The sequence below is a fragment of the Topomyia yanbarensis genome, chromosome 3 (genome assembly GCF_030247195.1).
Source record: "Topomyia yanbarensis strain Yona2022 chromosome 3, ASM3024719v1, whole genome shotgun sequence".
Taxonomy (NCBI): domain Eukaryota; kingdom Metazoa; phylum Arthropoda; class Insecta; order Diptera; family Culicidae; genus Topomyia; species Topomyia yanbarensis.
In genome coordinates this window covers 327,781,099-327,853,187 of record NC_080672.1, presented here as the reverse complement: position 1 = coordinate 327,853,187, position 72,089 = coordinate 327,781,099, and the positions used below count along the sequence as shown (strand labels likewise).

Below are 72,089 nucleotides of genomic sequence, written 5' to 3'. Positions count from 1 at the left end.
TTTCAATGCATGATGATTGGAGTGATTTTTGAAACACTGATCAAATGTGATCTCGCTTTAATGACAGTGGTATGAACAGTGTCGCCAATACGATAATCATATGTTCTTCTTGGGACATCATCGTAGCATAAGGGTTTGTGTGTTGAGCCAGAGTCTCAAGGGTTGCAGGTTCAAATCCTGTCTCAGGGGCGATTTTTCCCACATAATTGCATTCAGTTAACTCACAATTTCGATCAGCTTTCCCCGTTGGATACCACTAAGTAGCCTTAAATAAATTATTGGCATTTACGCCAAAACCTAAAAATGAAGGAAATATTGAAAAGGATTACACAAGGACAACCCTAATTTAAAATGAAAATATTGTTAAAAAATAGCGCTAAGAAAGCACACTTTTCAAGTTAGAAAAGACTCAAGATAATACCTGCTGGAAATGCACATACTCTGCGACTTTAAAACTCTCACTAGAACTAGAATGAGCTCATCGATTATTGACCAAAGATACTGTAAAATTAGAGAGACTTTTCTGCTCTTAAATTCAACTTTCTATAGGACCAAACATTGTCCAATGCACGTGTACTCAACTGTAACGATTATTAACGCGCGTATACATGAAAACAGGCTCATACAAGTATTCTGTATTCATTTATTCTCTACGGAACTAGTGCAATTATATTGCTCGAAGGAGATGATTTAGTCAGGATTCTTCTTCTACACGCAGCAGTAACTGAAATAAACACGAATGATTTAACTCGTATTTTGATCTCTCCAAGGTTTTTAGCGAATGTCAATTATTTATGAGAATCTTACAAAAGATATCTGGTAAATTTTATATATGTACCTAAATTGTACCGGATTGAGCTCGAGTACATAAAAAACATTCCAGTTGAAACATGCGAACACATAGTTATGTCTTCGGAACCATGATCAACCCGAAAATCACTTTGATCAATTTCCAAAACGACCACCTTAAATTTCTACACCTAACTATTTACATACTTCCAAATGACCGATGCATTTATACGCGCTGCAGCAGGTTCACTTCCAAACAAATCGCCTTCAAACGTCGTCAATAAGCCTTGCGAATTTCTTCAAACGCCAAGACGGCCATCATCAGTAATGAGAGCATAAACAGTGCCATGATGGGTTCGGATTCGATCAAGATCAAACGCAAGTGGAATCCCACTTTGAAATTCATTGGATGGAACTACTCCCGGTTCGAACTGGAGCTGGTCCGTGTGCGTTTAGAATTTATGCATTTTTAATTTATGTGCCCTTCCCTTCCCCCCCTCTGTTCGTGAAGACGCCTCCGTCTACTGTATACACAATGCAGTTTTATTGCATAAACAAATAGCTGCACGGTGCGTCCATTGAAGCGCCTTCTTCACACTTTGAGAAGACTCTTTTGGTCTTCTCGCTAATAAATAAGTTAATACACCGTACGATTCGTTGAAAGCCGGATCCGGTAAGGGAGGATAGGTTGATGGCTTTATTCTGTCTGTTTCTAAAAAGATTCATTAGGTCAACCCGGGGGGGTATGCGCGAATGTTCTATTTGGTGTTGAAAGGTGATTTAACGGTTGGCTATTTATGGTTCCGCCAAAGGGAACGTCACTCGTTGTTGTAGAAGGGCAATATTCCGGCAAGTACTACAGTTTTCTTACCATGTAGTAGTGTTCCAGAACATGCAGCGATGTTTGCGCTATCAATTTCATCTATTTTTTTTTTCCAAAACATCAACATCTGTGTGGCGTTCTAGCTGAAAAGGTATTTTTCACGATATAACAAAAAGTAAATTCCAAGGAGAATGCACTTCTGCAGCAGTCTCCTGATGGGTGCATTTCATCAGTTCTTTTGATAGACTATTTTTGGAGAAAAGTGAATTTCCTGTTTACGAAACCACACGAAGTGCATGATGCACTGGAATAATAAACAACACCATCGAAACTATATGTCGGAGCTCGTCAGTTCCGTAGAACGTTTCAATGGTAGATCGGATTTTTTTTCACGCAGAACGAGTTCGGTTCGAATTGGATAGAGCGCCATCACGCCGTTTCTCGAATCACGTCAGCACGTGATGTTTGGTTGCGCTGTATTCAAGGCCACATGTGAACTAGTTACATTTACAGTTCATTAAAAGATAATTTGGGTTCGGTCGGGTCTATTTTTGCCATATCTGTCATGTAGATACCTAATCATTGGATTGATTATCAAATAAAATTTCATTGCACTGCATTCGATGAATACGAATTACGGGTGTACGAATTAAATTACATCACAAGAAAAAGTTCGTCATAATTCACCCATTCAACTGATCGTTTCCAAACTTTCACGTAATAAAAGAATCATTTTAAAATTTTTCTCATTTTCATTTATAGCAATATCTAATTTCACGGTATTTTCAGTGAAAAAAATATCGCTCCCAATTTTTTGCTATACAGAGAAAATAAGCCCACCTGGGTAATCATGTGAAGAAGAGCTGCGCGAAATTTCCAAATAATTGCTTCACCGTCATTCGCCCAATTCTCAATATTTTGCAGTGAATATTTAGGAAAATATTGTTCAAATGTTGCATTATGATATGGAAATTGACTAAATAGACTAAGAGTCTTTTTGGTCAATTTCCATATAATAATGCAACATTTGAACAATATTTTCCTAAATTTTCACTGCAAAATATTTAGAATTGGGCGAATGACAGAGATCCAATCGTTTTGCAATTTTGCACAGCTCTTCTTCACATGATTCCCCAGGTAGGGTTATGGGCCTATTTTCGCCATTTGAAGCCGTTGGTTAGAGCATAATCTGCCATCATTGTTGAACGTATTGAGTCAATGCTAGGGCAACAATAGGGGCTCTCGATTCGAGTTTTCGTTACGCCTAAACACGAGCATTTTACCGTTTTCAGGGCCTTTGTGATATTATCTTGATTCTTAACAACGAAGCAAATCTGTTGTTGTCAATTTTTACACATCCCATCGATAGTAGGCCGCGTGATTAATGAATTAGTGAGACACCCTCGTATCTTTGGCTTCAAAGCGCTACGAATTTTAAAATGATTCTTTTATTACGTGAAAGTTTGGAAACGATCAGTTGAATGGGTGAATTATGACGAACTTTTTCTTGTGATGTAATTTAATTCGTACACCCGTAATTCGTATTCATCGAATACAGTGCAATGAAATTTTATTTGATAATCAATCCAATGATTTGGTATCTACATGACAGATATGGCAAAGATAGACCCGACCGAACCCAAATTATCTTTTAATGAACTGTAAATGTAACTAGTTCACATGTGGCCTTGGATACAGCGCAACCAAACATCACGTGCTGACGTGATTCGAGAAACGGCGTGATGGCGCTCTATCCAATTCGAACCGAACTCGTTCTGCGTGAAAAAAAAATCCGATCAACCATTGAAACGTTCTACGGAACTGACGAGCTCCGACATATAGTTTCGATGGTGTTGTTTATTATTCCAGTGCATCATGCACTTCGTGTGGTTTCGTTCATTGGAACGAGAAAAATAGCGAGATTCAACACTTCTTTCGATCCCATCAGGTAATTTTAAAAGATTGGAGTGAAAAATCCCTGCCTCATAGAAAATATTCCGTATTTCATGAATTTGCGTGAAACTGTGTAATTTTTTATCATACTTTGTATGGAGCTATGGACATACAGTTGAATTCCGTTTTTGACAACAATTTTTTTTCAGTTGCCAAAACCCGTTGCCGTGTCAAAAATTGAACCTTATTTTTAAAGTTTAAATTTTCAATTTACGACTTCAAAATGTATCAAGGATTTTAATCTTATGTGAAATGGAATAAGATGGAAGAAAAAATTAGCAAATTCAATTTTATTCAGCAGAATTCTCATAATCTTCGCGCACTTCTCGAGTGCAATGCTCCTCATTACGGAGGTGTAACCTATCATTTAATTCGAATCGCTTTTCTTCGGCCCACTAGACTCAGTCAAAACTCAAACAGTTCACTGCATGGTAGTTTTGATTTCGCTTCTGGGGCTGTTATCTCTTCATTCTGAAAATTAACGAACGATTTTGTTTATAAAACACAGTATTTAAAAAAATGAATTTATTAATTCTCTATAACTAACCAATGGTTGATCTTTCAAATGGATTTGATAGATTGAAAATCGAATTGCAATGCTTGAAGATGTTTAGGTTTGAAGAAAACCATTTTTGTTGTAAAAATCACTTGCAACTGTCCAAACGAAAGGGATTGAAACATCGGTGCTACGGTAAAAATGCGCTCCAATGAAAGTTCCAACAATCTCTACAACTACTACTAAAAAACTCTACAAAAATCTCTACATTTACTAGAAATTAACACATCAAAAGATAAAATTCCGAGCAGATACCCATGAGTTCAAACACCACACAGCCCCTTGAAGTGACCATGCATATGGTCCGTGCCAATTTTCACAACTATTAAAACACCGTAAATGGTGGTCTCAATAACCCATAAATACACCAACATATGGATTTTGTATGGGATCTACCGGACCATGATGATGGTGTTTTCATGAGTTGAACCCATTTCAAACACCCATGGTACTATGGGCTTTACGTTTGCTGGGGTAAGCAACCCGATTTTTCAAGAGCCACCCTACCTCAAATCTTTAAAAAAAATCATAGCAAATTAACCATTATATTTAACTTTGTTTATTCAGCAAACTTGCTTCAATTTATTTGTGTTATTATATTGTAGGCCATTGCGCAGGCAAACTTCACACATCTAATCAGTCGATGCTTTGAACACTCTAACCACAAGGACAACCCTAATTCCATTCAGTTTTAACAAAATCGCCAAAATAACTAACTAATTTACCAAAGGCTGCTAAAACAAACTATTTGGGGGCCATCAGTTTTGTATTACTAAATACGACTTTGGGACACACTGTGGCCAGCTTGCGATATGTACTGAAAATTTGGTGCCAAGTTTTGTAGTGACGTCTTAATAATCGAAAGAGAGAGAGGCTCGCAATATTACTAAGGTTCTATTGAATATTTTCTACAGAACTAGTCTTATTATGCAGTGTAGCGCATTCCTCTGTACTTGACTCTTAAAGTGCACAGACTCTGGCTCTTACTATAAAAGTTGATTCCATCAGACACTAGTTACACTGTTACGAGTTATATAATACATAAATAATACATTTCTATACTTATTGTAATCATTAAATACAACACGTATAGTGTAAAATATAGTTAACCCTTAAATGCATAACGCTGTTTTAAAACAACATTGTGAAAACATCTCTGAATTATCACGGTAATGTATTGAAACTATGAGAAAATTTTGACAAAATTTGAAAAAAAAAAATTTCGCCATTGAGATTTAATGTCTTCCATGTTTGGAAATATCTACCGCTCATTTTCAAAAGACTTATTATGTACAATAGAGTGGCTCGAATATGACATTTTTCAGCACAGCTCTTTTTGAGTTCCTTTTGTAGTCCCAAATGCCTGTGCAAAGTGTGGGAGCGCTCGGTTGCTTCCTGGGTTTATGCATTGCGTTCAAAGTTTGTATGGGATTTTATATGGGTAAATCAATTATTTTGGAATTACGTTAATAACTATCACTATTTCATTTAATATGAAAAACCAGCGTTATAAAACTATAGTTCAAACCTTGGTTAACAACTTTGTCGAAGACCGTAACTAGCTACGAGTTTTCAAAAAATAGTTATGACGATTTTAAAGTTTATGGTAAAATCCAAATGCAGAAATTTATTATTTCTTCCAACACTGTGCACCACAACACCGATACTTTAAATTTAAATAAATGAGAATATATTCATCGCAGAGACTTGGTACCTTTGAATGAAATATTCTGAATGAATTGCTGAATAACATAGACGTAGTCAGAAAATGAACATAAGAGGGGGTGCGGCTTGTGTACTCCCCAGTTCCTTTTTTAGATAGTTTAGTATAACATAAGAAGCACATCTTCAACGCAGGTTTATACCGCCGAATTAAAAGTTAATCTTACGTGTTTGAGTGCTACTATGTAAGGGCTCTACTGTTATCTCATTTAAAATGGTACAACGGTTTATAAGTTTTACATATTTAAAAACCCTGTTTTTCAGCCGTTCAGATTCAGAATTAAAAAAAAATGCATATCCTTAGATTTCTTGAAGTCTCGGAATTGTTTCTGCTCCCCCCCCCCCTCTCTTCTTTTCATTTTCTGACTACGTCTATGTTATTCAGCATTTCATTCTACACATTTCATTCAAAGGTACCAAGTCTCTATGAACATATTCTCATTTATTTAAGTTTTTAATGTCGATGTCGGTGGTGCACTGGCAGTGTTGGAAAAAGTAATCAATTTCTGCATTTGGATTTTACCATAAGTTTTAAAATCGTTATAACTATTTTTTGAAAACTCGTAGCTAGTTACGGTCTTCAAATAAGTTGTTAAACAAGGTTTGAACTATAGTTTTATAAAGCTGGTTTTTCATATTCAGTGAAATAGCGATCTTTATTAACGTTAATGCAAAATAATTGATTTACCCATATAAAATCCTATGCAAACTTTGAACGCAGTGCGCAAACCCGGGAAACAACCAACCGCTACCAAATTTTGCACAGGCATTTGGGACCACAAAAGGAACTCAAAAAGTGCTGTGCCCGCTAGTTTAAATAATTTTGAAGTTTTCCCATACAATCTCTAGCCACTCTAATGTACAACAAGAATGTTGGCAAAAACGGAACCCAAAATCGAAGTGTGCCAAAAAGGGAGCATGCCAAAAACGGAAAGACCCAAAAAACGGAATCTTACAGTATCTCTTAGAGTAATTTTTTTTTTTTGTAGAGCTCATGTACCATGTTACTCCTTATGTATTAGTGAAATGGTTCTACATTAATCGGAATAATGGAATAGTTATTTATAAAATTGGCACGGCATTAAGCTTCAGCTTGTGCGACCACCCCTGGCTGCTACTCCGTTATCGATCTGGACTAGCTGAAGTTGCACAGGGAATCAGTAGAAAATTATGCTTGGGAGTAGCGAGACAGCTTTCAATGTGCAACTTCTGGTAATCCTAAAGTGTTTATTGATCAATACCGGCGCCGGTCGGGCCCGAACGTACATCGGTGAAAGAAAGGGAAGAAATGGTTAGTCCGAATTGACTTTGCTAGAGGCCCTATATACTATACTACTGCGCACTCCACAGGTATCACGGGAGGAGGAATTTGTTAGTAAGTATAGAAGTTGGATTCTACTTCTTCTTTACCGACGCCAGAGAAGTGATTCCCCTTATCTGGACTAGATATCGATCCATCAACTGATGGACCGGGGACCAACGGGTTTTACTTCCCTTCCGAAGGAAGACGTGATCACAGATTTTTTCACCTCAGAAAAATCTCAACGACCTCGGCTGGAGTTGAACCCAGGCCAACTGGAATGAGTGGCGGTCACACTTACCACTCAACCACCGGTGCCGTCTTTATAACATTGGCCCGACATTGAACGTAAGAACTAATGTTGGGGAGACTGGACCAAGATTTCATTGCAATAAGCTGAAGAAGGTTACAAAATTTCAGATATTTACTATTCTGTGGTACCTGAAATGTTAATTACGTCACAAAAAAATCTCAACTTAAACACCAGTCTATATCTTTGTAGTACTAGTCAATAAAATTAGCAGTTATGTGGCTGATTTCGTGACGTGTGAACATTATAGTGGGACAAGGTTATATGAAAAAAATAAAATTTTGCTCCGAGTAACTTTTTGGGTTACATTTGGGTTCTAAAACAATTGTGCGAATTCTTATCTCGATCGGCAAAGCTATATTTTGGCACCCATGGTTTAAAGTGGGAATTCGTATGGGAAAATTGATTTTCACAAAATAATTTCTCCAGGAGTCGCCCATTACTTCCTAAAAAAATCGACATATGATTTTAGTAGAAAATTTAATAGTGAAACAATATCTACGAATTTACGTTTGTAGGCACAAACTATTCGAAACGGCATATGAAGAGCAACACTAAATTTGAACGGGATTGAGCATGATAGAGGTGGTGGAATTTGCCTGTTTAGCATGTTGGCATTAAATTCGATAATTTTGTGTCGATCAATCGCGTACCAAATAGATCTATGATTCGAAATTGAAAGTCTGCTAGACGGTCCGATAGGATAGAAGAGGAATTAAATTTTTAGAGAAAGAAAGTCCAAAATTTGAAAACATCGATAATTTTTAGGATGTTCCTGCTTAAGGTTGGACAAAGAATGCGCAAAATTCGCAAACGAAAAAAGCAGTTTTTTCCACACCGTATGTCAGATCTTCATAAAAATCAATCAGCGTATGTAAAATGTTGTTACAGTACTGCTGATTGATTGTTATGAAGTTCTGACATACGGTGTGGAAAAAAACTGCTTTTTTCGTTTGCGAATTTTACCCTTTCTCTGTCCAACCTTAAATGCGTTCTGGACTCTGTCGTTTCGTATAATACTATGCCTTGTTCGTAGATTTTGACATATCCATGTTCCGAATGACAGAAACCGTTAAATCTCGCAGAATTCGAGACCACAGAATACTTTCAAATCTGCAATCTGATAAAATCTGGACCCTACTACACTACGTCTGACGCAGTGATGTAAGTAGGTGCACTATCCGAAATGGGCTGCCACAGTGAGAAAATATTACAACTAAAGTACGCATATTTTCGTATCCAAATAGTATCAATTAAACGTTTAAAATAACGATAATATATTGGAGCAGTGAAACATTTCAACTGAATCAATTCTTAACGGACTGTTTCGAACACGGACCGCACATATGTAAGTAGTTATTTTTTACAACCGTCGGTAAATCGCATTGAGAGGCCATCGACAATGAGATGACGGTGGAGAGAAAAAAATGTACCCGAACGCAAGCAGCTTCACCCTTCAGTTGAACATATTGTTACCATCAACCGACAACAGACGATCGTCGCCACTGGCTGCTGAAACGGTGAAACGGGCCAGACGAGGGGAATGACTTCTTATATTTTATTAATCGTCGAATGTTTTCATAGGATTTATCAATTGAATAAATTATAACAAAAATCTCTTGCATGAAGCAGTTATTAAGATGCGCGTCTTTAGCAACGTAAACAGAAAAGGAGCGTTCCGTGGCCAGCCAGTCAGCACCACACGGAACACGATGGTGATGGTTTCGACGACAGTGCTAGTGGTGATCTGGAGAAATGGTCCACATCAGAAGCAGCAGCATCAGTCTACTGACGCCGCTCGGCGGGTGCTCTTGCCTTCCACCGTGTAGGGAAGTTTGGGGCAAGATGGGCAGATTTCATTGAACATTTTTAGGTGAAGAAAGATGGTTTCCCATATCTCGTTTGGTACTGTAGATTTGTACTGTTGAGTTGACTGAATAAAACACTTCTAAGATATCATATTCGTGCCCGTTTTACCCTGCATTGTAACCGGCTAAATCCAAAGTCACTAGTGGAGCGGAGAGCGCTGAGCGAGGTTCTATTTTGGTGTTTTGTTTTTATAAGGGGATTTTCCTCGAGACGAAATTAATAAAGCGAGACTCGGCTCATATGGGGAAAAGAATCTTCACATTCGGGACTCGTCTGATGAAGCACGAGGAACGTTCTTGGCTGGTTGGCTCTTCAAGAGCACGAACGAGAGGATTTATGATTGATGATCTCTTTGTCACCGAATCAACACCTACCTACAGCTATGCGTAAAGCTCCTATCCGGTGCATGATGAGGATCCACTTTACACACGAAAGATGACAGAGAGGAGCCAGAAATTGAATGTTTTCCACTGCACTGGGTTAACATATGAGCGTTGGAGCAACATTCGTGATCGGGAAATGCAGTTTAATCGCCAATCTGCCTCAAGGGAGGGGCGCCAAGCGAGTATCGTATCTTTAATAGAGAAACCGAAAAGGGTAAATCATCAAATTTATGTACATAATTTCATGCCACACTTGACTTGACAGGAATTGAATGGGGACGCTTGATTGCTAATGCATATTTTATCGAGATTTCCTCTGCCAGGCTGTTCGTGCATTGGTGGATAATGTTCCAAATGCATTGGTGCCCCGAGCAAACGGGTCGTTGATTTCGTTGGCAAGGATAAGTAGATGAGTGACAGTGTACTTATTCGGACTGGGTGTTGATTGATTTCTGGACGTGTCACGGGCAGCTGGTGTGACGATGATGCCTCAAGGTAAGAAACATATTTCCCGAATGAACTTTTGCACAAAGCAAATGTCAAATACTACGTCACATTAATTTGTTCGTATGACATTTGGCGAATCGAAACCAAATATACCAAATAACTGGAGAGTTATTCGAATCGTTTGTGACGTTAGATGTACTGAAAGCAGAACAATCTACTCTACGTGTGTGACTGGTAGCAAGATCAACATGGTTAATATTCCAAAGCCCAGTAACCTGCAGTCTGTATGCACATTAGGGTGATAATAAATCGACCATTTTTGAAATCACTAATCTATACCCCCTAGCATTCAAATCATGAAAAAATGACACAGTCCAATTTTGAACGAAATCGATTAACCCTAACCCATCGCCCAAAGAGCTCAAAAGTTGGTATGGGATTCCAAAACGTATGGGAAAATATTTATTATGTTCCACAAAGTGGTGAGCCAAGCAATTTAAAGGGAATACTCCTATCTGTATAACGGTAAGAGATGGAGCATTTTGATGTTCTACGAAGTCGTATATATACAATGGTAAGAGACCACACAACAACAAAAAAAAATCATGTAACTTTACGTCTTGCCTGAAGCACATAAAAGGAGCGTCCTATTTCACATAAATTTACATTTCATTACATGTAAAAATGTGAGATGTTCGGCTTTTCCTAGGTCATTCAGTCTGAGTTTTACATCAAAAGAGTCACAATATTCAATTGTACAGATCATAGCATGTAAAATCCTATTATCGGACAGAAAAATGCGTCGCTGCGTTGTTTACGTCAAATGTAATTTTCATTTTTTCTAAGAGTGTAAAAAGCTCCGGGTCAAAACCACACCAGAGGTGGTAACCCTCTCTCATCAAACTTAAATTCTGAAAACTTCACTGGCTCTCCACTATCTTGCTGTAAACCGATAAAAAATCTACAGCCACTAACTAAACAATGCAATTAGAATACTTTCGTTGAGGGTAAAATGAACACGTTCGATCGGAATTAAAGCGGCTGTGTCAAACTAAATACTTCAAAGTTACAAATTTATTGGAATAATTAGTTAAAATTCTAGAAAGCTATGGCGTATTGCTGTTTTATTTGTTGCCTGAAGGACTATTACTAAATAATGACAAGTTTTCGATCAAATCGATAAAATAATCAGGGTTTTTCGTCATATCCGCCTTTGTCTTTCTCGCAATGTTGACTTATTGCAGGGAGATTGTCAAAATCCGTTCACGAGCGGCGAAAATATTAAACGTTTTATATTTTTATTCCTCGCTTACCAATTTTCACTATCTAAAAATGAGACCGTTACATACAGAGTATTGCTTTACTGGTGTTTTAGGGGCTGAACCCATCCGATTTTGAATATCGGGGTATGGGAACGCATCTACATGATTCAAGAAATTCGATTCTTAAAACATTTTGTGAATTATCTCAATAATATACAGGGTATTTGGTTCATGGTTAAGAACCTCTCGGGGGGTAATAGACTGTCATATTTGGAGAAAAAAATTGTTCTACACATACCGTCAAATCTCAACCGATACAGAGTTATTGAACTTTTTGTGTAAAAAACTTATTTGTCTTAAAATACCTCTAACTCAAAAAGTATACTTTGTATTTCAAATCTTTTAGTTCCATTCGAGAGGTGAGAAAATTTCCTATTGATTGGTGTTCTCATATCTTTTAGTTAATTAGTTTTAATTAATTTTTAGCTGTAAAGTAGTTAAAAGTTAGTGTTTTTGAGGAGGTTTTTGCTAATTTTCTCGAAATAATGAAGTAGGATTATAGCAATATCCATTATCCAAAAGTTGGGTTTTGGGACGATTCATAATTTGTTCTTGGAGGTCATATTCCTATCTCTTCTCATTTCTTTGTAATTTCATTACTATACTTTTCCTGTAACCGACTTGCAAGTGCTTAAAATACTCTAATCTGAAAAATATGCTTTATATCGTTATTTACAAGATTTCATTGGAAAGCTGAGAAAATGTCCTATCAGTGTATGTACAAATATCTTTTAGTTAAGTGTATTAAATGATTTTTTACTAACGAAATAACTCAAATTTTTTTAATTATTCTAATCATTAATCAACAAAATTTATCGTTACTATTGTTCATTTAATGTTCTCTATAACTTTTATTTGACACTTTGTCTATATCTCTTTTCATTTTGCTGCTATTTAATAGATAACACAGCATGATCTCGCCACAAATGTAGTGGGTTCGAAGTCGTTATTTTTGCATATGAAACGATGTGATAAAACGATTTTGCGTCGAAACCAAAAGAGATAATTGAATGGAGTCAAAGAAAGAACTGTAGAACTTGCTGAGATGCATTATTTCCATGATCATAATGGTGATGTTTATTATTTACTATTTTAAAAAAATTAGCGAAAATGCTAATAATAGCACTTATTTTAAACTAATTTACTTCTAAAAGCATACTAAATTCACTTAACTGAAAGGTATTAATACATTTTTCTCTGTAAAATTTTTTCCTGGCTTTCGAATAAAAAGAAAAAAAGTACAATAAGTGCCATACTTTTTCAATTATAGCTGGTATTAGTGAAAATGAGATAAAAATATCCAAGTTGAATAACCCAAACTCATGAAAATAAGAAGAGGCAAGTGTATCATGTCAAAGAACAAATTATACAGCTCTTCAAGACTAACAATCTGGATTATTAAAATGATGAGGTTAACTATTAGGATTTTCAAGAAATGAACGAAAAATCTATTAAAATTATTTAATTTTCAATAACTTACTTTGAAAAGGCTACTTAAACTCATTAACTGAAACATGTGAGAGCATCACTCAAAGCGAAATTTTCTCACCTTCTCACTGAACCTAAAACATTTGAAATACAAAGTATACTTTTCGAGTTAGAGGTATTTTATGACAAATATGTTTTTTACACAAAAAGTTCAATAACTCTGTAACGGTTGAGATTTGATGGTACGTGTAGAACAATTTTTTTCTCCAAATATGACAGTCTATCATCCCCCGAGAGGTTCTTAACCATGAACCAAACACCCTGTATAAAGTATTTCTCAAAAATTTTTATGTAAGTTGACCTCATAGTGAAATTTTTTCTAGAGTTGATGTATTTGTCCCTTGAATAAGGCGTTGCGTTCAACCGTAAGGTAGATGTTGGAGGGTATATAAATTCATAGATCACCAAGTAATCCACCTAGTAGTGAGATAAAAGATTTCTCATATAATAATACTCGTAGCATCACCGAGAGCAACTGTATTTTTGAATCCCAAAATTCTAGCGAAACATTGCTTGTTTCGCAAGATTTAAGTTATACAGGTCATGTCGCAAAAATTACTTGTCACGTTATTTACAATAAGGGTGTAAAGAAATAACTCCGCCTCTTTTTCACACTCACATACTCTCACTTACTCTCTCTCTCTGTCCTTCCTTCGTGTTCGTGATAACTGTCACGACTCACATCTTTCTTGCTGTTTCTCTATCAATTCCTAAGTCGTTAGATAAGATCTTCTGATAAGCTGAAATATTTATTAATGTCTAATCACGTGAAAACAAGTTTAATATTACATTCTACTTGGCAAATAAAATATTTGTAGTCCTGAGAAAATTTGCAAAATGTTTGTTTTATGAGAAAACTATAACTGTTTTCAAATGTTCACACCATCAAGATGAAAAGTGTATCTTTCCGAAACGTTGAACTATGGGTAGGTAGGCGACGAAAAATCGAAAACTACATCAACTCAAATTGAATTCAGTTCTATTCAGAGCTTTTATATACACTATAATTAAGGAAATTCATGGCTATCTAGAAAAATATTTAACTTATCTGGGTAATATGGATGTTTGAAGATGAAAATTGTGTTATTTTAACTTTTCGTATCTGAATTGAATTAAATGAATCATATGCTCAAATATGTCATATGAAAAGTACATTTTTTGTGATTTATTATTGAAAATATATTTTCATTGTATTGGTATGAACTATTATGAAGAATAACGGATCAAGGTCTAAAAATATCCACGGATTAGCGTCGGGAAAAGAAGTCTCCCAAAGACTCCACTCTCGATGGGGGATTCAAGTACAATGTTTCTTCTAACTTATTGCTGTCCATTCTTGCTCTATACTAAGTACAGTTCAATTGATGTTTCAATGGCAGTCACAATTAGTAGAGAAGCGTTGGATGTACTGTGTACGGAAACGTTTCATCTGACTACATTTTTGTCATACACATTCCTGTGTAACAACAAATGAACCCGAAGGTACCGTTTTCATGACCAATGTAACTAGAAACATATTTATTCGCAGAATATTAGATTTATAATGTCAAGTATGTCTATCCATCAAGAGCAGTATTATGTCAAGGGACACTTTCATTGGCCGTTGGCATGCCCAACAAATTAAATAATTATCCTGAAAATTAGAACACTTTCTTTTTCGTAGTATTGGTTTGTTTAGCACTCATTCATCCATATTTCCTGAACGAAAATTCCAAACGAAATAATATACAAGCTATAAGAACGACTGGAAAGAGACTGCATTTTGATCAACTGAATGAATTTTGTGCTATCGACATAGCATAGCTTCACACTATTTACGTCAATGCAAATGAAAACTTCGAAATGTTTACCTTTCCCATTCACAAATCGTATTCTCCGTCTGTCGCTCTCTGTTTAAAGGGTTTGAAAGCACATGTGACCTTGTCTTACTTTACTATCCAATATTGAATTCCAAAACAAATTGAACGTTCCATTTTCCTTATAACTAATTAAGGTGCATCAATAAAGTAGAAACACCAGATAACCTTAAACGAAGCCGCCAAGAAAAGAACAACAAAAACGAAAAGGTGAAAACAAAAAAGAATGAAAACTTTAGAAAGTTCATAACATACTATTTAGCCATTTTTCAGATGATGGCATTTTCGAAAACAATTCATAACTTTCTGATACAATAGTCTCAAATTCGTACAATTCGGTTTATTTATTTACTTTATTCAAAAACCATTTTTAATTTCATTCTAAATAGTCATTTTTTCAGTTTCTTCATTTCATGGATTTTATTCGTCTTGTTTATTATATTCATTTTGAACATTTGGCTAATTTTAAGTACGTGATCTTAGCATTTTAATTATTTATTTCATTCAGCATTGCTTTTATTCATTTTGTTCATTTGGGTTTATTCAATCTGTTTAATTCATTTTATTCTTTGGATTCACTCTGATCAGTTTAATTTTTTAGAACATTTTATTCCTATCATTTATTTAACTCATTTTATTCATTGTTTGCCTTCTATGCATTCTATTCGTTTTTTCCAATTTATAAATGTTTTCACTTTCTTCATTTGAATAATTTTTCAGATTTTTTAATTTCGTCCAAATTATTTATTTGACACAATTTTTTTTATATTAATTTATAACTTTTTAACATCGCTTAATTTTTCATTTCAATCAATTTCTTTTCTTATTCTTTTTATTCATTTTATCAAATCTATTCGTTTCGTTTATTTTATTTATTTTACTCAATTGATTTTTTTATGTGTTTTATCCTTTTCATTCATTCCAATCATTTTATTCATTTTATCCATTTCATTTATTTGATTCATTGTATTCACTGGATTTATTAAATTCATTCTATCCATTTGATTCGTTTGATTTTGTTTCAATTGGTCATTTGATTCATTCGAATCATTTGATTCATTTGATTCATTTGATGCATTTGATGCATTTGATTCATTTGATTCATTGGATTCATTTGATTCATTTGATTCATTTGATTCATTTGATTCATTTGATTCATTTGATTCATTTGATTCATTTGATTCACTTGATTCATTTGATTCATTTGATTCATTTGATTCATTCGATTCATTCGATTCATTCGATTCATTTGATTCATTTGATTCATTTGATTCATTTGATTCATTTGATTCATTTGATTCATTTGATTCATTTGATTCATTTGATTCATTTGATTCATTTGATTCATTTGATTCATTTGATTCATTTGATTCATTTGATTCATTTGATTCATTTGATTCATTTGATTCATTTGATTCATTTGATTCATTTGATTCATTTGATTCATTTGATTCATTTGATTCATTTGATTCATTTGATTCATTTGATTCATTTGATTCATTTGGTTCATTTGATTCATTTGATTCATTTGATTCATTTGATTCATTTGATTCATTTGATTCATTTGATTCATTTGATTCATTTGATTCATTTGATTCATTTGATTCATTTGATTCATTTGATTCAATTGATTCAATTGATTCATTTGATTCATTTGATTCATTTGATTCATTTGATTCATTTGATGCATTTGATGCATTTGATTCATTTGATTCATTGGATTCATTTGATTCATTTGATTCATTTGATTCATTTGATTCATTTGATTCATTTGATTCATTTGATTCACTTGATTCATTTGATTCATTTGATTCATTTGATTCATTCGATTCATTCGATTCATTCGATTCATTTGATTCATTTGATTCATTTGATTCATTTGATTCATTTGATTCATTTGATTCAATTGATTCATTTGATTCATTTGATTCATTTGATTCATTTGATTCATTTGATTCATTTGATTCATTTGATTCATTTGATTCATTTGATTCATTTGATTCATTTGATTCATTTGATTCATTTGATTCATTTGATTAATTTGATTCATTTGATTCATATGATTCATTTGATTTATTTGATTCATTTGATTCATTTGATTCATTTGATTCATTTGATTCATTTGATTCATTTGATTCATGTGGCACATTTGATTCATTTGATTCAATTGATTCATTGGATTAAATTGATTAATTTGATTAATTTTGTTCATTTCTTTAATTTTAATTCATTTCATAATCAGTCATTCCACTTATTTATTTCATTCAATTTGTTAGTTTGAGTCAATTTAATTTGTTCAATTAATTTTATAACTATTTTTAAATGTTGCCTAATTTTTCATTTAATGAGGTAATCTAATTTGATTTATGTATTTTATTAATATGATTTATACTATTCATTGTACTGATTTAAAGAATTTGTAAACATTTTGTTTTTTTATTTTTTGCTTTATTTTTTTATTTTGTTCGTTTTATTGATTTTCTATATTTTCGGTTTATTCGAAGTTTTATTCGTGCAGGGCTAGAAACTGCAAACTAATGAACGAATTCTGCAAACTAATAAATGATATAACAGTGACATGTGTAAGAAATGTCTCATTTCACTGCTAGGTGGATTCAGGATTAAGTTGGTTTTTTGTGATAAAGATACTAAAAAGGTTGAAACACTTGCGAAAAGTTTCCAAACATTAAGGTGCGCGCCTTAGGCGCGGTTCCCCTGCGACTGCAAGTCTGAAACGAACACCGGATCGCTTGGCTGGCCGGCTGAATTCGACCACATCTTGCGCATACTTGAGATGACGATTGTTCTTGTTTCGCTTCACAGCCTGATCGCTTCATCGCTTCATCCAGGCAATAAAGGAAGCAATTTATTAGAACAATATCCAAACAAATCGGCGAACAGCTGTAAATATGGTGAGTGATAAGTGGCCGCCTGCCGAAGGGAGAGTCTGTGCCGTGTTGGGTTGAATGGTCTGGTAAACTACGAACGATAGCCAGTGGACAGCACATCACCATAAAGATTTTCTGGGCTGACATCTCGGTATCCAATGAATCACTCTGGCGATACCTAATTTTCGATAATTGTGCAATTTGACTCAATCAATCCCGTTGTTGTATAAGATGCCATAGTTTATTCCTTTTGATGTCACGTGACATATGAGTAGTTGCCTTTGTTAACGTTGTATTATGTGAGACGAATATTTTCAGCGGTAAATACCGAATAATCCCTACGATCGAACGTTCAATGTCAATAGCATACCTAAAAATTTCCCACCCAAAATAACGAAATATTCATCATAAAACATACTTGAAAGTAAGCAAAATGTCTACCTGTCTACTTTTCGGTTTCCCACTCGTAGGTCCCATTTCCGTCCCACAATTTTCGTGACTCAAGTGTTTGTCTCCCGACTTGCTGCGATCCTAAACAAATGGAACAAGTGTGAAAGTTTACAAAGTCACCTTTTCTGATGGATCAATTTCATCTCCCTCCAATATTTGCCGAAGGTGCTTCCGAACTTGCCTTACGCTGGGAAAACTTCACAATATTCAAACATTGACCGAAAAAAGTGCTCGAAATTCCTCGGCGACAAACTGTCTGGCAGGATCTTACGATGAAAGGGACCTTCTTCCATCGCATTGGCAGTGGCAATCACTTAAACATATGGTGACATTGCGCAGCCCAGCAACAAGGGATCGATTCTTCCTTCCGGAGGGACGCGTACGAAGGAGGGTTTCGGATGACGGTAAACGTGTTCGGTTTCCAGTTTCTCGGCAGCTCGTAAAATTGGGAAACATTTCCAATCATGCGTAATGCATTTACCTACTTCACAAGGGCGTTGCAGGAGATAATTGAAACCACGAAAAAGGCACGCATTCAGAGGGTTGATTGCTGGATGACAACTTCCGATTCTGTCCGTAATGGAGGGGTGATTGCCCAAATAAACTGAGGCAGGAAAGAGGGGCGGATCCGTGGCATCCATTTTGCGACGGTTTATTAGGTTTCCCAATAGGCCACTAACAACTTTCCCATTTCGGGTTACACGGATTGAGACGATTTGACTTCAAACCATACAAAGGCCATTCAGACAAAAGTCCAATGATGAAAATGCAAACAAACCGTCAGCCGATCGGTCTTTATTTTGATGAAAAGTGTGAAAAATATCTCCGAGCATTCGCGTGGGTAAACAATGAAAATGCCTCGAGTGCAGCGTTCGCTAATAATTGTTTAAATTTACATCTTACTCCAGTTACCCGCAGGTGGCCAGCGCCGCACTCAGGTTCCAGTGATGCGCTTTTCATATGTGCATTTATTTTAAATTTATTTTTGTTTCACATGAAATTGCGAATTGCAGTTATTGAGAGTTTAGTTTTTTATTGTAGAAATCCCATGTTGATTCCACTCAGCCTAACCACCCCTGGATTCAGCTGGCGCTATCTGTTGGGGAATACTGTATCTGCGGATTGTAAGAGGATTGTGTGTACTCACAAACTGAATGAAGCTCTAGCGGTTAGACAATAAAAATGAAAATTTTACACCTGTTTGAGTTGCCTCGCAAAGATAAATATTTGGATTGGAAGGAGGAAAAGATCGATAGACCGATTTAGAGTACAATCGTTCGCTGATCTGCGATGCCCGATGCAGGTTCATCAGCTGCCTTAGACTGAGCACTATTTGAGGTACGTAGAGTGATTTACCTATTTTGACCATATAATGAAGGGAAAATAGTAAAAATGAACACATCACGCTATGCATGCAATATCTATTTGAGGCGATGAAATTGAACACCATGGCTCATATCACTAATATTTTCAGATATTAGATTTAATATTTGAAGCGCTTATCGTAACCGCCAAAGAGATTAATGATTGTGCCATGGCGATTGGTAGGTCCTTGGCTTAGAACCTGGAACCCTGACCCGATCCGAGCACGACGATCCTCGGGATATGTTTGGGGTTGGTTTCTTATAAACTTTTCGGGTTAATTTCATGTCAGGGTTTGAGAGTTCCCAGGCTCGATTATTGCTTGGAACAGAGAGATCCTTACTATTGCCTGTCGGCAGGGCCGCCGAGAGGGGAGGGGGGCGGTGTGTTTTCCCCCTGGGCCCGAAGTTGTGGGGGGCGGAATTTGAACAGAAGGAATGATTCTGTTGAATATTAGTTCAATAACATTTTATTGGAAAATTCAATTAGAGTTTCAATATTGGTATGATTTAATGTCCCCCAATTTCAATCATAAAGTTAATCATACATTACATTATAAAGTTTATACTTCATGAAAGACAAATCAAAAGAAAACTTTGAAGCTTAGAACTCAAAAAACATTTTAACGCGCAATGGGCAAAAAGACAAGATCTTTTTTGTGAATTATGTGTTAAAAACTGATATTTATTTTCTATTTCATATTTTACAACAAATATTTAATGGATTTTGACTAACTATTTAAAAAATTGAGCTAGTTAAAGTAGAAAGTCCTAAGCTCTCGAAAATGATTTTGATTCGTATTTTACCAATTAATGCTCAATTGTTCAAATAGGATTTGTGAAACGAATACTGATTACGGCACAAATCAAGAAAGAATATGAAAATCCAGGAAGAAAGCAATCCATAGTAATTTTTCTTATTCGCTTGACATTTTTTTTTATTTAACAGTTATGTGTCCAACAAAAAAAAACACCTTTAACAGGCCAACGTGGGTACCCGGGTACTCACAAATTGAAATGCTTATAACTATGGCTTTCTTCAACCGATTTGGACACTTTTAGATGTTTTGAATTCAGGAACTCGTCCACTTTTTGATTTTGCAAAATTGAACTGGATTAATGCATCTGGTTCTTGGTAATCCGAATTTTCCGGAGCAATGTTCCAGTACTAGGGAATGATTTGTAAATTTTAATAAAATCCTAGCAATATGAGTATCAAAACTCTTCAAATTGTCTCGGACGTATGTTATTTATTGTTACGGGACCCTATGGCAATTTGAAAATGGAATTGGAATGGAATGGCCACTCACGGCCCCACGGGAACCTGCTCCGGAATGTCCGTTCCGGGGTCAAATCACCAAATGGTTCCAAAACTACGAGATACAGCCTACTGATGAGATTCCAAGAATTTTGATACCCATATTGCTAGTATTCCATTGAAGTTCACAAATAGTATCCCATCAGTGGAACCTGCTTCCGGAAATCCGGATTCCCGGGAACCGTATGAAGTAACCCAATTCATTTTTACCAAGTCTTAAAGTGGATGAGTTCCTGAATCCAAAACACCCAAAAGTGTCGAAATCGGTTGGAAATTTCCTTAGTTATTGAAATTTCAGTTTTGTGGGTACCCGGGTACCCACGTCGGCCTGTTACGTAGTAAAAAAATTCAGGAGCCCCTCCTCACTCCCCCCCCCCCCCCTTACTATATCAATAATATTATTAACACAAAAGCTTGACTTAGTGAAGTTCTAAGATGTCACAAAGTTTCAATTTCCAGCTATAGGCAAAACATGGGAATTTCATTAATTGAAACTTAAAAAGATACCCGGGTACCGCGTTGGACACACAACGGTTAAATATGTTTTTGTCATCTTTAACTGACTTTCTCAGTTTAAAGAAACTTTCCCATTTTTCTCTAGTTTCATATTTGCCTTTTCTGTTTCTTTTTCCATTTCATCTAGGTTTCGCATTCTTTCTATTTTCTGCATTCTATCTTATTTAACTTTTTTTTTATATTTTGCCCCATATTTTCGTTAAAACCTGTCCCAGTTTTTGCACTTGTATTTTGTATTTTATTTGCCCTTTTTTAATTCTTTTCATCTTTTCACGTTTTTTTCTATTTTATCTATCGTTTTATTCGTTTCTTTTGTATTTGTTTGTTTAACTGATTTCATTATATTTATTTAATTTATTTAACTAAACTTTTATTTTCTATTATTTCTTTGTATTTTTTCATATCTTCCAATTAGCTTGTGTTCTCTATCCGCCTTTTTTCATTTTAGGTTTCTCTCATCGCGCTATATTTTTTTTCTATTTCTTTTGTTTTAATTTTTTTGTGTTGTGAAATTTTCTGTTCTCCATTTATCAGATTTGAAATAAATGCTTTTCTTTGGTATGTATTTTTTTCAATATTCTCCCATTTATGTTATTCGTTTGTTCAATTTCCTTTAGTATTTTCCTTTTTTACTCATAATATGACCACAACTGCTTCGATTTGTAGTATTAGGTCACTAACATCGATTCAAAGTCTTGTTGGCCACATTGGCCACCATCATCGGTTCTGGAAGCCCCGGCGGGAGTATCCAAATTCAGAATAACAATCACATCGGTTTCTCGGAGATGGCTAGACCGATTCAACCAAACTTAGTTCCAAATGAAAGGTGTTGCGTCCCCATCAATGGCTATTCAATTTCATCCCGATCCGACTTCAGGTTCCGGAGTTACAGGTAGTGGCGTGCGATCGCATAGCAAATTCCGATTCAAACCGATACTCCGATGAAAGCAAAAAAGGTAAAAATTGCGCTAAAGTGTCTCTCAAACAACTTTAATTTGCAGTTCTAGGTCACCGACGGCCAACCAAACTTTCATTGACTACATTGACCACCATAGACGGTTCCGGAAGTGCCCGGGAAAAGCGGCCTTCTTTCAAAATCAACGAACTCACATTAGTTTCCCGGAAATGGTTCGGCCGATTTTCACAAACTTAGTCCCATATGATAGCTATAATATCCGCACAGATATCTATAAAATTTCGCACGGATCGCTTATATGGTTCCGGAAATATAGACTAAACTGTTCGGTCACATATGAAATTCCCATATAAGCCGGAACTCAAATTTTTTTTCAAGGGGGTGGGGGCATGAAATTTCAGAAATCGAATTCATATTTTTGATGACAAACATCTTTAAAAAGCATTCGTCGAGATTTTAAGTTATCTATCTATCACGTTTCGTCGAGATTTTAAGTTATCTAAAAAAAACAAATTTCATAAAAATCGACTTTTTGGGACTTTGCCGATTTTCAACCTTTTGCCTTAGTCAATATTTCAATTTAATATTGCCGTGGCTGGTTTTTCTATAACAAAATTTTAGAACTCGAATAATGATTTCTTTTCTTGTATATAGTTGTCATTTGAAAGTTTTTAATGAATATGAACAATTCAATAATTCTCCTGTTCATGATTGAGAAAGGCATAATTGCACCGCTAGGTGGATTAAAACAGGTTTTTAGTTTTACATTTCATCAATTTTCAATTTCTTCCACTTTTACTTTATTTAAATTTATTTATATATATAATCCATTATTTTTTAAGTTTTCTCATGTTTTTCTTTGTGGCAATATTCCTGTTTTTATTGCTTCTAGGATTTTCATTTTTACCCATTTAAACCATTTTAGTTCTACATGTTTTCTATGATTTCACTACTGTCTGTTTTTGGGCTATTTCCACATGTTCCTGTTTTCTATTTTTTCTTCAATCTATACCATCCAATTATTCCCATTCATTTTTATTTCTTTAAAAAAATAGCGGCCATTTTTAGATTTTTAGCAGCTATTTTATTTTTATATTTTCATTCCATTCTTGAACATTATTCTTGCTTCTATTCTAAAACATTTTTAACATTTTTCCATTTTATTGTTCTTATTCTTTTAATTTTTTAAATTTGCTGCTATTTTTTTACATTTCAAACATTTTGTATAGTTTTTATTTTCACCTTTGACTCAGTGGATCCGTTTTGTTCATTTCAATATTTGTTTATTGTTGTCTTGTTTTTATATTTTTTGTTGTATATTGTATTGTATTGTTGTATATTTCTTTCTTTTGCCAATTATACTGCTCTCCATGTTCATGATGTTTTATTTTTCATTTTGCTACTTACTCGTTTTTTATTATTTTACCTATTTTGCAATATTTTTCTATTTCTTTAATATTTATCTAATTTTCATAATTTCTTTCGTTTAATTTGATTGTTTCAATTTTGCTCTTTCTTCAAATAGTTAAGTACTTTAATTTTATTAAATTTTCCATTGTTCTAATTTTTTCCATTTTCTGTTGTTTCTCCGTTCAAGATTTTTTTCTATTGGGTAGTTTTTTGACTTTTTGCATATTATTAATTTTTTCCGTTATTTTATGTTTCATTTTGTAGCTTTCTTGTTTTGTTCCATTTCATCTATTTATTAGTTTTTCCTCGTTTGTCACTTTTTTGTTTTCTCTCGCCATTTGTGAAAAGTTTTAATTATGAGTTGTTCAATAATATTGCACCAAATATATAAACGAAGAACTCGCAAAAATCGCCTGAACCAGTTTTCCCTGAAACATCCTGATGAATATGGACATATTGATAAATCGGCTTCTTTCAAAGCCAATAAAAATTTCGTAGACATTTAAAATTTGCGATCAAAATTTGGTCGACCTAAACTTGACGCATTTCATTCCACGATGTTCAACAAATCCGCAAATCCCTCATTTGCCTGCGTACAGAAAGATGCTTTTTCTATTTGACATTTGCTCTTCAGTTATAAAAATGTCAACCAAACAAAAGGACCAACACAGCGAAATTTTGCTCGCGCATAGCCTGAATCCAAATTACTTGCACGCCAAGTTAGCGAAACCGTCAAAAGTGACCAAATCAACTGTCACCAATGTAATGGCAACCGGAAGGAACAGTGGTCGATATTTTCAAGCATATGAAGCTTTCAAAGTTCACACAGAAATATCTGGTTTGGCAGGCTTCCTGTACCTGTGGTTTGAAAGGCGACATTTTTATTGCGACTGAGCCCGTCAATAAGGAAATTTATGTGAGAGTGCATGAAAAAACGTCTACTACCTTTCATGGAGCAATACGATTATTCCACGCTATTTTGATCGGATTTGAATACAGCCATTATGGAAAAGAGGACACGTAGTAGTATAACGCTTATAAGGTTCTATGGGGGCCCAAGGACAAGAACTCTCCCAACACGCTTGCGCTCGGCCCAATCGAGGACTATTGATCCATCGTCAAGTGGAGCCTGAATAAGACCCCAGGAACTACAGAACTTGATGGCAGTAATCAAAAGACGCTCAACTGAAAGCTTAGCTTACCACTTTCTGTGTTTTATGCTGGACCCCCCGGGCCCGTAATGTCACTCTACAGCCCTGCCTGTCGGCAATCACTTCGCTTTTTTTCCTAACTAGTTGATTTCCGTAGAATAATAGAAAAATATAACTAAATTTTCATTTAGTTATGTGAGATTCTCTAATAATAGTTTTATTAGTTTATTTTTAAGTTCTCCAAATTAATCAAGTTTCACAGTTGAGAAAATGTCATCGAAAACGATTCATAATTCCACAATTGCCTAGAAGAATCGGGAGAAATGAGGCATTTTTAAATTGGATTTGACAGTAAAATTCAATTGTGTTTCAATGATTGGATTGTGCGTTTTATGAATTTGAGAAGATTCGTTTGTAAATTTTTACTTTGAATATAAATAAATAGTGTTCAAAATATGTTGTCAAAATAATGATACCAAATTGTTTTGGACACAGCTTATAGATTGTATTTCAGTAACAGTAACAAATACAAATACATAAACAAAATGTAAATAATCAAGTAGCGATAGGTCGAATACAGATTATATTCGGGGTTTCTTTTCAAATCATTGTCAAGTCTATGGAAATTAGAGCAATCTATTGTTTATTATGTTTCTCTATTGCAGAGAAATAAGTAAAAGTCAAACGTTCTGACAGAGATTTTTCTAATAATGGCATTGCTGAGCATTCGTTAAGAAAATAAATCTAGTTGGGTCTCAAATGATAAAAGTCATAGTTTTGCTTCTCTTTTTAATGCAGACTTTATCAATTATTTTTTGAAGCGCAGTTGCGGTAATACCGCGCGGTAAAAGCTCTTTTCCCGCTCCGCATCCGCGGGAAAAAGTATCTCACCGCACCGCTGTTTTTGCGGTGCGGGTGCAGTAAATACTGCGCGGTTGTGGTTCTGTAATGAGGTTTGTTTACATCGTGTTTACGTTTTTTTTCTCTGGAGAAAGCTCCATTTTATCTGTGTTTTACTTACCGTTTTTCGGCGAAAAAATTTCCAGTCGCTTGACGGACATTCTGTTTTTTATCGTGTACTGCTCACCAGTGAAATCCTTGTGAAAACTTTGAAATCCTTGTGAAAATTTTGTGAGTCTACGGTGAAATTGTGAGACTGCAACCTGTGTGTATTTCCCCACAAAAAAATTTACTCGCTCACTTCGCCATCTGCACGCGAGTAATGGAAAGTGTTCCCCACACTTCAACTTTGAGCAAGACGAAATCTCGGGTGGGTTTTCAAAAGGTCGTAAGCGACAAAAGGCGGGTTGAAATCAGCCATGAGTTATAGTTGCAAGTCATGCGACTCTACCGTTAATGGGATTGAGAAAATTGCATGTCGCGGCCATTGCGGATCGATTTTCCATCGCACCTGTATTCCCGATCCGCACTAGACCTGTTGTCTAGTTTCAACAACAACCTGTACTGGCTCTGTGACGCTGTTTCAACGAGTGGGTGCAGCAATCCGTTTCCGCTGCTCCCATTGTGAACACACAAAAAATTATGTGAGGCTGTAGATAATTTGAACATGGTCGTCTCAAATCTATCGAGTCGTATTGAAAATCATTTTCCGGCCAATTATGGTTCTGTAACTCAAAGGGGGCTGTTTGTCAAGCGACTTCCGGAGGATTCGCCCACTCCGAAACGACGTCGCGAGAATAATGCTAAAATTCGCGCCACTGCAGCCGCTGTCTACGGTACTAGAGCCATTCAGCGGGAAATCAGAACAGTTGCGGATGAGCGGGAGCAGTTTTGGATCTATTTGAGTCGTCTTGACCCGAGGCATGCAGTGGAGGAAATCATCGCCATGACCCAAGAATGCCTTGGAATAAGCGATGCACCCAAAGCAGTTTTGTTGGTCAAGAAGAACACCGACCTCACGAAACTCAACTTCGTTTCTTTCCGAGTTGAGCTTCCGAGCACTCAAAGCGTCTACTTGGCCGATTGGAGTGCTCGTTCGGGAATTTAATTTCGACCAGTCAAAGCAGGATAGATTTCGCTAATGGGCTACTGGGATGCACCGTAGCTTGTATTATGGAAGCCCTCAATCCCCCCGCCACAGTCCAGCTACTGCAGCCAACGTTCACCAGTCGTCCCGGTCCTGTGTGCGGGAGTGGAGAAAGGGTCTTCCAAACTTCCTTCTGCGGCAAGTACCCATCCTTTCTGAATAATTCAAGCGCTGTTCAATGTTCCCCGATTCCTGTTCTCCGTTAATTGTACCATATCAGCAGCAGATGCCGTTCTTCCTGCCTGCGAACCACAGCTGTTTACGAGAGACACGTAGTCCAGCTGCATTGCATACATCCCACGTAATGTCGTCTCTTCGGTTACCGGCACGCACACTTGCCGCCAGCCGTGAGGAAGCCCTTAGTCCCCCCCCCCCCACCACAGTCGAGCCCTTCCTGCCAGCGACCAGCAGCCGTCCCGGTCCTGTGGTGGAGATGGGACGAGGGGTCTTCCGCAAACCTACCTCAGGCAAGTACAATGCATCTGTGAGCTCTTCCTTGCCTCAAAGCTCTTCGATTCCCAGCATTGGTCAACGACGGGCTAAACTGCTGCTATACTACTAAAATGTTGGTGGTATTAATTCAATCGTTGAGCAATACCGTCTTGCAGTCTCCGATTAGAGTTTTGACATCATTGTCTTCGTCGAAACATGGTTAAACGATGACACACTTTCCAGTCAGGTGTTGAACACGAGGTGTTTCGCTGTGACCGGAGCCCTAGCAACAGCCGAAAATTTACCGGAGGTGGCGTATTAGTAGCGGTTAAAACCAGCTTGAAGGCAAGAATCGTCGAGAACACTTCTTGGGATTGTCTAGAGCAGGTTTGGACGATTATCGTGCTTGGCGACCGTAAGTTGTTCTTGTGTGCGTTGTATGTTCCACCCGACTGCGCTCGTGATACCGAATACGTTGAAGCACACTGCAGCACAGTTTTTACTATCCTCGAAGATGCTAACGCTGTTGATGAGATCATGGTACTAGGAGATTTTATTTAATCTTCCTAGCATTTCATGGAAATCTTCCCGTAATGGATTTCTTTATCCGGATTCGGACCATTCCGTTCTCCACCCATGTGCAGTGAGGCTACTTGACAGCTATAGCTCAGCCACGTTACTACAAATCAATCCTATTGCAAATGAGAATAGCCGCCATATCGATCTTTGTTTTGTCAGCGATCAGGTTTCCGCCACATCAATAGTGACAGCTCCCTCTCCCCTAGTAAAACCAGTGACACATCATCCTCCCCTGATCGCCACGATTGATAGCTCTGTGGTGCATGACTTCGATATATTACCGCTTTCTGTCTCCTACAATTTCCGTAAAGCTGATCATTGCAGTATCGCAGACCTTCTTTCCACCATCGATTGGGAAAATATTCTGGACCCCGAAGATGTCGAAACCGCAGTTCAAACCTTTTCAAACGTTCTGGTGTACACTATTGACAGGCAAGTTCCAAAGAAAGTTCACCATCGACAAACCGGCCCTCCATGGCAAACGAGTACACTGCGACGGCTGAAGTCTATAAAGAGAGCTGCCCTGCGGAGGTTCACCAAGTATCACACAATATCACTCAGAGACTATTACGTCAGTGTCAACCATGCGTACAAACGAGGCAGTAAACACTATTTCTATGGATATCAGCAAAATATCTAGCTTAATCTCAAGTCGCATCCTAAACGTTTCTGGAAATATGTGAACGAGCAGCGCAAAGAATCAGGACTGCCGTCGTCTATGACAGCTACTACATCTCGAGACATATGTGCACTTTTCTCGGAAAAATTCGCGAATGTATTCACAGATGAGGCACCAACTATTGAGCAAATCGAACTCGCTGCAAGCATAGCTCCACTTGTGGGCCACACTCTGGGTGCATCTATTACTAGAGGTATTTTTCCATCTTGCTGGAAATCAGCGAACATGTTCCCAGTTCATAAAAAGGGCAATAAGCGAGACGTCAATAATTACCGTGGGATAACTTCATTGAGTGCTGTCTCGAAGTTGTTCGAGCTGGTGATTATGGAACCTCTTCAGACTCACTGTAAGCCGTACCTAAGTGACGATCAACATGGCTTCACGTCCGGGCGGTCAACTGCATCTAACCTGTTATGCTTAACATCCTACATAAGAGATAGTATGGAACGTCGCGCTCAAACTGACGTCGTTTACACCGACTTATCTGCCGCTTTTGATAAGCTATACCACGATATCACAATAGCAAAAATGGAGAGATTTGGATTAAATGGTAGTGTTTTGCAGTGGTTTCGATCTTGCCTCACAGACCGAGAGATAGCGGTTGTCATAGGAAATTGCCAGGGCCCTATATTCACTTCTACGTCAGGAATACCTCAAGGAAGCCACAGGAGCGTTGATGTTTCTGATATACTTCAATGATGTACATCTAATTCTAAAGACTCCCCGATTGTCCTTCGCGGATGATCTCAAGATTTTTCGCATAATTCGTACAATTGAAGATTGCAGATCTCTCCAACAGCAGCTTCAAGCCTTTGCTGACTGGTATACCATGAACCGCATGTATGTAAACCCGAAGAAGTGCTCGGTAATATCGTTTTCACGGAAAAAAGGATTCGATCTATTTTAAGTACCGTCTTGTAGAAACAGAAATCGAACGCGTCAGTCACGTGATGGACCTGGGAGTGATTCTGGATTTTCAACTTACGTTCAAACAACACATCTCCTATGCAGTCGGTAAAGCGTCTTGAGCGCTAGGATGCATCTTCAGGATTGCCAAAAATTTTACAGATGTTTATTGTCTCAAATCGCTGTACTGCGCTTTATCCCCATCAACTCTAGAATATTGCACTGAAGTGTGGAGCCCAAACTACAATAACGGTGCACAGTGGCTGGAGGCTGGCCAAAACCTCAAAAAAATTTTTTGTGATATTGATATTTTATATTTTCCCTAAATTTATCATGTATTGAATGATGTATATTCAAAATTTTATGATCATTGGATAAGAACACGATTTTTAGCATCAGTTTAAACGTAGCAAAGTCTGGACTTTTTAATGATTTTCATTTCCGAAACCACAATTGCTCTGTTCACTTCAAATTTATTTATTTATTTATTTATTTCAAGTCGTCAATCAGATGTAGACCGGTTTCTTACAATAATTATTAAACTAACTTAACACTAGTTAAAATTTTGGTTTACTTTAAACTGCTGCTTAAGTTTTGTTTTCGACATAGTGAAGTCAATGCTTTCGCAATGTTTGTTGTAAATATTCATCATTTGGTTTGAAGGGCCAAACACTTGGCATAATTGGTGCGATGGCGAATTGTACAAAAGATACTGCGGTTACGTAGTTGTCGAGAAGGAGCATAAAAATTTAGTTTCGATAAAAGTTCGATTGAATCAATACGATGTGATACAATGTCGTTTACAAATGATACCATAGAAAATTCACGACGATCTTTCAAGGTTTGAATGTCAATTAGCATGCACCGTGCTTCATAAGATGGCAAATGTAGTCCAGTCCAACCTAGTTTACGAAGAGCGAACATCAAAAACTGCTTTTGTACTGATTCTATCCGGTTTGCATGTGTTGCTGAAAAAGGCGACCAAACTATACTACAATATTCTAGTGTTGAACGCACATAGGCTACATATAATGTTTTTATTGTGTAGGGATCTTGGAAATTATAGCAGAAGCGTTTAATAAAACCTAGTGTGCTTTTTGCTTTGTTAATTATTGTGTTATAATGATCCATGAATGTTATTTTGGAATCTATAATAACTCCTAGATCTCTTATTCTGTCACACTTTTCTACTTGTTGATTTCCCAATAAGATTCTATTGTTCTGTATATTATTCTTTCTACTCAATGTTATGGAATTACATTTTTTTACATTCAGTTTCAGCAGGCTTTTATTACACCATGTATAAAATATATTTACTTCGTTTTGAAATGTCTGAAAGTCTTCACCATTTCTTATTTCTAGAAATAGTTTCATATCATCAGCATATATAAGAACTTTTACATTTTTTAGAATGAAGGAAATGTCGTTAACAAATAAAATAAAGAATAGCGGGCCCAAATGAGACCCTTGAGGGACTCCTGATGTAACTTGAATTGGGATTGATTTTATCCCTTTAAATTTAACAGCTTGTTCACGATTTGTAAGATATGATTGTACCCATGTAAGAAGTCCTGGCTCAAACCCCATTTTTTCTAATTTAAAAAGTAGCATGGGTATGTCGATGCGATCAAATGCTTTGCTAAAATCTGTATAAAGAGCTTCAACGTGGTTTCCGTTATCCATTGCTGTTAATGTGTAGTTAATAAATTCGAGTAGATTTGTACTTGTAGAACGCCCTTCGAAAAAACCATGTTGCACATGGGTAATTCTGTTCTTGATTTGGTGGAATAAATTTTCATTAACAATCGCCTCGAAAATCTTGGGAATGCACGAGATGATAGCTATTCCACGATAGTTACGCACATCGGATTTTTTACCATTTTTAAAAATTGGAACTAGGAAAGAGCTTTTCCATGTTTTAGGAAAACAACCTGATTCTAGAGACATGTTAAAAAGCCAAAATAAAGGAGCGGTTGTTCTATTGACAAAGTTTTTAAAAACACCGGTGGAACGCCATCAGGTCCAGGGCTTTTAGAGCTATCCAAGTTTTTTAAGGCATCCATGATTGTATGTACTTTTATCTGTTTAATGTTAATATCTCTTGAAAGTTCTGGGAAGAATGAAAAGTATTCACGCTCTCGATCCTTCTGTTGAAATGCATGTTGCTCTTTTGATTTTGGTCCGATTTTAGCACAATTAGTTTCATTGTGTAGAGAAACGAAAGAACTTGGTTAGCGATTAAAATACATTCGGTAAATTTGCTTGGAACTATGATTGTTTTGTTTAAATATGTTTGAGGTGGTCAGATCAAAAATACTTTTTTCACTAATGTATTCTGTACAAATTTCGGAATCATTTCGGAACGGGCACATAGTATACATTCTATGGGAAATAACCTGTACTTTTCGAATATCATGGTCTCGTTCTGCGCCTAGGTGCGCAAAAAGGTTTAAGGAGATTTTGAAGATTTGTTACTGATATGGAGGCGTATGGTGTTTTGCGTAATACAATGAATTTAAAGTAGTGTTCTTCATTTTTTATGATATTGCTGACATTGGCGAACAGTAATGGAAAATCTATCATGAAAACGGGATCATAGTTATAAGAAAGGTTCAATGACACTATATGGAAAAATGCATTTGATATTTTACGATCTTTAACTTCAAAAATGAGCTCAGCACCTCAAATTTAGCTTAAATTGTGATTTTCAGCCAAATTAAGTAATATTTGAGGTTTTGTCCGACTTTTGTTTGAAGATCCGCCATTGTGCGGCGTTAAGAGAATTGAAAGCGTACAGCGTCGCTTTTTACGTTTCGCGCTCCGTAGATTGCCGTGGAGAGATCCTATCCGATTACCTAGCTATGAAAACCGGTGTCAGCTGATTCAACTGGAACCCCTTTATGTTCGAAAGAATACAGCAAGAGCTTTGTTCATCGCCGACACTTTGCAAGGTCATATAGATGCACCAGCTATATTAGAACAAATTAATATAAACGTCGCGCCACGAACATTACGCAACAACTTTATGCTTGGATTACCGTTCAGACGCACTAATTATAGTATGCATGGAGCCATCACTGGTCTACAAAGAATTTTCAACCAGGTTACTTCAGCTTTCGATTTCAACGTGTCTAGACAAACTCTGCGTCAGCGATTTTCTAGCCTTTTTAATCAATCTTTTAAGCACATTTGACTTTTTTTACCGTTTTTGTGAATTATTGTATGACCACTATTTGTGTCCATGACATGAATGTTAGTAATAAGTTTATTATAAAGACCAACACCATTGGGGCTTTGGTATGCCTGTTGGTGTATAAGACTAATAAAGAATAAAGAATTACCGCAGCCGCGACGTACCCTAGTAAAATTATGCCCCAAATTTCCTAAATGTGTGTGCAAACACTTTTATAATTTAAAAATCTGGCAGAATGTGAGGTTTGCCCTTTTTGTCAGGAAGCTGCAAAAAACTCTGGCTGTGCTAGATAAATCTATGGCATAATGGCATCCCTGCTTCTCAAGTCCGCTTAATCCACTCCTGATAGATATATATCATTTCCTCGCCGTACTTCGGATGCCAAAAGGTGAGACAGCAGTTCTCATCAGCGATGAAATGTTCAAGAAGCAACACGAAAGATCGTCCCAAAAAACCATTCATATTACGTGCAGCCAGCAAAAGTTGATCCATCGTCGTCGTCGTCATCACTGACTCTCTGACCGGTTGTCTCGAGGAGATATAGCCAGATTATAAGTTCGGACGATGACAATTGTGTAGTGATCGTGGGCTCTCCATCAGGTCAACTATGCCCGTTTTGAAGCATATTTTGAAGCCCTTGAGAAGTGGTGAGCCACTTGCAGGTAAGTGATATACAGCTTGAAACGAGCTGACTGGTCTGGACGGGTAAACGTCACGGTCCATGGCTGGACGGTGGACGAATTCTGTACGTAGGAACTCAAGTGCTTGGAATTTCTCCTTGGTGATGCAAGGGCTCCCCTACTTTGATTGGTAAATCGACATTGGATTGATTTCATAATATTTCACGGTTGATTGAGTAGTCCAAGTGATTTACGATCGGTTCTGGCACGCAGGAAATGTTGCTTCCTACAGTGAATCTTCTAGAGTTGAGCTGGCCTCCGATTTGCCGACGGGAATTTGCAGACTAGAATAACAATCACCGAAGTGTGCTTCCGCTTTTTCGGGAAAGCACTCACGGCCGCAAGCACCGCACACTGGCACGGGATCCAATCGGCATTTGAGACCGTTTCAAAGGACATTCTGGAAGGGAGGATTTTTCGAACGCATGAAATACTAAATAAACAATCGTTTTTGCTACGATACGACAGATGGGCTATATGATTTGTTTGGAACGGAAAAAAGAGAAACGATGATGACATGAGGCAGCGGCGGTAGCAATATGAATATGAAATGTTCGATAGCATGCAATGCGGCTTCCTCTATTAACGTGAGTGGCCTTTTTCAATAGGCATTGAGAAATCTATTTCGAAGGCGACAAACTGTCTGGAAAAACAAATTCTCAGTTTTCTGTAAAGTGGGATGCGGCCGAGGTGTGATCGAGATGCTTAAAATTGGAAACGTAACATCGATATCAAATCTAAATGAAATTTTTTTTAATTTTTTTTCGGTTTTTTCATCCATTTTAATTCGAATTTAACTCAAAAATTGATACAATTACTGGTAGTTTCGTTATTCAAAATAAAAATGCGTCATTTTTAACCCTTTCATGCCCAACTTTTTTCTAATACACGTAGGATTTCAAAACTATTTTTTCTTGAAAACGGTGGGGTCACGAAACAAGAAAAGCCTTTTTTCATAAAGATTGGTGCTTCTCTCACAGTGCTAGAAGCTGCTCAATTTTTCCCTTTCAATGCTCAATGCACTTCTCCTAGAATATTTATAATAGTCCACTTACGTGGAAAACGTAGCCAAAGATATTCTAATTTGATAAGTTTTATCAGTTTTCAATAATAATAACGAATATATATGAAAAAATCATTTTTCGTTGTCAACGTAAACTGTCCCTGGCAGCACTGCTCCATTGGAATCCAATCAGACTAATTGCAATAACTTCGGTTCTAAAGCTGATCCTGGTAAATGTTAGTACTCAAATGAAAGGCAATAGTCAGGTTTATTAGCCTTACTTGGTTTTGTGAGCAAATCTTGCCTTAATCAAAAGTTATAGCTGTTTAAAAACGTTGTTGTCTACAAACAACATGGGCATGAATGGGTTAAGAGAATGTGAACAAAAACAAAAAGTAATTATAAACTTTTAACTATGCAAGTAATTGAAACTATAAATTTAAACGGTGTTTTCATTTGAAGAGCTGTTCAATATTTCTGTTTTGGAATGAATGGCTGTAAATACCCAGCACATTAAATCTACTATCCTTCGTATATTTTTAGACTGAAACCAGTGGCGGGCATAGCGTAGTAGGTAAATCGATACCCTTGTACGCAGCTCACCTGGGTTCGATTCCCTACCCCACACATAGCATAGGATTCCAAAACGATTTTTCTATTCCGAATAAAGAGGCGAATAACCCTAAGGTTAAAACCACCATAATCAAAATGATAAAAGATAACTGAAAACAGAACTGTGAATACAGTCAAGAAATTATTTTGCATTTGAAATGGCCATCATTTGTATAATTGAATATAGGTATGTTGTTGTTTATACATAAGCGTAATTTATTGAGTGTGTATTATATGAGCATATTCGCTGGTCCAGCCATATGTTATTAAATTTATAATACAAAATTTCGAATTATCAATATATAAATAAAGCACGGTAGGTGACATATTTAAAATTCCTCGTTTGACATTTCTTATCATCGTTATCTTTAATTTGGGTGTTTTTTTTTCATACGAAAAAAACAAGTTCCATTCTGCTAACATGGCATGTATTGAACTAATTCGTCAACAATTAAAGCAGTGAATTATATTCTAATCAATCTATCCTACCGAGGCATCAATTTTTGATTATAACACACTTTAAGTTGACCCTTTATTTTTTGTTTACAAGGTTACTACCTTTTTATTTTTTCAGCATTCGAAAAAAATATGACTTTATCTGAAAGTACAACTCTTTGAGAATATTTTTCCAAATTTCATAGAGATCCGAGCAATATATCGAAAGTTACAGCGCTTCGAAGTGCACCTCGTCTACCAAGAGCAGTGGTAAGGGACCATCCATAAATGATAGCATTTTTGAGTGATTTTTAACACCTCCTTCCCCCATCGTAGCATTTCGTCACAAACCTCTAAATACCTCCCCTGGTAATTACGTAGCTTGACGGTATGTCCACGTAATTTTTTTTTAATAAAAAACGATGTTAGTTATTCCCCATTAATAAGCTACGTAGCATAACATGACCTCCTACCCCCCTGTCGTCACACATCATCACAAAATACCCTCTCCCCCATATAATGCTACGTCATTTATGGATGGTCCCTAAGATCAAATTTCAAACTCGATTATCTCGAAATTATATACAATAAATATTAATACAGTGAAGACCCGTTTTTATCAGCCCCTTGATGAATTTTAGACTAATAAAACCGGGAAATTGGTAACATCGGGACATATATTTTTCATTCTTTTTTAGAAACCGGAGCTCTTAAAATATTCTTCTGTAGTCCTTAGATATAGCCTCATAGCCTTTCCGATTATTTAGCTTAAACTTCCCTTAAGGGGGTCTGTCAGTGCAAAATTAACAAAAAAATGTTTTTTTGCATATTTCGGTTCGGTTATGTAAGAAAAATATGCTCAAGAAAGGATTTACTTGAATTCAATTCGGACATATTCCACGCACTTGTATCGCTTACCTCATAAAAATAAATCTGCGAATATAAGTAAAAGTTGAGTAATAAATATCAACATGAGATATAATATTGATAGTTTTGTGTTATGACGTTCTGATCGGGATATCATTCACATAAATTCGCACTTGTGACCTAATGACCTTTCTAATGATCCGGCGTAGAATTGGCCGGTTCACAAATAGGGTGTTTGTGCCGGTCATAAATAGTATTTCTTTGCAATAATAATTCTTAAAAAAACACTCAAGAAACACTAAAACACATGGTTCTAAAGCCAGTTTTATTAATTGATCAGCTCAGCGAATGTTCCAAATTTTCCGGCTGGTCATTATGTGATCGATAGGGTAAATTTTTCACCCGGAACTACGAATTTATGCCAATGCAACGTGAACAAATGTTTTTTAAAAATTTGCATAATTCAAGAAATTAGCCAGGTTTACGGATGTTCCGGATTTTCCGGATAATTTTCACATTGAATCCAGAGTCAATATTCAGAGAATCAATATCATTTTAGATGGAATTTTATATAAGCTTTCAAGAGTATTACAAAACTTTGTGATCCGTTTCATTGATTGACCACATTGTCGCTTGTTCAGTATTATGAGAAATACTAGTGTACCGCTGAAATCGGCATCAGAAGCATAATGCGGAATATCCAAGATCGGTGTTATCGTGTACAAAACTGATATGCACATTCTTATTTTTATTTTGTTTGTGTTTGTTAATAGTATTCTTTCAATAAACCTGTGATTTATGATTACGGTTCCGCATAACTCTATGTGTGCCAAACATGACCCCATTTGGCATCGATTCCCGCTGGGCAACCTGGTCAAAGACGGTAATATTTATTAGAAACTGAAAATTGAAACTCTAACAAACAATTTGTGTACAAGTTTATATAGATTTGGCAAAAAATATGTCTTAAAACTGAGTTCGAAATCGGGATCAATCAAGAGCGGATACAGAAAAAAATTTCGGGAGTGGTCCGAAATTTTGATTTTTTTTATCTTAAATACGTTTATTTAGGCCCAAATGCTTTCATTTTTTTTAATTACATGTCACATGTTAGTGGGGGAAGGGAAAGCCGTATTTAGGGGCGGCGAATCCGGACAAACCTTCTTGGCGAAATCGAATATCCAACGGTTTGAATATTCCACGCTCTCTTTAGTGCTGTTTCGGTTTCGCATACGTCGGGCCGTGCCCCAAAGAGTACTCATCGATGTTTCTCTTGTTAACCCGTCGACAAACCGGCGCCAGTAACTGCGTTTCTTAGCTTTCATTAAATTTTTTATTCGCTTTTCTAATATCGCGTACACTCGATAACTAGCAATTAACCCGTCGTTCCGGAAGGTTTTATACACGGCAGCTGTCTCCGCGTACACGTCTGAGCACTCTTTGTCCCACCACGGGTTGGGAGAACGTTTTTGGATGTTCACGTCGGGTACTCGTTTCGTCTGAGTTTGAATCGCGGTATCGAGAATCGAGTTGGACAAAAACTTATATTCTTCCTCCGGAGGAAGTACCTGTGTTGAATCGATAGTTTTGGATATCTCATCAGCGTAGCTCTTCCAATCAATGTTTCGTGTGAGGTCATAGGGAACATTGATTGGTGCCGATGGTCTTGAACCAGTGGTGATTGCAATTACAATTGGTAATTGGTCACTACCGTGGGGATCAGATATTACCTTCCACTTGCAATCTAACCGTAGTGATGTCGAGCATAAAGATATGCACTTGCTTGCGCAGGTGGTCTAGGAATCCGTGTCATTTCCCCTGTGTTAAGAATTGTCATATTGAAGTTGTCACAAAGGTCTTGAATTGTCGAAGATCGATTATCGTCGTATAGACAGCCCCACCCCGTACCGTGAGAGTTAAAGTCTCCAAGAAGCAGGCGGGGCGAGGGAAGGTGTTCAATCACGTTGGAGAATCTTCGATATCCCATCATGGCCCTAGGAGGAATGTAAATAGAAGCAATACAGAGATCTTTGCCTTTGATTCGACAACAAGCGACAACTTCAATGCCTGGCGTCGAAGGGAGGTTGATTCGATTGAAGGAGTAGCACTTTTTGATCCCTAAAAGTACCCCTCCATATGAGTCTTCTCGATCCAAGCGGATAATGTTAAAATCGTGGAAGTTGAGGTTTATATTAGAAGTTAGCCATGTTTCACATAGGGAAAATGCATCACAATGATTGTAATTTAGCAAGTGTTTTAATGAATCAATTTTGGGGATAATACTTCTGCAGTTCCACTGTAAAACAGTGATCAGATCCTTGATTCCGTCTAATAAGTTAGCCATCGAAGGATACGATCGCTGTAAGGAGGGGCCATTGTTCAGTCAACTGTTTTAAAAATGTTCTTACTGTTGGTAGAATAGCAACCAGCAAGCTTTTCAGAGGATCGGTAATGTTGAAAGCTGTGAATATCCCGTCCACAATGTCAGAAAATTTAAGGAATCCCGTTTTAGGTTGAGTTTCTGACTGTAAAATTGGAGCACTTGGGATTTTTGGTGCCCGGGGAGTGCTGGGAACTCCTGGTTGTATCTCAATTTCCCAAAACCAGGAGGTATTATCTTCGGATTTGTACCAGCACTTACAGTTGATGAATTATTTTTATTTTGTACCCTTGTTTTGGACAACCTAGGACCCTTACGAGGAAGTTCAGGTGAGTTTTGATTAGGTCTTTTCCTAGAGTTTCCAAGCGGAGCCAAAGAATGCCCCTCGCAAGGGTCGTTAGAGGCGTTATCGTCAGTTGGCAAGAGAGCGAATGGGTTTTCGGAGATAAGTGGAACAGCTCTTTTAAGCATTTCGGCCGTAAGAGCGTCTGGAGCGATCTTTGGCGGATCGCTTCAGTTTATCCGCGCGAATTTTGTACGTTGGGCATGTCAAAAGTGCATGCGGATTCTCCCCACAGTAAACACACTTCTCAGCGGGCCTACTGCAAGTATCATCCGCATGGCGTTCCCCACATTTACCGCACCGTTGCTTGTTGCTACAGTAGGTGGCCGTGTGACCTAGCTGCTTGCAATTGGAACAATTCATGACCCGCGGTACAAACAGGCGTACAGGTAGACGAGCTCCTCCCACTTCAACGTAGCTCGGAAGTGCAGATCCGGCGAAGGTTACGCGAAACGAGTCTGATGGATAGTAATTCCCATCTTCGATGGACTTTGAGTGCAATTGCTTGCACTCCAAAATCTTAACTGATTGAAGGTTAGGGTCCTTAAAGCGGCCAGCCCCATCATTCATCAGATCATCGACATTTAGACCCGCATCACTTGCCACACCGTCGATCTCCACATCACGAGAAGGGATGTAGACTCGATACTCCAGCGTAAAGAGGCTATTGCTAACGATATCATTGGCCTGTTTCAAGTCAGTAACGACTACGCGCAGTTTATCTGACTGAACCTTTTTAATCTTGGTTACGGCCGAGTAACGTTTTGTCAGCTCCCGTGCAACAGTTATGCTGTTTAACGGTTTATTTTTGGGCCGAAAGTATACCACCCAAGGACCAGCGGATCCATCCTGGTAAACCATAACATTATCTGTCTCCGAATCAGATATACGTTCCTCTTCCCCATAAGATTCGTATTCGGAGGGTGATCCTTCTGTTTGTTCCATTTTGTTGCGGGAGCAACACGCTCGATCGCACTGTTTAACTTATATCAAAATAAAAAATCAAAAGCAATAAAAAGAAAAAAATCGATAAGAAAAGTAAAAAACGAAACACTTCACCAGTTGGTTCCTGACGAGCTGGTAGGTGAATTGATCCTTCGTTTGTTTTATCCGTCACCCGCGTGACCTTCACACAGTAGAGAGCTGATATAGCTCGTCTAAACAAAGCCGTCTTTCAGGCAAGAAAACTGTTTAGTAACGCACTTCACTGCACTACCTTCACCGATATCGCAGGTAATAATTATCACTCGCGGGACTGTTTATTAGTAATGCTTTACTGCAGCCTCTGCCACAGCAAGCACCTTCGCACTACCGAAAAAACTAAACCACACCGGAGAGAACAAAAAGCACTTGTTTCTCGGTACAAAGTTCGGTTACGAATGAAATTTTGATTTTGGAATGAACATTGTACAACACGTTATGCGTCAAAACCTCATTTAATGAAAATCAGTTTTGGTGGTCAAATTTGGTGTGAAATGATTTTAAGAGTTTGAAACTAATACTTCACGAACTAATTCAAAAGTTGAAAATTTTGGGAGAAGTCCGGACCCCCAAGACCCTCCCTGGATCCACCATTGGGATCAATATGACCCGCTAACACCTTATTCGTTACAAAAAGTTAACACCCAAAGAAGTTTAACTCTTATTCTGCATTTTTATAAAAGTTGTAAAGAGCTGACAGAGCAATTTTTTAATTGACATTTCTGCGTAAACTTCAAACAAAAAGAAATTCAATTCATGCGATGAACGAAATGTTTGGTTCGTTTCCCTCGTCATTCGTTCTCCCGACGCAGCGCATTCAGGTTCGGACTAGAGTCTGTGGTATTATAGAGTCCCGTACGGAGAAATGCGCAACACTGCCTAAAATGATGCCCTCTTCTTTGTTCCTGGCACCCACAGTTTTTGCTGTAACTTTGAGTGACTTCACCCGAGTTAAACAGTAGAGTGAATTGAAAATCTACTGTTTCGTGGCTTATAGCACTTTATTCATAATACTATTTCATGTAATTTATTTTACATTGTTACAAAAAAGTATAATAAACTGAATACAGTGTCTTGTTTCGGCGATTGAAATATTTCGCCATGATATTATTTCTCTCAACACTAATACTTTTCTTGCATGTTCTTCGAAAGAAGAATGTTTGTTTATTTTGCACGATAGGTAGCCATCTGACTGTTCGATAGGTAGATTTGGCTTCACTCTGTGCGTGCCTTTATATAACATAAACAACGCCTTTGGTTCGGACGTGTTCGGTTTCAGAAGCAAAGTGAATTTTGTTTTTATGCTGGCTCTGAGAGGGATTATTGAGCTAAAGTGTGTGTGTGTGTGTTAACCTTCCTATCTCCCACTAGCTGGTAGTGATTTACAGAAAAAAGATGTTTGCATGTATTTAAACATTCATGCAAATAACTTGGTTCACGGATTTAGGAAGGTGTTAACTCAATTGGCTTTCCGATGACCCACTTCGTGTACAGTGTCAGACATGTTCCGAGGTCATCGTTCCATCAACTAGCCCCGCCTTACTGTAATGTTTGTATCAATTGGATTGTAACATTACAGTAAAACTTTCGATTCCTTTTAAGCAGGAAATCGACGCGTATTTATTATAATGGTTCAATTTGTATATATAACATAACACATGTGTACTAGAACTTACCATTTTTTCAGTTTTCTACCTTCATTCATATCTTCCATTTATGTCTCCTTTAACTCTCATGCACATTTCTTGAATTCCTGCTTATTTAAGAAAGAAAAGGGGAAATAATAAAAAAGAACCGATAGACTCCGTGTTTTCCTCAGCGCTTCCGTTTCTCCTAGTCTGGTGTCACTGCCTGTTGGACTTGTGTAAGTTGTTTCATTGGAGATCTCCAAGGAGCTGTAATTGGAGAAAGATCTGACTTCTATCCAGAAGTATCAGTTTTTCACATTAATAGATTATATATGTACACTACAAAACAATCCCGTGTATAATGCAACCATTTTTTGAACATTTATATGTACATATGCACACATAAACACATACACATATATACACACATGTATACATAAAACCGATTTAATCCACCCATCAGTGGGATGAGACACCTCTCATACATATAACTGTTGTATTATTCATTAATTTGCCAAACGCACGCAAAGCTGGCAAGCAACTATATGTGAGACAAGCACAGCCTCGAGTCCTGCACGTATAACACGTATAATAAACTGAATAAATTAAAAAAAAAATAACAAAACAAACCAAAAATCAAAACAATTATGAAACAAAAGTTATTCATAAAATGGATAGAATGATCCATATAAATCAAATTAATAAAACAAATCAAATTAGCTCAAATGAAAATCAGACAATATTAAAAAAGTTATGAAATTAAGAGAGTAAACTAAATTGTTTCAAGCTAACTGTCATCCAATAACTAAAAGAACTGACTAAACCGAATTAATAAAATGAAGAAACTGAACAATATATGAACTGGGAAAAACTAACAATTTAATAAAATGATTAAAACAAATGAAACAATTAACATGAATAAAACAATAAAAAAAATTATTGAATTAATAAGATAAATAATATGAATAATATGGATAACACTAACCGCCATGTTTGAAAAATGCAAAAACAACCAAGTCCATGGCAGCCGCCAGAAAATTTGTCGTATAAGTATTGAAATTGCCTTTAAATCGCATTCGCAAATAGCATTTGTTCCTAGGGGCAATTAGCACAGGCGAGTTGAGTCAAACGTCAAACTATTAAAATCGCCTGACGATCTTAGTCCGCATTTTTTTTTTGACCGGGTACTGACTCCATTCAGATATCCGAACCGGTTCCGGAATGAGTTTAACTGGGAATCAGTGAAATCGTTGCATCAACTAGTCAAGTTCAGATGGCGCTATCGATGCTAAGTGGGAACATTTTTTTGGTAGCTCGCGCACATACATAGTAAAATAATTGTGATGTGACGATAAAATCACTACGTCAAATTACACTATTCCAACGATACTTTTGTCTACCAACACATAACACAACAGGAGAAACGACCTACCGAGCGATTAACTTCGATTTCCTATCAAATATATTACATTTCACTGCAAAATTTTGCAAACTATGGGAGGAACACAAAATCACTTCCGAGAGATTCGGCAGTGCTGCCACTTCCCAGGGATTATTGAGCTAAAGTGCATCAGATATAGATTATGCACTTCACTTATGCTCGAAAATGTAGAAAATGCCAACTTTTACCTTCAATTTGTCGACATAAGAACAAATGAATGCTTTGGTTGGTGAATGAATTTATATTTCCTCTGCACTCCAGCATTCGATTCTCAATGAAATTTCAGTAAGTTGAAAAGTGAATGAATGAGGGTGGCGTTTAATCTGAATGTCGGTTTCGGTAAATGCAAGCAGAAATTAGTAACTATTTTTCAATTTATTCCCCAAAATTTAACCACAATAACTAACGAAATGCCCTTGCTTCGTGACTTGTAGTATGCTGTGAAGCAGCGCGTATCATTTTTCATGCAGCTGTATGAGGGTGAACCCTTTGTCATTTTGTTGACTCGTGCATTGTATCGATTCGTGTACTTTACATACGGGCAGTACGGCACTGTGAGAACCGAGAGAGCTACTCTTTATGCGCCAGCACATTCACAGCAGTGCACATTCGCACTTCTCGTTCATTTAATGCTTCACAATTCAAGCCCTGTCAAGCAGCACACGGTAGTGCAGACTTCAATGTATACACAGCAGTGCACCCTGGAACGCGGCGCGCCGTATTAAATTTATCTGAACACGTTTCTCTCGCACCAAACCACCCCATCGCCAGCGCACACATGAAAGCCGTTTATTCAGCTCCGAAAGAAAGAGCGTCCTGCTTTTTCTGTGGTGTGTGATCATTGTATCATCTGTGTATAATGGCACGCAAGTGCATAATTGGAATAAAATGCTATTAGTGCCTGGCGGCAGTAATGGGAGGTATTGCAAACGAAGAATGCGAGCTGACATATAACGCAGCAGCTACGATGTCAGAACATAAAATGATGAATTTTTCCTATGTTTCATTTTTATACGTGTGTCGCAGTTCATTGGAACGCTCGCTGCTTGGTCGAATAGTACGGACCGATCATTCCGCAGATAATAACTGATTTCACAAAATCCTTTATTTCCGTTTTTTGTTCTTTCTAGTAATGGAACATTCTACGGAATTAGTTACAAAACTGTTGTGTACATTTTTAATCAGATAGCGTAAAAATCATCTTTATATTCCGTACAACGGCAGTTTGTAAAAATCGGGTAAAACTCCGGCCGGAAATTTTCAAACGGGTTCCCTATATTGAAACGTTATTGTACTTCAAATAAGTGTAATCGAACGATTTAAGTAATCTGCAATATGCTTGATCCACATTCGAAACACCACCCAAATTTTACGATTACAGAAGAAAGTGCCATTAATTCACCCAGGAGGGTGATACAACGACTGAAAAGCTGGCCACACTGCTGTTGTGTTGAATCGATTCTGCAATCTTTCCTCACCTTACTGAGTCAGTAAGACAGGTCATCCATCCATCCATCCACCACTCCTCCGAAAGCAACCACACATTTTCGGAGTACCTCATGTTGAAGTTGATTCGTGATGATGATTCGACAAGTTTGAATTTCGTTTTCCAGCCGTTGATGATCGTCGGTTGGTTGGCTCGCTGTTCGCCCTTTTTCTCTGACCCTCTCAAGTGCGGAATAAATTAACAATAAATATCAGATTTAAGGACTCTTGATTTCATTCCATCACCGCACTTCACTGCATCGCCGATCCAAACTCAGCCTGGTCCTGACCGGATTGCCGCATGGATAGGAATCCGAACCTGCCAGCGAGTCTTAAAAGTACATCTGATGCAATCGAGCTGCCGATCGGTCGTTTCCTGTGCGGTCCACAACACGTGAGCTGTGAAAGATGGAAAGTAGAGAAAAAGGAACTGCGGCTAGGCATTGGTCATAAATAAAGAATAACCGGCCGTGTTTGCTGGGGTACAAGGAAAACAAATATGTAAGTAGATGGAGTAGAAAATCGCTGCTCATATTCCAACTTGTAAATACGTTGGCATTGATGGTTCGGTTTCCTTCGAAAACAATCAGAAGAAAGTGCTAGACATTCGGGCAACACATATGGGTTTTTGGGCATGGGAATTCGGAGAATTCTAAGTTGAACATTGCCACATATTGAATGAAGTTTCACTTTCAATGAATGGAGGGCATTTTTCTGGAATTACTTGAGATTTGTGATCCTGGAAGTGAAAGGGATAAGTGGATCACCATCGACGAATATTGATACAGGCTCGATTCAGTTATTCATGGGGAATTATTTTACAGGGACTGTGGCAAGTGACTGTAGTTTTTCAGTCGATATATAAAGATACTTAGTAAATTTCCGAGAAGGGAATTTAGCTTAAAAAATACTAATTATTAAATCTACAGTTAAGCAACGAGTTGCAGTACGCGTATAGAAATAAGTATTAACCTGACATCAATTTCAATGTTTGATTCGACATACTGGTAAAAACAAAATTATTCCGCCACTTTTGCTTTTCCGGTGGACTCCATGCCCACGCGGTGTGCTCCGAGCCCAAAGGGAACAGAATGATATACGGCTTCAATGAGAGATTAACGCCTGCGGCTAAACGATAAGTGTCAATTCCGGCATTGCGGATTGAAACCATACCGTACACCGATGAGCGAATATAAACGAGACCATATTGTGCGGGAAATTAGCTATTTATATGCAGCGTATTACCGGTGCTAAGGGATCTTTCAATTCCATACACCTCATCTAGCCGAGTGCGGTTAGCAATCGCTGCTGATGTGAGGGTACGGAGTTCGTTCCAATGATGGATTCATTCACTGCCGGGCTCCGGTTATGGTTGCGAGCAAACCACAACAGCAAATTGAAACTGTAAATCCAGAAGGGATTAGTCTTTATCTGTCGCTACCCAGCAACGCAATGCAAAGCAAGGACAAAGAACATATTGCCGGGGCCGTGCGATGAAAGGAACGATGCGCAGTCCCTCTGGGATTCAAATTTTCCTTCATACCACAGGTCACGTGTTAGTGGAAGCCGGAAAAGGGGTTGATTGCCAGCGCCGATGGTGATGGAATTTTCCGGCGCTTTTCTCCCCTGAACCAATATCAATGCGCAACGAGGACAACTCTATCGAGAGATTTCATTCTGAAATTAAGTCATGAACGGGGAATATTAAACATAAATATTGTTGAATAGGTTGCTTTAGTAAGTACCTAACCTTTCAAAAAAAAAATAACTTTCATAATGAATATTGTAGAAATGTATTTTATTCCATTATTTGAATAGATTCATTTGTTAAAATATGCAGTAGTAGAAGTCATCCAAATTTTAGGACAAGCAAACAGCGGCATTCACGCGCATACCGAGGGAACAGATAGTCTCCTTCTGGGGCCGTACACTAATTACGTAAGGCTTTTTTAGAGCTTTTCAACCTCCCTCTCATAAGATCTTATCATGATTATCGTAATTAAAAAAACAAATTGTTAATTCATCAAATAATAAGATAGCGAAAACGATATGTATAGAATTATTACAAAAAACCTCATGACAAATTTTAACTGTAATCATCTGCAGAATATTAATTGCATGCCAATCTCGCCCAGTAGAAAGAATAACTGTTGTCAGATATTCAGTAACTCCAATTTGGTCCACATGATCTGCTTTGATATATTTCACTTCCTTTGAATCTATTTTCTTGTGATGTAGAATTTAAAAGAGTTTATAACCTCTTCTGGCATGAATTAATTCTGAGTTCCAGCTGTGACGCTTATCGTACGCATAGCTCCGAGTTAACCATCTTCGAATTTTCTTGAATTTATTTATTTATTTATTTATCGCGCACATCAACAGGCCGTACTCGGCCCCAATGATGGAAACTTAAACTAATTACATCTAAAAAACTGCAGGAATCGATTTCTTAATGATATCTGAGACAAATGAAAGTCGAACAGGTGCGCCACACGTTTGAAGAGGCGTTGTAGTCCCGTGATAGCGGAATTAGCTGTTTGAATAGTTCGTCGAAACGGCACTCTCAGAAGAACGTTTCCGCGTAACGTTCTGGACCTTGCTTGGATGTTAACTCGCTCTAGTAAATCTGGAGAGTGGATGCGTCCTGACAGAAAATCAGAGATGAATAAGGCTCTTGCAGTTTCTCTACGACGCTGGAGAGTATCGAACTGGATGAGTTGACACCGACTCTCGTAGCTTGGTAGACGGACAGGATCGCGCCAAGGCAGGCGTCGAAGAGCATACCGTATAAATTTTCGTTGAACGCCTTCAATTCGATCGCTGCTGTTCATGTAATTCGGGTTCCAGACCGCCGAACAATACTCCAGCGTGGAGCGCACTAAAGAGCAGTATAGGCTTTAGAGACAAAAAAATGTCTATAAAGGATTTAGCCGTATGGAAAATGAAGCCCAGGCTTCGCAATGCTTTACCAACAACATACGAAATGTGATTCTTAAATGTATGTTTCGAATCTAACAGCACTCCAAGATCCTTAACGCAGCTCACCCGGGAAACAAGAGCTCCAGACAAGTTATATTCAAACTCAATGGGATCTTTTTTTCTGGAGAACGATATCACAGAACATTTCGCCCGATTCAGAATCATTCGGTTGTTTTCACACCATCTGCTGAAAGTGTCGAATTGATGCTGCAAATATTGTGCGTCCGTTCGGCTCCTAATTCTGTTGAAAATGTTTAGATCATCTGCATACGACAACCGTGGTCCTTTCAGCTGATAGTTTACATCGTTGAAATAGAGAGTGAATATAATTGGTCCGAGATGACTTCCTTGCGGAGAACAGTTTGGAGTATGCATCGCCTATGTTCACACTGAGTTGACGGCCAACGAGATAGGATTGAAACCATCGCAGGAGTGATCCACTGAAGCCAAGTTTTTCCAATTCAGCGACGGCGATAACGTGATTGAATTTGTCGAAAGCTGCAGATAAGTCAGTATATATATAACATCAGTTTGTTGATTCGCATCGAACCCTTCGGACACAAAAGAGGTTAGAGATAGTAGATTCGTAGACCTAGATCGATTCGGCATGAATCCGTGTTGGTCTTTAGAAATATATTCCTTACAGTGAACAAACACTTACTCCACCATGACTAACTCGATGAGCTTGGAAATGGCACAGAGCGCAGAAATTCCTCGGTAATTGTCAATGTTTCTCTTATCACCTTTTTTGTGGACAGGAAAGATGAAAGCTGCTTTCCACAATTGAGGAAAAATCGCGGTTGTCAGGGACATTTTGAATAGTTGACAGAGTAGTTCCACCAAACCAGATATACACTTTTTCAAAAACACAGCAGGGACACCATCTGGCCCAGGAGATGACGATGCTTTAAGCTTGGATGCTGCTGATACAATATCCGAGTGCTCCACACGAATCTCACTCACTGACCGTTCGAGTTGAGCCACGCCGCTAGCTGCAACGTCAATCTGCTGCGAGGACAAAGTCTCACTGACGAACACACTCGCAAATTTAGAGGCGAACAATTTGCATATGGCTTGTGAATCATGCCCAACTTCACCATTCAAAAACATTGTAGAAGGTAAGCCGGTTTCTTTCCGCTGCTCATTGACGTATCTCCAAAACGATTTAGGATCCGACTTAAGCTTACGTTGCATTTTTCGTTGATAGTTTGAAAAACAAAAACTGTTCAGTTTTTTTAAATCGTTATTACATATTAAGTTCTCAGTGACAAGGTACGGCGTTTGGTAAACTTTCGTAATGCTGCTCTTTTCGCAGTTTTTAGCTGACGTAGCTCGGCTGTCTGCCAGGGGAATTGATCACTTCGTTCACACTCTGGAAATATTCGACACTCAAGATCTTTGGCAATCGCTTCTTGGAACATTTTCCAGATACCTTGCGGGTTTGAATCGAACGTTTGAAAAGAACAAAGTCGGTCTAACAACACGAAGGGTATCAACACTTCTTAACTTGTAAGGCATATTGTGACTCCAGTTCCCGAACAGAACAATGTACGACCAAGAGCCAAAACATTACTCATATTGTTTGATATACAAGGAGTATATGATACAAATGAAAATAGTTCCCTTTTCTTAATAAAAAGGAATATTTTCCTTATATAATTAATTTTTTAAACTTGCTTTATGATATTACGTAAGAAAGGACAAACCCTTCCTCCCCCTCAGATAAGAATTTGTAAGATATTTTGAAACTCCCCCTCCCCCATATGCCCTTACGTAATTAGTGTATGGCCCCACAATGCAATAAAAATTAAAGGTGTGTGCCGATGAAAAATATTGTTATCTGTGGCGTTGGTGTGATTTGGACCGGCGCACAGTGTTTCCAAATAGGCAAAATCGTGATCGAAATTGTTTTGACCACGAAAAACCTTGTTTTAATCCACCTATTGGTGCAATTATGCCTTTCTCAATAGACCTTTCTCGTCCGACCTAACCCCCTTTTTTCTTATTTTTATTCAAAAGACTACACACTTTTAAGAATATTGCCGTTGAAATGAGACTATTTGGAGCTATCGTGATTTTTTAATGATTTTTTTAAATTTGAAAAATGCAAGAATGTTGAGTATTTTTTTCACCTTTGCAAGAATGGTGGGACTCAAAATGTGTGTTTGGGCAACACTGTTTTGTATATTTTTGCTTGAGTTCCTGGCAACGCGGCAAATGAAGTGGTGAGTCGCGGTACAAAGTTCATTGATTATGTAAACAAACTAAAGTGAACCTCTCGGTGGAGAACATTGCATGATAATGTTTAACCTCACTTTTTTGACAGTTCAGAGAGATTGTTTACATAGTCTTGGAATTTTTGTTGATTCGATCATAGTATGAGAAACTTGGTTTGGTTCGCTGCCAAATGTTAACACTTTCCAAACAAGGTCGCTCAGCTGTAATTTTGATTTTTGGTTCATTGAAGAAGTAAGGAATTTCTAGCCAAACATTTGAAAAAGGCCTACTGCCAAATGCAAACAAATCGAATTTTCATGTTCTCTATTAAAATCCTGGGACAAAACCTGTGGATAGATGTTTTCTTTTTCATTTTTTCTGTTCATTTGATCTCTTGTCTTGCATAGCCACTCTTTCTTCCTCACATATTTTAAATGGACTGGCTACATTTGACAGTTCCCCCTCACTGCATTTGACGGTTCCCTTTGGCTGCATTTGACAGCTCCCCCTGGCTGCAATTGACATTAGGTTTTTTCGTATCCACACGTCACGTCCCAGTTAAAAACTATCTATCTGACCATGTGCATAAACATAACGCAACAATGGATTATGAAGAATTTTGATAATGATTTTATAACAAATTATAAAAGGGCCCGGCTGATATAAAAGTCCTAACTAGCAATACACATATTATAAAATGATTATAAAGGATTATTGTAACTGATTCCAAAAGGATTATAAAGGTAGTGAAATACGTACACAATGAATTAAGGGGAGTGTCTGATGTAAACAATTTGCGCAATCAAACTAAATAAAACAGTATTAAATTTTTAAATAGAATTATAATGAATTCGACCAAAACTTCTTTTACCTTTTTCTCAAGGTATACGTTTGGCAGTGACCCTTTTCAAATGTTTGGGTAGAATTTAGATTATTTTATCGTTGTTGCGATCAATTTCATTTGGTTTGTTTTGTTCACAATGTTAGTCGCAGAGCATTTTGGTGATCTATGGCAATTGATGACCTTTACACCCCATACTAGGTCCGCTCCTGTTGCAGTTGTTTCGCCCCGTCCGGCACCGAGTCAACCGATGTCCAGCCTGCACCGCACTCGTCTGTCGCTATGCCAATGGCAGGGACTTGGATTAAAGGCCAAAATTTCAGCTACGGTTGGTGGTGTTGCTGCAATCGGTTTGCCTTCGGCCACGTTGGACATTCGGCTAACGGGAATATTCAACGATTCCAATTCGAAGGAAGCAGCGCCAGTAGCAGACTGCTTCGGTTCAACAATACGCTCCGGTATCGGGCGAAGCTAACACTCCGGCAGGACGAAGGTTTCAATGAGGGGCTCAGGCATAAGTAGCAGAGTCCTTGCACTTACTGCTTGTCGAGTGAACAATTCCGACGAAACCACTGCCGCTCTCGCCAAGTTTGATCACCGTGATTAGTGCGACGTCAGCGGTATAGTGCCAGGAATAGTCGAGGAGAGTGCCAGGACTGACTTGCCGAGAGCTACAAGATTAAATAGCAGAGCGTTTTTAAAGTGACCGTAGTATAACGTAGAGGCTTTAGGCAGATGATTTATTCAGCAGAATAAGATAGCAAAATTACCCAAAACATAAGACCTGGCTGCCGAAGTGAATCCACACACATCGTCACCTACAGAGGCAAGCAATATTGGAACGCAGCGAAATTCCTCACAATGAATTGATCTCGTTAGATGAAATTCCAGGAAGTACAATTTTCATAGAATAATTTAATCGACCGAAATTGTAGTCCTCAGTCGAGAGAGAGAGACTGATAGAGTAGCAGCAGCTAGGAATTTTCTTTCGAAAGCTAGCAGCTGTTTCGCGTATCCTGCGCTAAGTAGAGAGCGTTAAGACAGATCTGACCAACGGTTCCGTCCGGTACCACCATAACACACGGCACCGGCGACACATATATTCACAACATACTAATTACTTATCTTTCAGAAAAAGTAAATAAATTGACTATGAAATCTATCATTCGCTGCCTAGTTATTTCGTGCCAATTTGAACAAGACAGCAGTTGCAGATAGCTTTATTGCGGTGCCAAAATTAATGCAACTCGGGATATAATATAAATTTACATATAATTTCTCCTCCCTGATATTCTACCAGAATATATAATGCTCTGCATTATTATCACTCCAATCAAATCCTTCTTACTCCTTGTCGTCAGTGCCGAGCGCTATTTTGCATATTCCGGCTAAATCAACGACAATGCGATAATCGACGAAACTTTTACTGTAATGGAACTTGAAACCGAATAATAAATTATTGTTCCATACGCTGGTAGGCATTCTGACCAATGGAAACGTTCTTCGATATGAGCATTGAACGATCAAAATCATTTCAACAACTTATCATCGACCGAATTCGTTACCTATAAAGTTCAGGTAAACTTCACCACCTAAAAATGAATAATCAATCGGATCATCTTGTTAGGAATTAACCCACGAGCAAACAAACAAATGTGTACAAATAGGATAAGGATCCATCATCCAGAAAGCAATCGTTTTATAGCCCAATGCTTGATCTTTCGATTCAGCATATGCCACCGGGTTTTACATCCAGCGCCGATTGGTCAATGTATGAACCAGGTTACCATTGTTCCAATCCTCATCCCTCTTGAGTTGATATTCTTTCAAAGAGCATCGAAAGTATTCAAGTAATGTAAATTTTAAAAGTCCGTGTAAACAAATCTTAGGTAAACAAGCACACCGAACTGTCAGAAAAGTGAGGTTATACATTTTCACACAATGCTCTACACGCTTACCCACGGCTACTCAAAAATGAGTCAAAAACTACTCAGTCTAGCGAAAACCGTACCTACTCAAAAATGAGTGAAAGGGGGTTTATTCATTTTTGAGTAAACCTGCTTTCTTTCGAAACTGAGTAGAAAAGACTCACTTTTGTTGATGTTCAATAATGAGTTGAACTTACTGATTATCATGAAAATATATGTGATCGGAGCAGCATTTTCACACTCATCTTTATTCCATGCACTGTTGAAATATGCGATCTGAAGGAGGTTGCCTTCCCCGCACGGGGCATCGAACGACTGTTTTGTATATTTTACTTTATTCACAACTTGAAAATGCAATTCCATTTGTCTTACCGACTAGAACCTGACATGATTTTACATCACCTTCTTTTTTGATTTGATCCATCCCGTAACTAGTAAAAATCTGGGAGAAAAACTAGTTTAATAAGGAAAAACTCCGCCGTCGTTGTTTCGATCACTGAAAATTTGTTGGGTATTATTCACTCAGTAGCAAATTTCAATTCTACTCATTTTCTGACAGCTTCTAGCAGTTGTCAAAAATGAGTATTTTCGACGCACTCACTGAGTAGTACCATATAAGCGTGTATATTTTTGACAGGTATATGAATGAATCATTTCAGCATCAGTGATGCCAGGTCTATTTAAACAATAGCCTGCAGTAAAAATATAAAAGTCTGCAGATTGCTACAAAAATCTTCAATAAATGCGACGTAGAAATGTAGTATGTATATAATTTAAATGATCAAAAATGTTGAAGGTTGGTGTATAAATTAGCTGGCATAGGCTTTGTTCTGCTAAATATTTGTAATCTGCAAAAGATCTGCAGTGAAAACGCAAAATCTACAGATTTACTAATATATATGTAGATCTGGCATCCTTTTAGTATTCCCCACAGGAAATTCATCCAAATGGTGAAAAAATACAGGGAAACAAGGCAAGATAGGTATTCAGAATATGGGGTTAAATGAGCAGCTTGCACTATTTTTGATTTTTTCAATAGTTAGAGGTACCAAATCATCGCGGCAATAGGAAGAAACGAATTGGGGATAAAAAAGGAAGCATCCTATCATATAAAAATTTTTGACGAGAAAGGTCTATTGTCCAAACTACGTTTATATGGCTGGTTATGTGCAATATAATGGTGGAAATGGATAGGGGGAACAGGGCCAATTCGGACCTAGTAAGGGTTTGTGAGCTATAGAACTGAAACGTGTCAACATTCAACACAAATAAATATTTTTCTAAAAGCCTGATCAATTGCGCACATTTTTTGTCTAAGTCGACTTTTTCCGATCTTTTACCGTATTGTGTATAAACGGTTTTGCGCAAAAGTGCATGAAAGGTCCGAATTACCCCAACCCTGTTCCAATTGTGACCACCCATTTCTTTTCGATATCTTGCAATAGAAATGAATTCCAATTTTGGCCTAAGTAAGAGTTGATAGTCTAGCTCAAAACAGGATATAAATAAAAGATATCCGGCAGATCCAAAATCACGATAATGCACTTCATTTAATTATTTGTTATTGCGAACAAAAATCTTGTTTTTCGGCTTATACATTTTTCAAAAACGGCTCTGAAGCAACATTCGCTCCTAGCGCACGCACACGAAAACTGAGATCCGCAATATTTTGTGAGACGGAACAATCCTACATGAAAATGATATATACGCTTTTCATAATATTACCATAGCTGAGAAACAGCTGGGGGTCCGCATTGGCCAGCGGTCCGAATTGCCCCACTTCCCCCTATTACATATTCAGTACGATTTGCACATGCATACAATGGATCCACAGCCACGAACTTCAGATGCTGCATTCAAAAAAATCCTCACATTCAAATTACGTGAAAGACCCTATGGATTGATTTTAAATGTCAACCTTAATGTTTCACATGGCATCGAAGAGTATTAAGTGAAAATCTCCTGAAATCAATAAGATCAACATGTACGATTTAAGTGATTTTTGCGAATGCTAAAAACGTATCTGAATTCCCGTTGTGAAAAATTCAAATCTCAAGATGGCGCACAGCACAAACCCTCAGAGCGTAAGCAGTGTAGAATAATTCGAGGATTCTTTTATCAATTTTATACTTATTATGTTTTAAGGAAGTACGTTTTACCGTGCGTTTTACACTCGTTCACATCTTTGAGTCGACAGTTTTGTCGAACAAAAGCATTCCGGCGGAAAAGCCAGGTCCAAAGTAGTTTTTATTCTGTTCTGAATGGTTACCAGGGCGCTTTCGGATTATGAATGTATGAATGTACTACGTGCAAATAATATGTAATTAATTAGTAGCGTATGGTGTATTCAAATCTTTGCCAGGTTTAGCAAACTGAGATAACTGTTGAAAATTTGAAGACAATTGAAATGATATCATCTCTCCATAAATATTGGATACATCGATAAAACATTTCAGTGTTATAATTTTCAATCTCGATTTTGTTGAGATTTTCAACTTGAACCAGTAAAGCATATTGAAACGGCAGTGAATGTGATTTCAATTCCTTGATCTAGTTAACAATTACAAATTTGCCATACTTAATTAGCACCAAAAGTTCGAATACTGCTAAACAACAAAAATGTATAAACTTTCAATATTGAAAATAAATATATGTGACCTTTTCAATATATGCTTTATATTCTTCCGCCCGTATGTACCCTTCTTAATAAAGGCTCTAGATTTTCTACTGTTCACGGTTTTCTTTTGATTAGAAATTTTAATAATCTTTTAGAAAAGCGTGGAAAAGGGTCATATGAGCAAGCTTAGAGTTTACCGGCGACCTAATCCTTTGTCTGCTACCGCAGGAGTCAGGATCTTTTGGCATTTGATATGCGAATCATGCGGCATGTCCGGACGAGCGTAAAGTAACTTGGTACTTTTATTTTAATTATCTATTCTCCTATCCAAAATGCCCACTACCTGTCATTGTACTTAAGTGAACTGTAATGCACGTTTGCGTAATGCGGATATACTAAGAGGGCTGTACATGGTGGACTACCATCGATACAACATGAAGTGGAACTCCATCCGGTGAGTATTTAGGAATTCGAGAAGCGGAGGATCTACCTGAAAACGGCAATACTGCAGCACTCGCGAACCAATTGCTATATTGTGAGACGTTTCAAGTTAACAAGCACAATAACATTTGGACAACTTGAATGTAATCCTGAAAGAAAAGCCCGCATAAGAAGGGTTTTGCTGTTAAAATTAACAAAAACTGTAGAAATAACCAATATGGTTTAAGGAAGGATGAAGGAGGCAACCCGATTGAGAACACTGATTAGTTTTTATTATAACGCACGTGTAATATGTTGATTACAATAATGACTGCAGTAAGTGTCCGGTCGAGTAAGTTAATTCTATATTGTATTACGTTCTTTATAAAGGCAAAATCTTTTCCTTTTGTTCTTTTAGAATACGTTGACGCTGAAATTGGAAACCGTCAGGCCTTGGACGGGAATGACTTCAATAGGGTACTTTCGTTAAGTGTCAAAATCGGTCAACGTTTGCTGCTACAGTACTACAAGCAGCGCCTTAATTCAGTCATGCGTTGGTGTTTAAGTGTCGAAATGAGGTCTATTTTCGGGAACGTCTTGCTCAAACTTGTGGAAATTGTATATGAATTCTCTATTTTTTGCAGATTTGCGCAATTTTTCAATAGAGTGCTACTAAAATACACAAATAAATGTTGTACTATGTGACTCCTGTGTGTTTTTCGCACTAGAAATCGTAAATTAGATAATAATTTATTGTTAAATGGAGTTGATATGTACCATTTAATGAAAAATGTGGAATTGAAACTAAATGCATCGGTATTTTTCCGATAGCAAATCTAATTCTATTTTATTCCACAGGATTTTTTACGTTCAACAAGCACTCTTAATAAAATTTGATAGAAAGGTAAGATATATGCACGCAAAGAAGATAAAATTTAATATGAGTGACGAAATGCCCTAGAACCCTAACTTTTCGTATTCTGACAAAGATCGCATTGATTCCGTTAGATTCTCGAGATTTTTTCACATTAGAAAAACTGCAAAATATGTATGATTGGCTGTATAGAGCAGAATGGTCATGAGCAAGGATGCAAAATGTCTACCTTTTCTGCGGCTGTAATTTTTCTGCCTACATTCTCATTTCTCTTTTGACGCTACTACCGTTCGCTATTGCAGTACGCCCAGCGCTGTACGGCAGTCTGTAAGCAAAGCAGTAACATGACAAAGAAATACTGGCCCCAGTACAGCCACCAGACGAGAGCGGTACAGCTTCTCTTTCCTTATTTTACACTTTTTAATATTTTTAATCTATTCAATATTTTCAATCACAAACGACCACAATAAATGCGGTTCGTTTACGCCACGATCGGCATCAACGCTTTCGTGTGCGGGCCTCTCCCTTTGACTACGCAGAGAAAAGTGTACAAAGCGAGAGAACAAACTTTACTACGCCACACTCTCACCGAGCAGTACAGCAGCAAAACAAAAATGTATTCTACTGCTGTACGGGAATAGTACTCGGTCTGGCTACCGTTCTGGCAAGAGCTGTAGTGATGCGTCACTGTAGCGGGCTGTACGGCTTGTGCAAATGTAAATATACCGAAAAAAATGTAGTTTACCAGTACCTTTGGCATCCCTGGTTATGAGAATTAGGAGTTTTTTTAACACATGTCCCAAAACTCCAACCTCCCGTATTTTTCGTGTAACGGAAATATTGCCATTGAAATGCTAAGAATGCTTCATTTAATCAAACGAATAAACTGTAATTTTACGAGTGTTATCTCAAAAGTCATAGCATTTAACATATATTTTCTCATATTTCCTCATGGTACCAATGTCAAAAACTTCAAGCGAAGTTGGCGGGGGTCTAAAATTGTCCAAATGATGTGAAATTTGGTATCTGAGCTTACTTTGACATTTAACAAAAAAAAGGAAGGGGCGTACTTTGAGATTTAAAATGACCATGACATCGGCCAAACGGCAGCGCCGAGAACGTGGATGCGGCTGACTTAACAAAAAGGACTGCGGTGGCTTGTAACGCCAAAATGCCGCGAAAACTGGAACCACGCAATAAACGGCGTCCAGCTTACTGGTGGAACGAAATGCTTAGTACACTATGCGCTGCTTGTCTCAGGGCCAGAAGGCGGGCTCAGAGAGCAATATCCGAGCCAGATAGAGAGGAGTGCAAGGCAGCGTTTCGGGAAGCTAGGACCGCTTTAAAACGGGAGATCAGCCTTAGCAAGTCAGATTGCAGCAAGGAGCTGTGCCGAGAAGTAGACGCCGGGCGATCCGGCCTCGTATAGGCCCACATGTCTGCTGGATACACTCGGAAAACTCCTGGAAAGGATTATCCTTAACAGGTTGATGAAATTCACGGAAGGTTCCGCAAAGCAGCATCGACAGTGGATGCAATTCGGACAGTGCTCGAGAGTGCTGAGAAGGCATCAAAACAGAAGTGAAGAGGAGATCGATACTGCACTGTGGTAGCAATAGAATGCATATAACAGCGCCAGCAGGGAGCCATCGCTGCAGAATGAGCGTTCCCGACTATCTATGCCAGATCCTGAAGAGCTACTTCCAGATCAGAGTGCTGCTGTACGAGACGAGCGAAGGGCAGAAGTCAATGCGAGTCACAGCAGGCGTTCCTCAGGGCTCAATTCTCGGCCCAACACTTTAGAACGGGATGTGCGATGGGTTCTTAGCACTGCGGCTGCTCGGGACAGTAAAATCGTGGGTTTCGCGGACAACGTATCACTAACGGTGGTGTGTGAGGCATTTGAAGAACTGGAGGTGTTGGTGACGGACAAAAAACGCGATTGAGACCTGGATGAACAGGGTAAAGCTGCAAATAGCTGACCACAAGACGGAGATGTTGTTGGTCAGCAACTACAAAGCGGTTCAGCGGATGCAGATCGACGTCGGAGGGCACGTGATTGCATCGAAACGTGCACTGCAGCAATTGGGAGTGATAATCGACGACCGGTTGAGCTTCAACAATCACGTCGACTACGCCTGCGAAAAGTCGGCGAAGGCAACAAACGCAATAGAGAGAATCCCGCCAAACGTCAGCGGCCCGACAAGCAGCACTAGACGTTTGCTATCTACTGTTTCATCATCGATACTCTGATATGGGGTTCCTGCCTGGGGTGCTGCGCTGAACTCAAAGCGGAACCGTAAAAAGCTGAATAGGATATTCCGGCTGATGGCAATGCGAGTCGCGAGTACGTATAGAACAATATCGTCGGAGGCAGAATGCGTTATCGCCGGGACTATTTCCATCTGCATCACTCTGGCCGAGAACGTGTGATGCTACCAGCGGAGAAATGCACGTAATTCAAGGAGACTGGTCCGATCGGACTCTTTGGCTAAATGGCAGCAGGAGTGAGACAACGAGGAGAAAGGAAGGTGGACCCATCGACTAACCCCAAATTTGTCGGCTCGGGTGCATGGGAAGCATAGAAACCTGAACTTCCATTTGGCGCAGTTTTTACGAGGCGCGGATGCTTCCGGAAGTACTTGCATCGGTTTGGACATGCTTCATGTTACTATGTTTTAATTGCCGCAAGGTTCTACTGTATCGATTTTGTTGGCTATTTTCGGCAAATTTGAGACTAAGAGAAACGAAAGCAATGAAATTGAAAGACGGATAGGTATTCTAGAGCGAATCAGTTATAAACTTAGAACGGAAAACTAGAACTAGGCAGGCTCATATGGGCATGATCGAAAGGAAATGTGAAGAATTCTTTGCCTTATGCAGAGTAGGAGCCGGCGTCGGCGGTAAAACATGATGATGAGTTATGTTCTACCATAGACCATGCGGTAGACTTGGGTGCAACGCCCAACTCCTACTCTGCATAAGGCAAAGAATTCTTCACATTTCCTTTCGATCATGCCCATATGAGCCTGCCTAGTTCTAGTTTTCCGTTCTAAGTTTATAACTGATTCGCTCTAGAATACCTATCCGTCTTTCAATTTCATTGCTTTCGTTTCTCTTAGTCTCAAATTTGCCGAAAATAGCCAACAAAATCGATACAGTTGGACATGCTTCGTCACCCTTTTGCCAACAGTGTGCGAATGTGCAAGAGACACCGGGACACGTGATCTTCGAATGCCTTAGGTTCGAAGAAGTTCGACAACATCGTAGCACAGATGCGCCGCAACGAGCATACCTGGGACGCAGTCAACAGAATGGATACGAGTATACTCTCCGAGCTGCAGAGGAATTGGCGAAGGGGCCAACAAAGTAGCGCCATTGGTTAGAAAGTCGCTTTGAAGCATCAAAACGTGTTTCGAGAGAAATTCCGCCGCAGAAGAACTCTCCGACGATATTGAATTGGTCCACCGCCGGGGATCAGTTGAGTAGTATGCGACGTAGCACCTGATTTGGGTCGTCGGGCGCCAGTGAACCGAACGTTAGGTTTCACCGGAATCGCTGGACCGACATCGGCACTCTACCGAGCAACTCGTGAGTAGGCTAGATACACCGCCGGGGATTAGACCGAGTAGACCGCGTCGAATAGCTAGCAGTGGGTAGTTGGGGCACCTACTACGCTACGCTCCACCCGGAATCGCTGGATGGACCTCAGCACCTACTAGCTAGCCCGTTGAGTAGGTTAGGTCCACCGCCGGAGACTAGGTCGAGTAGTTCGGGACGAAGCGGGGAGCGAAATGGCTCACGGAAACGAACATCGGTATCAGAAGAAATCTACAGTTCGGTTTCGCGAGAACCTTTCTTGCCGGGGAATTTTCCGTCGGAGTAGGCTCCCAGCAAACTAGCAATCATATATGAAAGTTTACAATAAATTACAAATAATGACAAACTAAATCAAAATTGCAAATAGCGTAAGCAAAAATTTTGTTTTGTTGTAAAAAGTTCACATAAAATGAAAATCTATGATCGAAAGACAATGTCACTTGAAGTTTTTTAATAGTCCACTACAACTTAAAACAACATTGTAAATCCGGAATATTAATGACAATGTTGAAACATTGTATATAAATCAATTAGCAATTGGATTAATATGCAAAATCTTCTCTTCATAGCACTTCACAAATTCTCTGCTAAAGTCTTTTAATATTTGAGCAATAAAAATGTACGCATTACTTATTAAAAAATGGCTTTTGTAAAGAATGTCGGTTGTGATTTGACAGGTATATATCAGTGTGGGCGTGAGTGTCTTATAAAGAACTATGGAAATCCTGTGTCCTGTTTTTTACATTCATAATGTTATTTTTAAAAAAAATACTCATTGTTACAACATATTATCTGAATGCAATTCAAGATTTATAAATCATTGAGGATATTAAGCTGTATAAACCTCCATGTGTGATTGTAAAGTTGATCATATATAAACTCAAAATAAAAAGCTAGATGATTGTATAATGCTTCTGATGAGATCAAAATTCATCGTAAATCACAGTTCTACTATACCGCTTTGTTGTACGTATATGGCCTCCACTTTTGTTCACATAGAAGGGATCTGTGAAATTTTTTACAATCAATTTATATCGTTTAAGAGTACAGTTAGTCAAATTGCAACTTATTAAAGTGAATTAAAATGTTGGCTGGGCTAGATCCATTGTCGGGGACTAGACTAAGTAATTCGCGAACAAGTAAGAGCAGGAGCTGAATGGCTCGTCGGGGAAGTGCACCGGACAGGGAGCCAAAGGTCTCAAGAATTTTTGGTGCTAAAACCAAAGAAGAAGCGGTATCGGGAGAGCTTTTTTCGTGGGGGAACTCTCCGTCGGCGTAAGCTAGGTTCACCGCAGGGGACTAGACTGAGTAGACCGCGACGAGATACCACTAGTCACGGGTCGCCGGGGCACCATCGAACCGGATGCCCTGCTCCACCGGAATCGCCAAACTGACCTCTACACTTGGCTGGTTAGCGCGGTTTCGAGAGAACTTCTCTTGCAGGGGAATTTTCCGTCGGAGTAGGCTAGAACTAGACCGAGTAGTTCGCGAACAAGTCGGGAATTCAACGAGTAGGTGGTGCTGAATAGTACGAGAATGGAATTGCGGTGCTGAATTGCACAAGCGAGCCTAGTCGTTGTGCTGAATGGCAGAAGGGAGCCAATGGGTTCGGTAAATTAGACAATCTAAAGTTGCCGACCAGATTGTCTTCGAAGGGCAAGAGCACTAAGTCTCGACCCACAGTTAGCTCTCCGATTGTCATGGTCTGTGTGGATGGTGTTGTGTCGAGGAGTGGTGCTGTAATCCTACTGAAGACACTAACTACTAAGTAGTTGAAATAGAGTGCGTACTATGTACATATAAAACACCTCCCCGAAGTAATGCCGTAAAGTAGTAACACCCTTTATTTCAGGTGGTCGCAAGACGGCGAGTCCAATTTTAATAAAAAATTTGCACATATAGTGTTAGATATTTCCTGAAGGTTAATTCTAAAAAAATGTCCGATAAAGATTTTAAAATTCAACTATGTAATAAGATCTTAATTACCGCGCGAATCATATTCGCAAACAAGCAGTCTAATCATTTCGCAACGGTAACCAACAATTGCCAAGTTGATTGAACCAATTATTGCACTCTCCAAGATCAACAAAACTCGCAAACAGCAAAGTGAAACGCCAATACACACTTGAAAACCCAACGAGCCCCTGAGCAGTGTACCGGGCCGTGTCTGTATTACCCCGTGCGCCGCTGTTTAACTTGTTTTCTAACACAACACTATTGTTTATCTGTTTACGTTTTTCTTTTCACGTTACGTTTCTTTGTTTTTTATCGCAACTGCGCCGGTTGGTATTTTGCTAAACGCGCGTTCCGATTTTCAGTCTTTATTATTTTTCCAAACTTGCTCAATGATACAGACTGGACGTGGACGGACTTGTTTTCTCTCGGTTCTCTTCCTTCTGGGCTGGGATTTTCTGCCAACACGGGCGCGCAACTCCTCCAGAGCTCATCCCATGCTGACGTGGTAAATATTGGCATTCATTATGGTTGATATTTTTATTTTAAATATTTACTATTTGCATTGTAAGTGAGCATCCGAAGCCGTCGACACTGTCGTCGGCACATGGCACACGTTTGACCATTTTCGGTGTCGCCATTATCTTCGTTATTGGTCACAGAAACATCATAGAGACATACTGTTGGTAAAGCTCTTGATTTTCATGGTATTTTTATTAGAATGTTTAGCGTGCGGGAGAATTATGTTGCTAGTGAAACTATCACAATATGAGACAAATATTTTGAAGACTTGATTTTCAAAAAAGAGACAGTTATATATCAATATGTTTGTATGCATTCAAATAGACGGCGAAGGTGAAGTTAAAGAGCTTTCGAAAGCAAGACTACTCAACATTCAATGGAAAATGAACATCATAAAATTTATATAAGACAAAAAATTTAACTTAAGATTGTTCTTAGATAAATTTAGAAAGAATCTCAGTACATCTTGAAATGATTTCGTTAAAATATGTGATGCTGAATCGGCAGCATTCGCAGATGACCTGAATAAAATGGAACAAGTAGAGGTAAGTGGATGACGCGGCTTCAGGATTGGAATGTGTTTGCCGTACCGTCGGGTGACTGAAATCTATGCGCACACACGCAGTATGTAGAGGTACAGCGGCTTGCGATGTGTTTTCTGAAAAAACATTTCCGCAATATTACCACCCGCAGCGGGCCGCAAGTTTTCAATACAAACCGGGCGGGGAGTTGTATCTTACGGGTCCAACCGATGGATAGGCAGGCGAACGGCACGGTTGCTTAACACTATGGGTCATTTAACTCTAATTAGTTACACTCGGGTTTGGCGGTGGAATAACAACCGAATGAAACGTCTGTTTTTGTTTGCACACTAAACAGGCAGAAATTATTACAGATTGCACTCCGTTGGTGGACAGGTTGATTGATAAATTTTGCAAATGGTTTTCTATTCACGATAATTGGTAGTAATATTCATACTTCTAGGTTTTTTGCATGTTGCGAACGTCCGATAAAATATTGGACAGAATGCTGATTTTCAGTTTGATTATTGAATAAGAGATTCGTAGAAATGTTGTGTAATCATGTTGATCTTGAAATATACATTGATTTTTTTCCATTTGCCATCAGACAAACTAATAAATACGTTATTCGGTTTTGTCCACACTACAGAATTAAAACACGTTATAATATTTAGCAACAAGAAAAATGTCATCAAGATAACGTTAAAACACGTTTTAACTCGTAGTGTGAACGTTGTATCTAAGCTGCTACTTAGGGGTTATATACAAAGTTTCAACTCAAAAAATCGAAAAAATATTTATTGAATATTCTGAAAGTACATACTTTTGGAAAAATCTGTTCGAAATTTCATCCAAATCGGAGGACCAGATTTCAAACCACAGCCGTTCGCAGCGCGCTGGTTCTTCCGCGAATGAAGTTAACACAAAACTTTAAAGGCAATTTTTTTGAAAAGTACCGGTGCGGTGAACGTGATATCTCAAAAACATCCGATTTTCAGATATTTTTATTGAATTATTTGTTTACATTCTCGTGTACTTGAAAGGTTCCTTTTTCATCCAGAAATTTTCAATTCTTTGAAATTAATTTTCGTTTAAAATTTTGAACACCACGAAACTCAATTTGTTGGTCAACATGTTTTTTTTTGTAGGAAAATTTTTTTTATAGAGAAACCGATCCATTCAAGTACACCACAATACATTTTTTTTCAATAATCTGTTTACTTTTTTGATTTCAATTGAGCAGGGGCGGATCCAAAAAAAAAATTCGGGAGGGGTCTGAAATTTCGATTTTACAATAAACATTGTGCAATTCGTAATATTTACTGAATATTAGTTTTGTTGGACAAATTTGGTTTGGAATGATTTTGAGCTTGAAACTTATATAAAATTGAAACTAATTTGAATTTTCTCATTAAGTAAAAAAATTTCGGAGGTGGTCCGGACCCCCAAGACCCTCTCCTTGGATCCGCCACTGCAATTAAGCGGTTCGGCTTGGAGAGCGTACACCGCAAACCTCTACCAAAAAATACGCTTCGGGAGATAAGCCATAACTCTGCCAACCCTGATTATTTTTAATAATACAATTTGTTTTTGAACTTCGACATTACTACCAACGAATGGTCTTTGGTTTTTTCAAATAAAATTTGTATAATACGCTTTAAAAAAATCACGTACTTAGCTTACTTTTTCGCCATAACTTTATATACAACTCCTTAATCAATTTTAAATCTGTCTTCACCACTGAAAAGGTATTTTTGTAAACACTTCGCGAATAGAGAGAGTCTACCGCAAGATATAGTAAAAAGAGTTAAACAAAGTCAGCGAAACAAATGAGAACTTTAACTACGTTAACTTGTCATATATTAGCTATTTGTTAACCAATTTCAAATGTTTTTGCGCCATTTTACAAAGAAAAGTGTACTAATATCTTACAGTTTAGTGTATTTGGTACTCTTTTAGAAGTAAATTAGTTCAGTAGTAAGTGTATTATTAGCGTTTTTGCTATTTTTCTTCAAAACAGTAAATAACAAACATCACTTTTATTACTATCCAAATGATGCATTTTAACAAGTTCTACTGTTTTGTGTATCAGATTAATAAAAGAATTCACTTTGAGTTTTGGTAACAATTTGATTTTTTATTTTTAACTGCACCTCTAGTTTACCAGCTATCTCTAACAACTGTCTCTTTTTTGCTAACTATTATATCGCCAGTGCTGCCAGTTCTCATCACACATATTACACGCTTTCTCTTTTTAATGACTAGCAAACCTGATTAGATATCAAATCTTTTAGGAGGACGCACTACTCGTCCACTGCGCGTTTTATAGGCATTATTCAAAGATGACCCTTCTGAGTCAGACATAGCATTGGTTAGTTCAGAATCACTAGGTATTTCAGAGTCATCTGCTGAGTAGAAACTGTCGGTTTCAAGACATAGCGATGAATCAGGCGACCGTGACTCTGAACATTCAACATCCTGTAGCTCGTTACTTACAGAAGGCTGATGATCCTGCTCAGAATGCTCAGTACAAAGAGATGGCGTAACAATCGTTCTTGCTGGATGATCAGGACGGTTCAAATACTTTGTAAAGTGCTCTTCATACAGCAAATCACTAGTGTTATTGTCTTTGTTTATTGTTTTAGCAATGAATCGCCTATTTCGTCGGAAGTGATTCCCGTAACAATCCCTCACAATGTATGGTCGGTTGTTAACAATCCGAACTATTTGTCCGTAGTGCCACTCTTTGCCGTTCTTTTTAAAAATCACATTCTCACCGATTTCCAAGACAGGTAATGGTTTCGATGAACGGTCGTAGTAATGCTTTTGATTCCTGCGCTTACGATTAATCCTTTCTGCGACATGATCCTCTTTCAAATTATTACGGACTAGCAATTCACTGGACGTAGGAAGACGAGACTTGAGTTGGCGCCCAAAGAACAGTTGAGCGGGGGAAAGGTTCATACTATCTACTGGAGTGGTATTGTATTCGAGCAAACGATACCGAAAAGATTCAACATCACCAACTTCATAACACCTTTTGAGGATGTTCTTCGCAATAGCTACTCCCTTTTCTGCTAAGCCATTGCTTTGTGGATATCGAGGGCTTGAAAATATGAATTCAATGTTGCACTTGTTAGCATACGAGTCAAACGCAGACGAATTAAACGGGACATTATCACTCCTGATTTGTGTAGTATATCCATAATCACAAAAAACACGATCAAGCACATTAATCACATGGCGGGCAGATTTTTCACCCAACTGTCTTGAGATGACAAATCCTGAATAAGCATCAACAATCACAACATGGTCGTGGCCTGCATATTCGTACAAGTCGATACCAACACACTGAAATGGATAGTTTGGAGGAGAGCCTTGATGGAGTGGTTCTTTTTGAATATTACGAGTAAACTTTTCACAAACACTACATCCTTTAACAAATTCACTAATATCGTTTGACATTCCTGGCCAAAAGAATTGTGATCTAGCGCGAGCCAGAGTTTTTTCCACTCCTAAATGAGGTGCGTGAAGCCACTTAGTTATTGTTGATTGTAACGATGTCGGAATAACTAGACGATGCTCCTTAAATAACAATCCGTTCTCATAATGTAATAGGTGACGATGCTTATAGAACAGCTGACTAAGATCATCCAATTGGTGGTAAAACGGCCAGCCATGCTCCACATATCCAATAATGCGACGGTAACGTTCATCATTATCCAATGTTTCCACGTACAGTTTATAATTGTCCGGTGATAGACACACATTTTGAGATATTGCATGGATCATACCAGACAGTTCCTCACTTAAATCCCCATGTCCAGAAAGGGCTGCTCGAGAAAGACAATCAGCCACTAGCATATCCTTGCCAGGGGTGTATTTTATACAAATTCCAGGGTACTTCAATAAGTGTAGGAACATTCTTTGGAGACGAGGTGTCACGTCGTCTATATCACGTTTCACCAGGGACTCGAGGGGTTTATGATCTGATTGCACCAAAAACGCGCGACCGTACAGAAAGAAATGGAACCGTTCACAAGCAAACACGATTGCAAGAAGCTCCTTTTCAATCTGAGCCCATTTTTGTTCGCTTTTGGATAGGGTGCGAGATGCATAGGCCACAGGCATTCCATCTTGGATTAGTACACTTCCTAGTCCATCTTTCGAACTATCGGTTTGAACAACAACTGGTTTATCTGGATCAAATATGGCTAAAATCGGTGCACTAGTTATCGAACGTTGAAGATCTCCGAGTTCGCGGTCATGCACTTCAGTCCATGACCACTCGACATCGTTTCGAGACAGTTCTCTTAATGCGGCTGTGCGCTTGGATAGATTAGGAATGAATTTCCCTAAATATTTCAGCAGTCCAAGTAGCCTGAAAATGTCGGATTTTGTCTTCGGTTTTGGCATGTCGGTAATTGCAGTTATATATGATTGATCAGGCCATATTTTGCCGTCAGACATCACATGACCCATGAACTTGACAGTGTCAGATCTGTATTGTGTTTTAACTGAGTTGAACTTTATATTATTTTTCCTCGCCCGCTCGAGAACAATAGCTAACGTTTTGTCATGTTCTTCCAGATTCTTTGCAGCTATAGCAACATCGTCGAAGTATACTTCTACCCCAGGAATATCCCCAAACAATTGAACCATGCGTTTTTGAAAAAGTTCTGGCGCGCTGCTTATTCCAAACGGAAGACGATTCCAGCGAAACCGGCCAAACGGGGTCATGAATGTAGTTAGATCCGAACTTTGTCGATCCAATTCCATGTGCCAAAAACCATTACGAAGATCCAACACAGTGAATACACGTTTTCCTGACATACGGCTAAGCAGATCCTCAGACTTTGGGATGAGATAATGCTCTCTCTTGATACAAGCATTTAGGGGTTTTGGATCCAGACAAATGCGTAAAGTACCGTTAGGCTTTTCTACAATCTGCATATTGTTAACCCAATCTGTTGGATAATCGACCGGACTGATAATGCCCTGAGCTTCCATAGTGCCAAGTTCCGTTTTAAGGCGTTCATGCAAACTCATTGGGATACGTTTTTTGTAATGTAAAGACGGAACAACATTGTCTTTAAGTACAATAGTACGAGTACCTGGAAGCTTTCCTAATCCTTCAAAAACATCGGAATTAGCTTCAATGAACTTTTCTCTTTCAGCAGGAAATGACATTGAGGACTGAAGGCTATTCAAACGTCCTATAAGCCCGAAGGCAATGCATGACCCAAGCCCCAGTAACGGCTCAAAAGAATCGTCCACAACGAGGAACTCAGCAGAATGAATTGTTCCTTTACTATCATCTACACACTCTAGTTTTACCTGGCCATGAATTTTTATTTCGTTTGAGCTGTAATCTACCACGTTAAAGTACCGTTTATTTGCAACTGGAATATTCATTTGGGTAACAACACTTAATGGTATGCAGTTCACGTCAGCGCCAGTATCGAGCTTAAATTCCACGGGCCGGTCCTGGATTAGATATCGCTTGGTCCATTTTTCGTGTGATCCCCTATTTGACGTAGTATTCGAATTTATTCTATAATAAGAGTTGGATCCACTTAATGTTCTACATCCGCTCTGTCTATTAATTAAGGGCACTGCACAAAGATTACCTGCATCGGTCCAGTTTAACATGTGTACATTATCTCTTTGCTTCGCATCATACTTCGATGTGCTCGACGATGGCGCTGATATAGTCTGGTTACTGCCTCTGTTATTGCCAGTTCGGTTGCTGTTCTTGTTATCGTATTTCGTTGCCTTGCAGTACTTTCTGAAATGACCACGCCGACCGCATCCAGCACAAACCACATCAATTGCCGGACAATAACGACGATGACGCCCGTTGAACGGTTGGCCACAATTGTAGCACATTGAAATCTTTAGCGCTGCTACTTCACTCCCCTCTTTTACAGATTTATCGCTGACGCTGTGTACCTCCTAACGCTCCAACAATTGTTTGTTTTCTGCAGCAGCTTCGTAAACTTTACACATTTCGACGATGCTCGCAAGCGGCTCGTTTTTGCCGTCCAATAATTTAAGTTGCAGCTTCTTGTCCTGAATGCCGACCACAATTCGATCTCGTAATATTCGGTCTGCATACGATGAATGGCAAGCTTCACATTCGAACTCGCAGTATGCCAATTGTGTACGGAGCGCTGTCTCAAATTCAGCGAACGGTTGCTTTTCTTTCTGAACGATGAGATTAAACTTGAACGCCTCGACAGCCAGATTTTTTCGTGGAAGGCAATAAGTGTCAAATGCATCAATTACTTGTGTTAGTGTGCGCTCTCGTGCTACATCGGCGACAGGAACCACAACTGCGGGACGATCTTCTCCTTCGTTCGCGTTAGCTCTCTCAGCTGGTAGGTTTACGATGTTTGCCCCTGCGGCTATTCCACCAAACATGCTCTCCATATCACCATTATTTGGAAACAAAGTGTTATAGATTTCCACACCGTGTTCACCGACTAGCCATAAAAATGTTGCAATTTTGCTCCTTTCTGTTTCGGCTGTTTTGTTGTTCGCAATCATATAAATGTTGAATTTCTGCTTCCACCTTGGCCATTCTTTGGCCAAATTAGTGCAATCCAAAGCTTGTGGTAATCGATCGGAGCCAGATGCCATGTTTACATTTCCTCAACTTCCGATCGCAATTTGACGTTTACTCTTCACTGCGTAAGTAGACACGAGGATAAATTTCGGTCACTCACTGAGTTCACTCTCGCTATTTGTTTCTGTTTTTTTTTTCGAGAAACACGTACACACTGATAAACAAAAGCGGGTCGCAGCTGTATTAGTGTTGGCGACGGTGGTTTTTTCCGCTTCTATGCGATTTCTTTCAATGGTAGCGCTAACGGCGATTCCGGCTTCTACTTTCCTGCCCGGTTTACACCGGTATCCAAGACAGCTTCTTGTACGTTTTCACGACAGTCTTTTTACTTCTGACACCATGTTTTGTGTATCAGATTAATAAAAGAATTCACTTTGAGTTTTGGTAACAATTTGATTTTTTATTTTTAACTGCACCTCTAGTTTACCAGCTATCTCTAACAACTGTCTCTTTTTTGCTAACTATTATATCGCCAGTGCTGCCAGTTCTCATCACACATATTACATCTACAATTCCTTCTTTGAGTCTGCATCAATATCTCTTTTCGTTTGTGGTGACGTCATGTTGTATCATCTACTATTAAATTGCAGTGAAATAAAAAGAGATAGGGATTGAGTGTTAAAAAACAACTTTAAAGGCCATGAAATGAAGATGACGTGCATGTGGTTTGACTAGTTGCTAAAGGGAGGAACATTAGTACACTGTCATTTGTCTCATTCAAAATTGGCGTTAGCGCCGAGTTGAAAACTAAATCGCTATTTACTTCCACATGGCCAAAAGGGATGGTGTATCGTGAGTTCTCGGATAACAGAACGAGTGAAAATTTTTGGCATCCAACTGTTCCTCCGAGAAACGACGATTCGCAAATTATTTCGTCAGAGTATGAAATGATAACAACGGAATAAAGAACTGTGATGTCAACTTATCAATTCGGACACCGGGACGCATGTTTGCCGCAAGCTCTAAGCAAGTCTCCAATCCTCCAAGCACAGTCGAGCCTTTCCCGCCAGCGACCTGCAGCCGTCCCAGTCCTATGCTTAGGTCTGAAAAGGAGGTCTTCCGAAATCGATCCCCAAGCAAGTACGATGTTAATTTCGACAATTCGTCCCCTGAAATTTTTGTCGCTTCCATCCGACCTCCTACCTCCAACCCTCGCCATCGAGATTTAAACGCAGACAACAAACCGCACCGAGTACAGTAACGATACGTCTTCAAGACAGTTCATTGCTCTACTACCAGAATGTCGGCGGAATGAACTCCACTCTGGACAACTACATGCTAACTGTTGCTGATCACTGCTAGAATATCATCACGCTGACTGAGACATGGCTCGACTGTCGCGCGTTTTCGTCTCAGATATTTGGACCTGAATAGGAAGTCTTTCGCTGCGACCGAAATCCATGGAACAGCAAAAAGCTAAGTGGCGGAGGCGTTACTGTTGCTGTGCAATAACAACTGAAAGTTGGAGTTGTTGAGGATGATGCGTGGAAGTGCGTTGAACAAATCTGGGTAGCTATTGAGCTTGGCGAGCGAACCCTCTTCCTTTGTACACTTTATTTCCCACCGGATCGCATTCGTGACTGTATGTTGATCGATGCTCACATCCAGTCAATCTCGCATGTTATGGCACGTATGACTCCAGTCGACGAGATCGCTATTCTGGGCGATTGTAATCTACCAGGACTGTTCTGGCAACCATCTCATAGTGGCTTCCTGTACCTCTACCCCGATAATTCTGTGTTTCATGCAAGCTCAATCAACCTTCTCGACAGCTACAGCACAGCCACGCTTTTTCAAATCAACGACGTGGTTAACGAAAATGGCCGTAGTTTGGACCTCTGCTTTGTTAGCGCCGAGGACGTTGCTCCAACTATTTCTACCGCACTAGCTCCATTGGTGAAAGTTGTCCCCCATCATCGGCCTCTCGTTGTCGCACTGAACCGAGAACGACCTCATATAGTCGAGATAATTCTTGGCCCGGTTTTCTGCGACTACGACTTAAGCAGCGCAGACCTTCGCACATGTCATGGCGAATATCATCGATAGATTCATCCCGAAGAAGGTAAACCGCAATGGGTTACAACCACCATGACAATCCACTGTATTACGGCGGCTTAAAACAGCAAAGTGAGCCGCCTTGAGAAAATTTACAAAGCATCGTACTATGGCACTCAGGAACTATTATGTGAGGCTTAACATCGAGTACAAAAAGGTGTTATGCGATGTTACTCGCACCATAAACGCAATGTTCAACGTAAACTCAAATCGCATCCGGTCTTTTTGGAGATATATCAACGAGCAACGCAAAGAGTCTGGACTTCCTTCGACGATGACTCTGAACGGAGAAATGGGTACCGATGACAAGGAAATCTGTCGTCTCTTCTCCATCAAGTTCGCCAGTATTTTCAGTGTAGAAATTTTACCTCCAGAGCATGTTCCCGCCCCCGCCAAAAACGTCCCTTTGCAAACA

General features: G+C 38.4%; 1 protein-coding gene across 1 annotated transcript; it reads right to left on the bottom strand.

Moving 5' to 3' along the window:
* Nucleotides 1–44,771: 44,771 nt before the first annotated feature.
* Nucleotides 44,772–68,880, bottom strand: LOC131688103 (uncharacterized protein K02A2.6-like). Its single transcript, XM_058972256.1, has 3 exons — nt 68,622–68,880; nt 65,296–68,393; nt 44,772–44,918 (listed from the first exon to the last, which is right to left on the bottom strand). Exons 1-3 carry the CDS (start codon nt 68,878–68,880, stop codon nt 44,772–44,774), a joined length of 3,504 nt encoding a protein of 1,167 aa, XP_058828239.1.
* Nucleotides 68,881–72,089: the final 3,209 nt, after the last annotated feature.

Bases quoted from the DNA above. Each gene is read 5' to 3' on its own strand.
- LOC131688103 (XM_058972256.1), bottom strand. From the start codon at position 68,880: ATGTGCTACAATTGTGGCCAACCGTTCAACGGGCGTCATCGTCGTTAT. The intron at 68,394-68,621 runs GTAATCTTTGTG...TGAATATTCCAG, and splicing joins GTTAAACTGGACCGATGCAG to TTGCAAATAAACGGTACTTT. The intron at 44,919-65,295 runs GTGCGTCCTCCT...CATCTTTCACAG, and splicing joins AAACGCGCAGTGGACGAGTA to CTCACGTGTTGTGGACCGCA.